This window comes from Ambystoma mexicanum, chromosome 6p (assembly GCF_040938575.1).
Source record: "Ambystoma mexicanum isolate Mex_15411 chromosome 6p, UKY_AmexF1_1, whole genome shotgun sequence".
Classification (NCBI taxonomy): Eukaryota; Metazoa; Chordata; class Amphibia; order Caudata; family Ambystomatidae; genus Ambystoma; species Ambystoma mexicanum.
In genome coordinates this window covers 133,261,763-133,333,851 of record NC_090935.1, presented here as the reverse complement: position 1 = coordinate 133,333,851, position 72,089 = coordinate 133,261,763, and positions in this window count along the sequence as shown.

Genomic DNA, 72,089 nt, shown 5'->3' with positions numbered 1-72,089 from the left:
TTTCTTTGGATGGGCTCTATTTCTTCGAGTAGTTCTTTGGCAGTATCATGTAGAAGAATGTTATTTAAATTGTCCTTTGCTAAAGCAGGACTTTTTGCATAGTACAGTTTAAGAATAATATTTCTTACAGTTAAATGGTGTGTTGCTAACATTTTAATATGATGGAAGGTGCTTTTGCAAGTAGGTACAGAAATGCAGGCTAATGAATGTCCTCGTAGTCCTTTGTATTTGCGCACTGGACAGGAGTCCATAGTTTGTAATAGTTTTATTTTTAATTTGTCTTTGCCTTTCACATATTGATTGAGGAACTGGCGTAAAGATTTGACAGATTTTTTGCATACGTTATACATTGATGTGCACGGCCATTTGTAGACTGGACGTATTGGTTCGGTGGAATGGAGAGTTGATGCTAAGTTTGCTGGGGATATTTTTGTGAGCAGTGTTTCTTGTACCATGATGATATTGTTGACCTTTTCATACCCTCGTCCTCTGCTATGTATGGCAATTGTGTTTGTTTGCTTTTGTTTATCTGCTTCTTCTTTGAAATATGGTTCTGTGTTGGTGGTATGACTCTACTCACCTGCACAGATGTTTGCAAAGCTATCTTTGTTGATTGTTGAGATGTCCTTGTTGTAGTTTAGTAATTTGTTTTTTAGTGGTTTCATTCTGTTTAAAATAATGTCCTTTTGAGAAGGACTGCACTGTCTATGAGAGCTCACAGGATTAGTTTTCTGTGGTAGGTTTTAAGGGTTGAGCATGATTTGACCCCTGTATTTATACAGTTCTGAAGGACTCTGTGGCAGAAAATCTTTAGTAAAATAATTTCTTTGGTATGCTTACTTGTGGCTACATCAAGATGTATAGGAGCAGTGTTAGCACTAGTGGTAGCTGCCATCCGCTTAATACCTTCTGTTTAGTTTTACATTTTGAAAGAGTAGTCAACATGTCTTTCCTGCAAGCTGCTTTAATTTCGCTTAGTGACTGTATTAGTTGTTTTGTTTGAACTTTTTGATTGAACATTCTGCTAGAGGCGGATGCCTATTTTGTACACTTTTAGTTTGATTTGCTCTATTTCTGAGTTGCTTTCTACAGAGTTGCTTTTTGGTAGGCATTCTTTGATGTCTGTTGGAGAAAAAAGAAAGTGTGGTTTGGGAGGTTGTGCACTGTATGTGTACATTGTGCATGAGTCTATGAGTATGAGGGTAGGCCTGCATGTAGAGGTGTGTGATTGTGGAATGGGCTGTTATTTCAGGTTGGGAAGGCTGTTCTCGTTTCTGTGTGTTACTATACTGGTGTTCAGATGACAATACAAAGCGTGCACCTGCTGAGGTGCAATCAGTAATACTGAATCTAATGCTGTAGGGTTGATACAATTGTTTGTTCTACAATACAAGAACACTACACTGTTTGAGTAACAGTCAGAACACTACAACAGTATTGCACTTACTTTGTTGGTTGCAAAGAGTAGGTTTCTTCTGGGTTCTGTCTTGTACTTGAGACGCTACTGGCTTTCAGGAGTGTGGTCTTCACTGCAATTGTGAAAGAAGAAAGTTAGTACATATGTATGTTAATGGCACAGTAATTTCACTTGAAGAATAGATTTGTTACATTTGCTGAAGGATTTCGTTCCAGAAAGAGGTACTGTATGTGTTAAATTGCATAGCCATGTATATGAATGGGGATTTTGGAGCATCAGCATCATTGCTAAGAAGGTTAGTGGAGTATGTATAAGTGTGTCCTTTGAGGTGCACCTTTGAAAGTGTATGTGTTGCTGATGCACTATTTAGTGTAGTAATGGATTAGTGGAAGTTGTAGTATGGTGAGAAAAAAACTTGGAGAATGTTTTTGTGTGTGGAATTCCACTATTTTTTCTGTGCATAGATGCATGCTACATGAGTGCAGGAAACATTTGATTTATTTGACTTATTTATCCACATTTCTATTAGCACTGTCCTGAATGTACACATGTATTTATTTGATTTTGCAAATATGGCAAGTGGTAGGCACTCTGTTGAAATGCATGCAATGTATGTACTTGGAATGCTTTGGTAAGATACAAGCTGATTTCCTGTTTTGTGTGCATTCTAGGAATTTCATAATAGTGTGTTAAGGGGGAAGTGGTTGTGAAAATGACTGAAGGAAATAAGAGAATACCAGTTTGCAAATTACAAAGAGTAATATTGGAAATGAAAACTTGGAAAGCAGACAGATTTGTAAGTGAACTTGATTATAGGAGATGGGAGAAATTACAGTATGCTTTTTTTGCAGATTTGCAGGGTCAGTGTTAGGTACCCTGTTCATATGCATGTAAAAAAGAGTTGCAAATGTACTCTACACTCAATATTCATATCTGTAGTCTGTATTGATGTATGTAGATGTAGATGAATCTGGAAGGAGAAATCTTGTAGAGTTTTACAGTACTTTTAGCTGTAGGTGCTTTGCAATCACAGGGGACTTGTACACAGAGTGATGAACAGTTCATCTAAACTGCTGAATTGTGATGACAGAGTTAGATGTAGAGTTATTGGATGTAATTGGTGGATGGTTGTGTGACTGCCTATGTGTATCCAATGAGGGAGTGGTGCAGAGAGTGATGTAGAAAGGAAAAAAGGGCTTCCCACGTTACGGGGTCCTCGGACAACACGGTAGTCCGCAGACAGGGCGTGCCACATCCAAGGCTTCTCAGCATGTCTAGCATGGAAAAGGGACTGTGTGGATTAGCCAGTCAGGTGTTGAAGTTGTTCTTTGTAGGAAGAGACTCTGTGTGTAGTGAAGATGGCAGAATTGAAGACGTTGAGGGTGTTTGTAGTTTGAGATCTGTTTGTAAATGTTTTACAGCGGTATGATAAGTATACAGATATGGCTGCCAATTTTGGTTTTTGAGGAGTGGAGGTTTTGTGGTCAACTGTGCCTGGTTCTAATATGCAGGCAGTGGTTGGAGTTTGTAAGAGTATGTCCATGTGGAACAGTCCAGATGTAGTGGTACTGCATTGGGGTGCTGTCCATTTGGGATACAGTGCTTCAACTTTGTTGAGTGCTCTTGAAAAATTGGTTCAGGCAGTGATAGTGGTTCTTCCAATTGCCAAGGTTATTTTTGCTGAAATGCTACCTAGGGTAGTATGGGACAATTGTAATGTTTTCTGGCCCCAGCAAAATGATGTGAGGTGTTTGGTTAACAAAGGCATATCTGTTTTCGTGTTTAGAGCTGGGATGTTGTCTTGTAATCATGAGCATATTGATTCTATTAATGTTCATTATTTCAAAGCAGATGGCATTTCTTTATCCATACTGGTAAATGCCATGTTATTTCAAAATATAAGGAATGCTTTACAGAGGATAATGTAAAGAAATCTGGAGGAAAATAAGCAAAAAAACAAAACAGAAGGTGTTTCATGATCTCTTCCTCATTTCAGTGCCAGCATCCCAAAAGTAATCCATGGCATTAACCCCTCATCCTCTCCCTCATCCTAATATCCAATAGCAATCTTTTCCATTACCCAAACATGCATCCTTCTCATCCCAGCACCCTAAAATTAATCCATACCATTACCCCTGCATCTGTTTTTCTCCTCTGAGCACCGCAATCATAATGCCAGTATCGCAACATGCCTCTTCCTCATCCCAGTACCCCAATAGTACTCATGTCATTATCTCCACATCACTCTTCCTCATTCCAGTACTCCAATAGTAATATATGTACCTTAACCCACACCCCTCTTTCTTTTCAAAGTACCCCAATAGCAGTGGATGCAATTCCCCCACATCCATCTTCCTTGTCTCTGTACCCAATAGTAACACTTGTCATCACCCTTCATCTTGATCCTAGTACCCCAAGACTCAAATTCTCCTTTCTTTATCCCACTACCCCATCAGTAATTCAGCTTCCATAACTTCTGACCTGTCCTAAACCAATCTCTCTGACATAAGTCAAACTCCACTATTTAATATTGTAAAATATGCAAATAAATTAACTCATAACAAAAACTATACTTCTCTTTCCTAACCTAATCATTATGATGTATGCTATGAAAAAACATCTCTTCCCAGACACTGACAAACAGTAACAAAATTAAAATAAACACACACTTTACTGAACATAATTTAAATATTATTTATTTTCTCCAACAAACACTTGATTCTGCAGAAAACAAAGAAAACATATGGTCATAAAAGAAAAGTAAGCATTTAACTCATTACATGCTTTAACAGAAAATGAACCCCAACAAACACAACAAATGATGGAAACCATATTTCAAAAGCCAATGTAGTCGCATTGAAACACTCCAAACTATCTATTTGCAAAATCTGCTATTTCGTCCTCAGCAATCGCATACAAAATCAGAAAAGTGACATTCCTCACATATGAAATACTAAAGAAAACTAGAATTAGAAGCAATCATTGATAGCACATTGAACTAAAACTAGAACTATTTAAATGTGTGTTACATATAATGAAACCATTATCACAGTCCATTAAAAAAAAAGTATACACACACCTCTTAATAATGTACAACAGCAATATAGATAACCTTTGCAACTTCTATGTTGTTGTCACACAACTAGCTTCAAACCATTTTTTTTTTATGAGGAGGCATACAGTCACCAACACAAAGAGCTTATGGTAGAGGCTAGAAATTAGTAGTAGAAACTATTATGAAAAATGAAAACATTTTCCCAGACAAATGTTCAACCAAATCTTCCACGTGTCCAGACAGGTCTACAAATGGTCATGCAGCTCAATATCAATGTGTGCCAACAGTCAATTAAAGGTTTATGACAATTTCTAAGCAATATGCCAAAGTAAAAGACAAAAGAGGAATGGAAACTCTACAAAACATGGACCCTCTGTCAAGTACGCATCCACACCAGCTATGCGGCTGAATTTCAGGAGCATCCTGGTAGAGGACCTTTCATCACATGAAATATTAACAACACACCTTTCTAAACTGCTAAATGTCCAGCTCTAGAATTACAAAAACTCAATGGCCAGCACAAGAAGACCTCATAACTATTCCCACTTTCAAATGCTCACCAACAACTCTGTCTGAATGAGAATTTTATATTGGCCATGTTCATGATTAGACTGTTTTATATTGGAAAAGTACATTACCTGTGACATCCCTGCCGAACACATAATGACCTTCAAACTCAAATATAATTTTTTCAATGACATAAGTGTGGGCAAATATTGCTGACGTCGATGAAGAAACAAAGAAAGAGAAATTGCTAAAGAAACACCCCAACGGAGTCAACCATCTCTTCCAGGCATCCAAGAACCACTCATTGAACCACTTATTGAAAATGAAGCAGAAGTAACAATGACAATGCAACTGAGTTAGCAACGCTACGCTACAGAGTAGCACATACACTAAAAACTAAAAACACTAAAAACTGGAACCTACTTAACAAGCATGTCAGCTAGTGGACAAAGTAGAAAACACCATGTTTCAATGCAATCTATCTGAAATTAATGTGTTAGTTTGCATATCACAGTTAAATAATGAACAACTCAGCTTTTACCTGGAAGTAACTGAAGATATTGAACATGGATCGAACCGTGAAAACAAAACATGCAATTGTAATAATTACAAACCGTGGATATTTGTGGCAAATCTGTTTATGGCAAAACATTTTTAACTAAAACAATGTGTACATGTGGAGAAGAAAAAATAGGCAACAGTCTTTGAGCTGTTGCAACAGCGCCCACATGTATAGCTGCTCACGACATAGGATGTGTAACTTTACACCAACTACTACTCCTCCCAGTTGAGCACCAAAAGAAATTAGAATATTACTAATTGACGACAGAAGCTGTGACAATGTAAGGTCTTCTAATAGATGACGTAAGCATGGTTTCTAATGAGATCTTTAATTCACTTAAGAATGGAAGAAGTCTTTAAGACGGGATGCAAAGAAATGTTTGGAGAAAAGCATGACATTGGGCCTCATTAGGACCCTGGCGGATTTCGCGGTGCTAAATGCACCGCGAAGCACGGCGGAAAGCCGTCGATAGCGCCATGGGGGTTGGCGGATTTACCACCCCATGCCGACCTTGGCGGAGCGGTAAATCCCCAATCCCCATTCTGCCCTTCCCCATTCCCATTCTTGCCCCATAGGGTATAATGGGAGTGGGGAAGGAGTTAATTACGCCACCGTAAAATACGGTGGCGTAATTAACAACGAGGTCCCGTAGCGCCATGGTTTTCTCCGCCTGGTAAAACCAGGCGGAAAACGGCGCCATGGCGCTACGGGAACTCGTAGTGGGGCGGACGGGTCCGCCGCGAATACCGCTGGCGGAAACCCACTCCGCCAGGGTCCTAATGAGGCCCCTTGTGTTTTTTTATCTCCTACAGCCCTTGACAGCATAGGGTATTTTAATCTATGGCATCACTTTTGCGACAAAGATTTTGCACAAAATATCCATCAGTGGGCAAATTCAACATATCTAAAATGTTACTGAGCATAAGGAAGGGTGTTTTCAGAGAACACACAAAATCATCCCAAAAAAACACAAGACCCACCTCTTCAAGGAATCGCTCCACTGCAACACCTATGCCATCACATTGCCCCTCGTGCCATCTGACTCATTAGACGTTGCCGCCCCTCTCCTCCACGCCACCCGGTACAGCTGAACCCATTCTCTGTGCCACACTTTATCACACCCCCAATGTATATCTGTTCTGTTATTAACTCTGGAAAGCACTCTATTATGCATCTGTACTGTTGTATACCTCTGTAAAGCGCTCCGTTATGTATCTTTATTGTTGTATTCCTCTGACAAGTACTCCGGTTCTTCTCGAAGCTAGGTCTGCACTCAATAAATACTATTAGAATAAAAATAATAATCATTAAAACATAGACTGTTAAATGAAATATTGTGAACAAAACACATTAGGGCCTAAGGTGATGTGGCATTTAACACAGCAAAATAAACACTGCACGTGTTGAATTCAACCCTTACAAACTACTCCCCATTTAATGACACAAATTAAAGGTAACCCATAGTCTACATCTGCTGCATAGACACATTAGAAATCAATGGCATCACTCTCTCTATGTGTGAACAAACCATGACACGCCTCAATAACCTAAACAAATCTGTTTTAAGCACAGCTGGATTGCAATTGTATTACCTCTCTTATTAAATTGCAGAGTAATGCTAATACACCAGGATCAGTGAATGCAGTAATAGGGACAGTGGTTGGCATACAAACATAAGCAAATGAAAATAATATCCAATTTGTCCTCATCAAGTTTGAAAAACTTGAATAAACTAAACAAATCCCTGCACTGTAGCATGTTTCCTTCTTTTTAAAAATATGTATGCAGACAGAGAACAATTCTGTCCCACTCCTGCATACACCATAACAATTCACAAGTCACCATGTCTAACCCTCGACCATGCACTTGAAGACAAGGCAGCACAGTATTTATTTATTCATTTATGTTTATGCTTACATAAGGCAGACGTACCATTAGGCCTCCCAGCGCCCCCACAAACACAGAACAGAGTAAAAGGACAACACAATAAAAGTGTTAAAACAACCCACTTAATCAATTTCTGTATTAAAGAGCCGTGTCTTCAAATCCTTATTGATCACAAAGTGAAGAAGGCAACTCATTCCAGGTCTTTGGTGCCCAGGTTTCAAATTCCGTACCCCGTATTTAGTCAGTTTAAAACTGGGTTGATAAAGTAAAATGCTACAATTTGTGCATAAAGTTCTGTGGATATTTGAATCTGAATGCGATCCATCAGATTTTGTGGGGCAGCACCAAAAAGCATTTTTACGTTAGTGATAGTGCCTTATGCTGAATCCAATGTTTAACGGGTAGCCAGTGTAGCGAGCAGCACAGTGTTGTTACATGTTCAGGTTTTCCCAATCCCTCTATGGCTCTCACAGCCTCATTCTGCAATGTCTGCAGCTTATTCACACTAGATTTAGATGTACCAGACAGCAGGCTCTTGCATAAATCTAGCCTTGAATTAATCAAGGTAGTGGCGAGAAACACTCTTTTCTCCATGGTGCGATACAGGCAAATCTGATGCAATCATCTGTTTATGTACTCAAAAGAAGAGCCGAGGGAGGCTACATGTTTTGAAAATGACAAGTAAGAATCAAAGTAAACTCCCAAGGTTTTTAAATAGGGAGCAACCTTAATTGCATAACCTGTCAGGACATATTGATCATATCGAGGATCCATTTTCCTCAGCCTAAGGCCGGTTCCAACAACGAGTAACTTTGAGGGCAAATGAGTTGCTCGCCCTCCACAACTGCACCATGGCAAAAATCCCATCTCTTGTCTTAGATTCGTGGTCATAATCGTTGGGCAGTTCTAATAAAATATGCACAATTGGTGCAAATTATGCCAACACTATCCAATACATGAAATAGTAGTGTACTGTAAACATTAAACAAAGTTGTGGGTAAGCACAAGGGACGTCACAGTCAAGATTCACGGGGAAAGCATGAAAATTGCCCATGGCCACTCTCACTAAAAGCAGCCCCAAGAACAGACTTGATCCATGCTGCTGCATCCGCCGTACATTTTGCCACTTCGACCAATCTGTTTGTAAGAAAAGAGTGGTTAACTAGGTCAAAAGCTGCGGATAAATCTAGAAGTAACTATAAAGCTGGATGACCACAATCAATCATTTTTGTCATATTAGATTTTAGGCCCAGTAAGGCTGATTCGATTCCATGCCTGGCTCTGTAACCGGAATGCCGAACCCCCAAGATGTTATGTTCCGCAATAAACTCCTGCAGTTGCAAGTATGCAATTCTGTCAATAATCTTCATCAGAAAGGGGACATTTGTGATAGGACTATAAATATTTGCAGCTGCAGGGTCAAGATGTTCCTTGTTGAGGAGGGAGGTAATCCAGGCTTCTTTGAGGCAACCTGTAATACTAGAATCAGAAAAAGAGGTATTGGCCATCTATGCAATTGCAGGAAGAAGGACGTCCAAACAGCCCTTTATGAACAAACATCACTCAGGCAAGCTGTAGGTTTCAGATTCTTTATAATAGCACATACCTCTGAGACTAGCTGAAAGGAAAGCTGGGATGATCGGTATGTACAATAGATACACCAGACAGCTCAGATGTATTGTGTGTCAAGTTATCAAGAAGCAATTTGAAAGAATTAATCACTTGCTGATCACTTGCTGATGCTTACGATCTTACTCATGAATTCATTTTGAATAACTCTGCACCAAGCTGCAAAAATATCAAAGGAAGACGTCTCGTTAGTCTTTCCCTCTATTTCCTTAAGGATTACAAACAATTCCCTGGACTTGAATTAGCGTTAGATATTACTTGGTTACAAGCAGTCTTTTTTGATGAAGGTTTGAGTTACATAGCACTGTCTCATATGTGTACACTCACAAGTCTTCCTTTCCTAAAATTCGATGCAAATTCAACAAAGACATTGCTTGCATCCTTGAATACTACAGAATGCGCAAATTGTAAACCTATCACTTATTTATTCTGTACCTGAAAAAGAGAAAACCCTCAAAAAGAGAACTAGTAGAAAATGAATCTCCATCAGACCTCCCCATTTAAAAAAAAGAAATCAACTACAGAAACTTCAGATCCACTACATGCCACATGTTCTGGTCCTTTTACATTTCTGAACAGAGCTGGAGAAAATTGCTCTGCAAATATATCAATCGACCAACTATTCAAATTACCACCCATTGTGAACAATATTTACTTGCATGGCTCAGAACAGCCATGTTTACAACTCCTTTTCCTGCTCAGACATGCCACAAAACTGGCTGTGCACCACTGTGTAGGAATTGTTAAATTCACCACAAACACATTAGAGGATCCACAATTTTCTTCATGAACATACTAGAAGTGCTAGAGCACTAAAACATCCCAGTAAACCAAATCCTACCTACTAAATGCACTTTGACACATTCATATAGTCGCTGCAACGCTGTTTCACAAGATGATGTCCCCAATGGACTATGTACTTGCGTATCTATACCAAATTGTGATGTGATATCATGTCAACAACTTCTGCAAAGTGCACATCATGGCAATTTGTGCTCATTTTGCAATTCAGACACTATTTCAACAATTCAAATAGATATACATGGCCATCATGTTATATTGATCATTTCAATATAGAACAGATGGAACACGCATTACCTATAAACTTACTAACTTCACACATTCACACGTTTCTCTTGGGAAAGAACATTTACCACAGTAGGCCTAATATACCACACTGGTACCACAACAATTTCAGGACACTATACTGCATATGTCAAACAAAGATGTGGTTGGTTTGAATGTAATGCCACTTATGTTACACAAAATATAAAGGTTACAATCAAAGCTGCAAAATGCCTACTTAATATTCCTTAAACGTAATGTAATGACTTATACTTTAAAAGTACATTTTTCAATAATGATGGTGTTAGAATATACCAATGAATATCTCACTACATTCAAACCTAAAGCAAGAGACAAAACAAAGAAACTAACACAATGATATAATAAACGAAAAATGTTAACTTATTTAAGAAATCTGTTTCTTAAATAACTTTTAGAATACTCCATCAGGCATGTAACTACTTTAAACAGACCATAACATGGTTATACAGATTGTTATTACAAGAAACATACTCTCCTTCACACTAAGATATATTTTTTAAATCCATCTTGTCTATTTGACCAACAATCCAATTATTAGAAATGTGTTAACAGCAGTTTACTACACACACATTTGCAACACATATTAGTGCAAAAACGTTGCCATTTCCAATGTACACAACTTCTATGATGTCATATAAGTCCTGAACCAAGCACTGTGATTTATCCCATTGCCTCTAACGTTACCAACTCCATGTCCTCCAAGTCATTGTTCTATGGATGGTAGTAGCGAATGAAGGAGAGTAACACACATCACTGATGCCATGATTGTAGATGCTCCTTAAACGTCTGTGTTGTCTTCAGGTTTGAAAATTCATATAAGAAATTAATATTACCATTCCATACACTATCCACAGTCTCTTCCCTTTCCACAAACATTTCAGACTTGCAGACTAGAAAGAAGTGAAAGTAAAATGTGTTTTTTGTTTCAATCCAACACAGATCTATTCCTATGACCCAAAGATTAGAAAGATGATAATAAAACAACAGTGTCCCACACACAAATGTTGTAGAGAATATAGTACATACAATTTACTACTTGTATGGATCAAAAGAAAAGGTCAATGCATGTATCAAATCTCACATATCATCCATCATGACCATAGCAAGTGGCCAGATTGTCCACGGCCCAGCAACAACCCAAGCCAACTGTCTATGCCAATCCCACATATTATCGCTCATTCCCATGACCAGTGGAAGCCAGCCCCACTGCCAGCATCAATACCACACAGCATTCCTCATGGCCATGGACAGTGGCCACATTATTTGGGCCATGACAAACAAACCAAAAGACCCACAGCCTCAAAACTCACCCGACCAACTCCACCTTTCCATACACAGAACAATATGACTACTGGCCATAACCAAACTACAACTTAATCAGACCACTAGCCATACCCACAAACCAGCACCCCCAACAAAACAGGCCCACTGCCAACTTCAATCTCACAAATCATATCTCATGGCCACAGCCAGTGAACAGAAATTACCAGTACCAACTAACTTTAACCCCTTATACACACTATATTACAAACCCACTAATTATCTCAAACTGCACATGCCCTTGCAACAGGCCAGGCCCACTATCCAATGTCAAGTCCACATATCATCCCTCATGACTAAAGCAAGTGGCCAGATTGTTGAGGACCTTGTTGCAGGTCAAGCCCAATGCCAACATCAATCCTACCTATGATCCCTAATCTCCATGACCACTGGAGGCCTGCCCCACTGCCAACATCAATCCCACATATCATCCCTCATGGCCGATGGTCAGTACCCAACAGACCCAAAGCTTCACAACCCAGCAGACCAATTCAATATCACATTCCCCTCCCCCGAACAATCTGCCTACTGACCATAAACACAACCCACCTTTATCTGCGCATTAGCCGTACCCACACACCAGCAACCCATGGCAGAACTATAATCCTAACTCACTTTTCCCTATCTCCAACATAATGAACCCAGCCCAACATACATATGATCAATATACAATGAAAACATCACCATAAGTATGTAATCAGACTTCCACCATATTTAATGTGGTAGTGTCTGAAAACAATAAACTTGTTCTTGGAAGGAGTCCGTGAACACTGGGGGAAACATAATACTATTTTTTTGCTGTTGCTAAAAACACATATCCCGAGACTTCCCTCCTACCTCTTACCACCCAAGGGACACTTCCATGACCAATACATACTAAATGTGTGTTTTGAGATATGTTGCTGCTGTGGAGTCTGCAGTGAATTGGCATGAACCCCAAACCCAACATGGCGGTTGTTTGAAAATATGTTCGCCCATATCACGTTCATTGATTGAGCAATCAGCGATCTCACATGAACACCAACGTAGAAAAAGGATGCTTTTGGGAGCAAGATGCTGCTCCTCACACATGCTAGGTGTAAATGCATACATCGGATCAGACTGTAGTAGCAAGCAACAATATTTTTTACATTCAAGTCTATACACACATTTTGGGGTCCTCCCTCTACAACTTTACACCTCTTGATGAAACCACACCAACCTTTGCAAGATCATTTACATTCTGATCTATATGTTTTTTTAAACAAGTCTTTAAAAGTGGTATCACATGTAGCCTGGCCAGCTCTGCGTCGTATCCTGTCCCTTTAACTGCTGTCTCTTGGAGGTGGTGGAGACAATGTGGAGCTGGGAGTAGACCGGATAGTTGCTGGCTCTTTCTTCTTTGTAGGTGTGGGAAGCAGAATGTCCCTGAAGCCCCGGCCAGCTGCGACATTGGTTATGGCAAGCAGCGAGGAACTGGAGTTTTTTTGATTCCATGGCGGCTTGAGTGGAGTGTCCCAGGTGAAGACAAAGACGTGGAATGTTTGAGTAGGGTGTCCCGGCTGGTGGCTGATATGGCATCATCCCACTCTGCAGGAGGAAGTCCCAAGATGCCTCGTCAGAGTGTCCGGGGTGATGCTGATGTTCTGGACTGCATGATGGAGGTGTTGAGGTGCATAGATGTAGCCTGTGGCTCCATTGTCAGTGTCGAGCCACAAATATGTTGTGTGTGGCACTCTAGGAAGTGTGGCACTCTAGGAAGCTTGGTTCTGAAGAAGTGAATTATGATATGCTCCCAATGGCTCAGTGATCACTGTGTTAAAGTACAAAGAACAACTAAGAAGCAAAGTGCTCATTTTCGAAAAAAAGTAAGTAAAATGTTACCATAATATTTGAATTATTACTCAAACATACTATGACGTTAATGCAAGCTATTTCGGTGCCTAAAAATAGAGATTCTGCACCATTCTGACCAAAAATCCCCCCCGTCTTAAACAGTGATTTACTGGCAGAATGGCCCACAACCTCCTATTTTTCGACACACAAATGACCCAACTCAGCCGCTAGAATTTAGATGGTGTAGAACAAACAACTGTTTTAATTGTATGGCTTTAGATATACTATGTATACTTCTCCAAACCACTGGCTTACGTTTTTCTGTCATCTGAACCCCAGTTTAGTAACACATTAATTCAAGAATACCCATCCCTAGTAGTTGTACTTCCCAAAGCACAATCACACACCATTACATACCTCTTTATCATCTTACTCAAACACGCATACACACAAGACACATGCATTCCAGAACACCTCAACCCATACCTTCTGTATTTTTTCAACAGACCCTAAAGAATGCCTACCAAAAAGCAACTCCGTAGAAAGGAACACAGAAGTAGAGCAAATGAAAAGAAAAGTCTCCAACATAAACATCCATCTATAGCAGAATTTGTAAAAAAAAAGTTGAAACACAACAGCTAATACAGTCATGTAGTGAAACAGAAGAAGTCTCTAGTACAAAAACTTTGCCTCCTCTATCAAAAAGTAAAACAAACCAAAAAACAATTAACAGAAAATCAACTATAACTACAAATAAAATGTCTTCTATAAATCTTGATGTAGTCCAAAGTAAACATACCAAGAAAAGTATTTTAGCCAAAATGTTCCGTCACAAAGTCCTTCAAAATCTTATGAAAACAGGAGAGAAACCAGGTTCAACACTTCAAACCTATCGTAGAAAAGTAATCTTAGAAGCGTTGATAGACAGTGCAATTCTTCTCAAAAGAAAGTTATTTATTTTAGTGTTAAACAGAATAAAACCACTAACAAAACTAATAACTAAATTACAAAAAAGACTTCTCAATAAACGAAATGTCAACAGAAATTACTTCTTAAATATCTGTGGAGCTGAATGGAGTCACACTACAAGCACAGAACCATACTTCAATGAAGAAGCGTACAAACAAAAGCAAACAAATACAATTGCCATACATAGCAGTGGTCGAGGTTATGAAAAAGTTAATAATACCATAATGGAACAAGAAGTACTCCTTACAAAAACATGCCCTGAAAACGTAGATTTACCCCTCCATTTAACTGAATCAGAACATCTAGTGTACACATGGCCATGCACGTCAATGTGTCACATTCCCAAAAAAATGTTCAAGTCTTTACGCCAATTCCTCAATCAATATGTGTAAAGCAAAGACAAAATCAAAATTAAACTACTGCAAAATATGGATGCTTGTCCAGTACGCAAGTACACAGGACTACAAGGACATTCATCGGCCTGCATTACATCACCTACTTGCAAAACAACCTTCCATGATATCAAAAGGATATCAACACATCAAGCAAGTATAAGAAATCTAGTTTATATACTGTACTATGCTAAAAGTCCTGCTTTAGCACTAGCCAATTTAAATAACATTCTTCTACATGGTACAGCTAAAGACCTACTAAAAGAAATCGACTATATTCAGACAAAATATTTTGGAAGTGAAACCCACTTACAAGATGAATTAGATGTAAACCAACTTCGTAACAATTCTGCACATGGCAACCTTTCACTACACACAAACAAAAAAGAAATACTAAAATGTGAAAGTACTTCAGCTGAAGTACCAAACCACGTGTGTGTATGTTGCCGCAGAACGTTTTATAAATGTAACACAAAAACGGTAGACCTATCATGCAAAATAGAAGACAATGAAGAATCTAAATGGTTTGAATTAGCTCTCTACCTTATAGCAGAAAACAAATACGAAATAACTGACCCCATAATATTTTGCAGTTACTGCACTACAAAACTTGACAACAACCAAACTCCTTCACGTGCTATCACAAATTACTTGGAATTATATCCACTACCAAAACCCCTTCAACAACTTAATTTATATGAGAGCATCATAATTCAAACAGTGCACCCATTTCAAGCAATAATACGCCTCCAACCAATAACTGGAAAATTACCTCCCTCTGAATTAGTGAAAGGTATTCGTGCAAAAGTAGTGTATTTACCATTAGATCTAAAAGAATATGTGCACACTCTAGGAGTGCAACGTCCAATGCAACAACCTTTAATTATGTTGGTAAATGGAGTACCTACAAAAGACAAAAAAATTTGGCAACAACTGGTAGATTTACATAAAGTTAGAGAAGCCCTGCAATATCTTAAAGAGAATAATGAATATTACAAAGAAATTAAAATTGAAGAAAACATGAAAGATACAACTGAAATAATTCAAGAGACACAAGAAGCTGGTCAATTTCAGCTCCTAGATCCTGCTACAATATCAAAAACTTTAGACCATTATACAATTCATCCATTGCACTCTAATGACACCATAGAAGATGCACTGGAAACGTACCAAATGCGTCAAACAAAAGGATCATCAATCAGCATTTGGGAAAAAAGTATAGAAGCATGTGCTTTTCCTCTACTCTTTCTGACTGGCAAAGGAGGAAGATACAATGATAGACCTATTCAAATATCAGCATCAGAATATCGCTCATTACGAATGTATTCTAAAGATCCCAGATTTCGACAAAATGTGGAATACATATTGCACCTACTCTTTGAAAGTGAACTAGCAACTTTATGTTATGGAGTTGCACACATATTAAAATCAGGATCACACTTTCAAAATATGACAGCTACACAATTATTACAAAAAGTTCAACAAAAAGATGAGGTTTTACAAGCAAATCTTACAAATCTATTAGCAAATATGCGTGGCACTAAAGAGTACTGGTTTCGACGTCATGGAGATGTACGTTGTATGATCAGAAACCTTGGCCCACCCACTTGGTTTGTTACATTAAATTGTGCAGAATATGCATCAGAAGATTTCCTTGCTTTCTTACGCATATCAAACGAAAACAAAACAAACATAGATATGCTAACACCTGGAGAACATTGTTCTCAGGATCCTGTTAATGTTTCAAGATATTTTCACCATCGCTTCATTGCTATGCTACATTTTATTTGTAATAAAACTGTTCCTCCCATTGGAGAAGTGCAACACTTCTTTTGGAGAAAGAATACCAAGCCAGAGGAGCACCACATGTCCACATGCTTTTATGGATTAAAGATGTTCCTAAATTTGGTCAAGACAGTGATGCCACTGTTTTACAGTTTATTGAAAAATATGTCACTTGTGAAATTCCATCAGAATCCACAAATAATGATCTTCATGCAAAAAGTTTACAATTTCAAAGACACAAATGTGGCAAATATTGTCGTCGCAAATACAAAAACAAAGGGAAATACTACACCAAAAGCCGATTTGGTTTCCCTAGACCAGTTACAAATACAGGTCAAGTGAACAACCTCATGTCTTCAGTTAGACATAGTGTTAAAGGTAAGTCACCTAAAAATACATATTGCATAAAAAGAAAAGAAGAAGAAAAATATATCAATGATTACAATGCAATCATTTCCCACTTATGGAATGCAAACATAGATGTGCAGTACATTGCAGACAATTCTACTGCAGTTGCACGATATGTCACAGCATACTTAACTAAATCAGAAAAGCCAGAGCTCCAAGACCTCTGGAATGACCTGTCATCACATAAAACAGTGTCTCAGAAATTTGCTTGGGCATAAAAATTCTGTCCAATAGAGAATGTGGATCCTATGAAGCAGCTGATCGATTAACTTGTACTGCATTGTATGGTAAATCTGCAAATATAGTATGGCTAAGTCTTGGTCCAGCTAAATCTAGAAAAAGAGTTCTAAAATCATACGAAGATATAGAAACAATAGCCAAACATGATCCCAACAGCCAAGACATTTTAAAAAACAATGTATTGACACATACTACCCAAACAGGAGTACCACTTTGGAAACCATGTGTCTATACCACATAGCCCAAAACTACACATGCAAAAATAATATAAAACCTGATGAACAAAACTGTAAATACAAAGTGACAAACATTGCACAGTACAAAACAATGTTGCACAATGAACAGCAACACGAAGAAGAACTCCAGGCCCAACTAGATAAGGACACTCCTGACAGTAGTCAACCTTCTGTCACAGGAAGCCAAGAACCACTGGGAGACCCACTAATAACAAATGAGGCAGAATTAGCTATGATAGAAGTAGAAAACACAATGTGTCAGTATGAAGATAAAGAAGACTTAACTATACTACAATCAAAGCTAAACAATGAGCAACGTAGCATTTTTCAAGAAGCAACAAAAGAAATTGCACATGGTGTACAACATGAAAACAAAGAATGCACTTGTCAAAATTACAAACCTATACTATTGTATGTCAGTGGTGAAGCTGGTCCTGGGAAAACATTCCTAATCAAAATCAACAGTAAGTTCCTTCAACAATTGACAAACAACAAACTGTCAGCTGTTGTCACTGCCCCCACAGGTTTAGCTGCCTACAACATAGGTGGTGTCACTTTACACCGATTAATACTCCTGCCAGTAGAACACCAAACCAAATTAGATTATGATAAACTTTCTGCAGAAGATGCAATGGAACTACGCAGAGCATTGAAACAAATGAAAAGGCTACTAATAGATGAAGTGAGCATGGTGTCCAACCTAATGTTGGCTTTGATTCACCTCAGATTACAAGAAGTACTCAAAACAAACTATGAAGAGCTCTTTGCAGGAAAACACATTATTGTTTTCGGAGATCTTCTTCAATTGACACCAGTAAAAGGTGAGCCTATTTTTAAAACATTAGGACACAAACTCTGCCGTAAAACTGTTGGCAGCATAGGAAATGTCAACCTTTGACAACATTTCCAATACAGGGAATTAACAGAAAACATGCGCCAATCTGCAGATCTCACTTATGCCAAAATCTTTAAAAATATCAGAGTTGGTATACTTTCTAAAGAAGCAGAAGCAATATTGAAAACCTGGCACATTCATGCACTTTATGGTGATAATGCATGTGCTACAGATGTCATGGAACAATTAGCCCACAAAAATGTCAATTGTATGGCCTTAATGCCGACTCTTGCAAGCTGTTTCAAATTCAATGAAATAATGTTAAGTAAAGAAATGCAACCAATAATGGAAGTTAGCGCCACAGACAAACTAGATGTACATGGAATGACACTACCCATGTGTGACCAAGCCACAACAAGACTAAATAGTTTAGAAAAATCAATCTCAAACACAGCAGGCTTGGAAAAGATATTAAAATTATCCTTAAATTGCAGAGAAATGCTGAAACGTAACCTTGACGTGGACCAAGGACTAGTTAATGGAGCACTGGGTACAGTTGTTGGCTTTCAAACATACCCACGTGACAACAAAATTCAGTTTGTCAATATTCTCTTTGACAAACTTTCAGAAGTAAAAAGAATAGGACGCTCAACAGCTCGACAGCTCGATTCCTTCTCTTCAAAGACATGTATGTACGCAGAGAACAATTTTCTCTAACTCTTGCATACGCAGTCACCATTCATAAATCACAAGGGGTTTATGGTCATAATACCGAATTTACAAATCTCGAAAAAATAAATCTCGGAAAAAAGGCCGAAATCTTTTATTTTTATTTTTTACAATTTTTTTTTAAATCCCAGACCGCAAAATAAATATATAATTAAAAAAAGAAAATTCGACCTTATTGTTATTCGAGATTATTTTTTCGAGATTTTGACTGACCACCATCACAAGGTCTTACCCTAGACAAAGCAATGATAGACATTGGTAACACAGTCTTTAAAGAAGGCATGAGCTACGTAGCACTATCACGCTTACGTACACTTGACGTTCTATTTCTAATCAACTTTGATGCAAGTAAAATAAACGCTGATATTCCTTGCATTTTAGAATACAATAGACTTCGTTCATTATACACTCCCCATCTAAACACATATTCTGTTCCACAAAAAGTAAAACATTATAAAAGAAAAATAAATCAAACAGAAAAGCAACAGGATGTCACTGCAAATCCTCCAAAGAGAGTTAAAGAAAGTAATACTTCATCAAGTGCCACAAGCAAAAAAGAAACAATTAGGGAAAGTAAACCAGGTGCTTCTTCAAAGAAGGAAGACACACTCCAAAAAAAGCAGTCAGACACAGAACTACCTGGTCCATTTAAACTCTCAGATATAGTTGGTGTAAGTTGCTACGCAAATGTAGCAATGAATATTCTATTTCAATTACCACCAATTGTTGACAACATTTACTTACACAGTACAGACCCATTGTGTTTGCAAATGTTAGTACTTCACAGAAATTCAGCAAACAATCCTGACAACCCGTATAATTTTCATGGAATAAGACAACAATTGGACTACTGTGCAGGAATGGTGAGATTCACTATGAACTCACAGGAAGATCCACAAGAATTTCTAATGTACTTACTATTAGTACTGGAAAACAAAAACATACCTATAAATGAAATCTTCCAGATTTCATACATGTGGAAAAATACATGCACTCTCTGCAACAATGTGACACAAGAACAAATCCCCAATGAATGCTTTGTGTATATATCAATACCTAATTGTGAAGCCGTTCCATTTCAGCAACTTGTACAAAATGTAAACCATGGTAGATTATGTTCGACCTGCAATTCAAATAATCGCTCCACGTTAGTAATACAAACACATAGTAAATACGTAATACTAATGCTTCTATGTTAAAATGCAGATGCTACCAAAAACAACTGCAAGCTGACTGGATTCACACATGGTCAAATATCACTTGGTAGGAAAACCTTCACAACAATAGGTATAATCTACCACGCAGGAGCCACAACCAATTTAGGGCACTACACTGCATATATAAAAAAGAAATGTGGATGGTTTGAATGTAATGATAGTACCATTACTCTAAAGCAGAGATTACCAGCAAATCTCACAAATGCTTATTTAATGTTCTTAAAACCAAAATTTGATAACTAAACTGTACTTAAACCTTAAGTACACTTGTAGTAAAAAAAATATAAACTGTCACAATATTCCAAAAGCTATCTAACTGCCCAAAGATGCTACAACAACTAATCAGATAAATTAATACCACTCAAATAGAGAAAGAAACAGACAGTTCGAATACGCCAATTGGTATCTAACTGTCCCAAAATTTAGAAATATCCAAACAGATAAATCAAAAAATATCCAAAGGAAATTATATAAAAAAATAAACAGTTAGAATATGCCTACTGGTATCTAACTGCTCCAAAATTTTACAATATCCAAACAAATACCTTAAATCTTAATGCTCCCAAAAACTGGAACAATCCAATGTATAACACATTAGCCAGAAACAACAAACAAACACTGAAAACAAACAAACAAATAAACTATTGCATAACACAAAGTTTTTTTTTTTTAAATCCAACGTGGATTTTCTTTCTCCCACAGACCCAATGATTTTAGAAACAAACACAGAAACTGAGCAAATTGCACAGTACTCTGGTTTGTCATCTACTAAATATGAGGGTAAAGAAAAAGAAGGAAATGTTGATTGTACAATGTAATAAGTCTTTATAAAATACTAATACTAACATGCTATTTTCTTTTATCACAGAAATGAACAAGAAAAACATGGACTCCCGTTACTAAACCAAATAGTAAGTATAATATGATAAATACAACCATTGCAGCACATCACACCCATACTGTCTTGTAACAATGTTCCTTATAAATTTGTTTTTGACCCAAAGTTATAAGCCACTATGAGTGTGATATGCTGCAGTACTTGTGGCTAGAGCATAGACTCTTGGGTGCATGGCATATGAGTGTGATATGCTGCGGTGGTTGTGGCCAGGGCATCGAGTCGTGGGTGCATGGCATATGAGTGTGATATGCTGCGGTGGTTGTGGCCAGGACATAGAGTCGTTGGGTGATGTTATCAATGACATTTGTGACGTCATCTTTGATTTCCTGGGTGTTAGTCTTAGCAGTGCACGATGGTGGCGCGAGTTATGGTTGCTTAGCTTAGCATAACTGGCGAATTTCAAGGGTTTTTCGGTTTTACTTGGAACCATAACGTCCCTTTAACAAAGTTTTTTCACTGAATTTCATAGGTTTTTAGTAGCGCAACTTAACCATAACATCCCTTTAACAAAGTTTTTTTCACTGAATTTCATAGGATTTTAGTAGCGCAACTTAACCATAACGTCCCTTTAACAAAGTTTTTTCACTGAATTTCATAGGTTTTTAGTAGCGCAACTTAACCATAACGTCCCTTTAACAAAGTTTTTTAATTGAATTTCGTAGGTTTTTAGTAGTGCAACTTAATAATGACTTTCACTTTATATACATATCATATGGAACTGACTGAATCTCTTCTACTGTACTTGATGTCTGCGAACTCATTTAATGTTCGCTGACATGTTCGAAAAACAGTACCACTACCTAAAAAACTCTGGGGGGGTATGTTTGATTGTTATATCATAACATAGGGACATTTAACAAATTTAAAAAAAAGCACACACACACATTATATGTACTAATACATAAGAAATGTAACCCATATATACAACACACTAACCATTCATTTGAATGCACTATGTTCTAAAATGGAATATACCACAAGAAAATAAATTGGCTTCCAACATAATTACCTCACAAACACAACAGAACTGAGAACAAGAGCAGACCCACTGAGTACATAGGTACAAATAGTAAGTGTACTTAATTTTATTCATATTTATAAACTTTCTGTATTAGATAAAAAAAATATAGTTTTTTTTTCTCTCACAGAAATGTCTAGTACTCTGGAATGGCTAGAGGAACATTTCCCACATGAAGAAATGTCACAAGATAGTGAAACTAATGGTAAACACTTTATAATATAAACCATTTAGTTATTATTATTTTGTATACATTTAACATATATATATTTTATTTTTGTACAGAGCATACCAAAATAGAAAATACTTCAGAAAAACCTGTTATGGATAACACTTTTCACAGTATAGAAGAAAAAATTGATTTATTGTTGACTAATTTTAATAATTTGAAAACTTTTGTGGAAGATCATTTTAAACCAAAAACCTTGTACCATTGCCCCACATGTACTTGTCCCTCCTCACCATATCCCTGTCAATTATCCCCAAACCCTCTCCATAACCCAAAACGTTTTGATGAGACTTCCATCCCTTCTTCACCTAATAACAATCATGATGAACCCCCTAATTCTCCAGGTTTTGTTTCTGTTTCTGCCTCACCTTCTCTGTCATAAATTATTATGTTAAATAAAGTTACATTTTTATATTGTGTTGTAAATAGTTTCGTTTTTTTTTTTAAAAACAATGTAGGTGTCCGCGGACAGTGCGGGTGTTCTGAAATGTTCGTAAATAAACGAAAATGGAGGTGTCCTGAAGAACACTATACCTGTTCGTACTGTTCGCTAGCAAGATGAAACTATTCTAAGAACACACGCGGTGTCCTGAAATGTTCGTAAAAAAAAATAATTAAAGTGTCCTAAAGAACACTATATCTGTTCGTAGTGTTCGCTAGCAAATTCAAACTGTTCTAAGAACACACACGGTGTCCTGAATTGTTCGTAATTAAACGAAAATGGAGGTTTCTTAAAGAACACTATACCTGTCTGTACTGTTCGCTAGCAAGTTGAAAATGTTCTAAGTACACAATTGGTGTCCTGAAATGTTTGTACATAAACGAAATTGAACGTGTCCTGAAGAACACTATTTCTGTCCTTACTGTTCGCTAGCAAATTTAAACTGTTCAAAGAACACACGCAGTGTCCTGAAATGTTCGTTTCACGTGTGACGCAATTTTAATTAGTTCAGGACCCGAACAGTGTCCGTAGAACATCAACGCGCATGCGCTAGCCAATCTCTGTGCCTTTGGTGTCCTGCGGACATGCGCTTCCTTCGCGGACTTGTTCGCGAATGGATCATATGACCGCGCCCACGCTGATCGCGTGTTCTGAATGCGGACACTGTTCGGGTCCCCGAGCAAATTAAAAGTACATTTTCAGTTAATCCATAATATTTTTCAATAAAATCTCACCATGGCACAAGTCCCACATAGTAATCCTGAGTTTCTACATACCTTTTGAAACTTTTCAAACTTTTTTTTGTGTTTGATCTGTCCGCGGACAGCGCGCATGTCCGCGAACCGCGCACAGGCACCCCTATAAAAGACCACGCCCTAGAGCTTATTCTCTTTGTGTTACTGGCTATTCTTCACAGCTATTTCTCCAGCAGCTTGCTGATTACACCATCAAGATGGCATCCCTGGCTGCAGAACTGCCACCTGGTGCTACACCAGCTTCAGCACCACCCCTACCCCCTCCACCACCACCACCTCCCCAAGGGCCTGAAGAGGGGAACAGGAGTGAGGATGCGGAGGAGGAAGAAGAGGATGATGAGAATGAGGTAGAGGAAAACCCTACTACCCGCACTAGGCGTGAGTCTTGGGTGTGGCGGTTATTTACCATTCATGGTAATGTTCCTAAGGCTCGTGCGAACCGTGTTACCTGCAATGAGTGCAAAATGATACTCAGTCGCGGGAAGCACGGTAAGTACTTTGGGACCACTACTATGAAGCAACACTTGAGGTCATTTCACTGTGGGGCTATTCGCAGGGTTGTACCTTGCGAAGAACGTAGCAGGTTGATTTCCTCTACTTCATCCTCTGTTTCTGATCCTGTCACCACAAGGACCACCTCTGTGGGACAGCGTCTTCCTCAAGCTGCCTCACAGGCCATACAGAATGCTGATGACCCTTACCTTTCGAGGGTCACAGTTGTATGTATGTACTGTGACACAGTACTCTGCAGGGGGGAGCGACTTCGTAGTGGTTTTGAGACTATCCTCTCAGAGCACGAGAAGATCTGCTCACTACCTAAATAAAACCCACTTTACATCTTCCTCTCTGAGCTCACCCTTTCTTATCCCTGTGGTTGGTGTCCCCCCCTTTACTTTCCTTTCCCCTCCTCTCCTAGAGTGTCGTGTATAAAAAACCAACAAAAATACAAAATATCAAAAATCAACAAAAAAATAAGGCTCTTTTCAGAGCCGCCTTTCACAGTTAAAAAATAGAAGTGAAAATAAATGAAGCAGGGCCCTTTGTATTTTTTAGAAGTCCGCGGACAGTTCGCGAACATTTAAAAAATTGGGTTGCTTCCCCATCACAAACATTGCAATTTTCTCTGGGAAGAAGTGGTGGCTCTGAAAAGAGCCTTTGGGTGGTGTTTGTAAGTCAAAAATTATGAATGCTTAACACCTACTCCAAAATGGTTGTTGTAATTCCAAAAAAGGTCGCAATGCATTTTGTACATTACTCAGAAAAATCTGATTGCCAGCATAAGTAAGATGGACTCCATCTCTGCGAAAAATATTTGTACTGCGAAACATAATATTTTCATTGTGAAAAGAGGACATGCCAAAATTTATTAGAAAGGCACAAATAGCCTTATTAACATTGCGCCTTGCTTTTTCCATTTGTGGACCAAATGAAGAAGAACGAAGCCACATTTGTCTCTGCGCAATCCATGAAAATATCACTTGAGAATTAGGAAGCATGTCCATAACCTTCCCAAGTCCTTCTTTCATAGCAAATTGCAAAAAAAATTCCAGTCACATGTCCTAAACTGTTCCCTCCACAATGAATTACAATTATGTCTGGATGTTGCTCTGTCTCCAAAGTAGGACAGAGAGGTAGCAAGTCCAACCACTTCATTCCATGTACTCCACACCAGTGTACTTCCACATGTGGGAATCCAAGATCTACAGCTACTCCACAGCTTTCTGCATGCACCTTCAACCAATGTATCCACGAATCTCCCAAAATCCAAACAATCTGTTTTCTAAAATACACAGCCATGGCTATCTTTTGTTCTCTCAGCAAAAAGAGTATCTGAGAAACTCTCTCCTGGCACAACACACCCACTAAACTTTCCTGACCAATCCCTTTCAGTGCTTATTCTCATTTGCATGACTTCTGAACCCAAAAATCCCCAGATGTAACTACTGATGTCCACGAACTACCGCCATGTCCGCGGATATATCGTAACATGAACAGCCCTTCTACCATTTCCACTTCACTCTCTCTGCCATTCCCTCATTGGATGTAGCTAAAAAATCACATGACCATGCACCAATCACATTCAAGACCTCTAGATCTAACTGCATCATCATAGATCAGCACTGCAAATGTACTGTGAATCTCTCTGACTACAAGTGTCATATCATTGGCAAGCACCATCTACCAGAAATACTGTACAAGTCTCCAAGATTTCTACTTGCAGCTCCATGCATATCCATATGCATGAACACAAACTTCAGGTATGCATATTTTCTGTACAGTAGATGAACACATTTTCAAACAGACTTTTAGCTTGTGTAATCTGTAAAATGAATTTACTGTATTTTTTTCAATTTCCTAAAATCAACTATCACTTATAAACCTGTATACTATTTACTTTCTTTATACACACACACTCAAATCATGTTAAAGTAACATTTTTTAAATGAAATATATAGACTACATATATTCAAACAAAATTGCATGCAAGCACAATCTATGTTTAAATCTTTAAAAAAATACTTATACAATTTCATATTTTTTTGTTTTTATTTATTTATTTACTTAATTACTTTAATTTAGACATGACATTGAGGCGCTATTACCTAGAACAGCTTACTTAAAGAAATAGTGGTATTCACTGGTATATTATAAATTTCACAAGACATAGTAAAGATATTTACTGTTAGTCATTCAATACAATTTGTTCATTAAGAACATATCATATGTACTGAACTGATGCAATGTATCTTATGTAAATAAATTAGTTTAATGGTTTTAAAGAAGGCACTGAGGATTTCAATTAAAAAAATCAATATCTAAATTAAAAACAGCGCTATATACATACAAAGTTACTAATTTGAAGATTTTACAATTGCAGCGAAGACCAATCTCCTGAAAAGAAGCAGCCGAATTCGAAGAACAAAGAAGAACTAAGAAGTTACCTGTTAATTTAAGAAAAAAAGTAAGTAGAATATCACCATAATATTTGTATTATTAATCAAACATACTATAACGTTAATACAAGCTATTTCAGTGCCTAAAAATAGAGATTGTGTACCATTTTGTCCAAAAATCTCCATGTCTTAAACAGCGATTTACAGCCAGAATGGCCCACAAAATCCTATTTTTGGACACACAAATTACCCACTGAACCGCTACAATTTTCATATTATAGAACAAACAACTGTTTTAATTGTATACATTAGATTTACTATTTGTACTTTTCCACACCACAAGCTTACTTTTTTTTGTCATCTGAACCCGAGTTTAGTAACACATTAATTCAAGAATACCTATCCCTACTAGTTGTAGTTCCCAATGCACAATCACACACCATTACATACATCTTTATCATCTTACTCAAACACTCATGCACACAGCACACATGCATTCCAGAAGACCCCAACCCATATCTTCTTTATTTTTTTCAACAGACCCTAAAGAATGCCTACCAAAAGTCAAGTCTGTAGAAAGCAACACAAAAGTAGAGCAAATGAAAATAAAGGTGTCCAACATAGGCATCCATCTCTAGCAGAATTTGTAAAAAAAAGTTGAAACAAAACAGCTAATACAGTCATTTAGTGAAACACAAGAAGTTTCAAGTACAAAAACTTTGCCTCCTCTATCAAAAAGTAAAACAAACCAAAAAACAATTAACAGAAAATCAGCTATCACTACAGATAAAACTACTTCTTCAAATTTTAATATAGTGCAAAGTAAGCATACCAAGAAAAGTATTTTAGCCAAAATGTACCGTCACAAAGTCCTTCAAAATCTGATAAAAACAGGAGAGAAATCAGATTCAATGCCTAAAACCTATCGTAGGAAATTAATATTAGAAGCGTTGATGGACAGTGCAATTCTTCTGAAAAGAAAGTTATTTATTTTACTGTTAAACAAAATGAAACCACTAACAAAACTAATAACTAAATTACAAAAAAGACTTCTCAATAAGCGAAAATGTCAACAGAAAGAACTTCTTAAGTATCTGCGGAGGTGAATGGAATCACACTACGAGCACAGAACCATATTTTAATGAAGAAGCATACAAACAAAAGCAAACAAATACAATTGCCATACATAGCAGTGGTCGAGGTAATGAAAAAGTGAATAATACCATAATGGAACAAGAAGTACTCCTTACAAAAATATGCCCTGAAAACTTAGAATTACCCCTCCATTCAACTGAATCAGAACGTCTAGTGTACAAATGGCCATGCACATCAATGTGTAACACTCCCAAACAATGTTTCAAATCTTTACGCCAATTCCTCATTAAATATGTAAAAAGCAAAGAGAAAATCAAAATTAAATTACTGCAAAATATGGATACCTGTCCAGTGCGCAAGTACACAGGACTACAAGGACATTCATTGGCCTGCATTACAGGACCTACTTGTAAAACCACTTTCCATGATATCAAAAGGATATCAACACATCATTCAACTATAAGAAATCTAGTCTATAAACTGTACTATGCTAAAAGTCCTGCTTTAGCACTAGCAAAGTTAAATAACATCCTTCTACATGGTACAGCAAAAGACCTTCTTGAATAAATTCACTATATCCAGAAAAAATATTTTGGAAGTGAAAGCCATTTACAGAATGAAATAGTTTTAAACGAATTAAGCAACAATTCTACAAATGGCAACCTTTTGCTAAACACATACAAAAAAGAAATACTAAAATTTAAAAGTACATCAGCTGAAGTACCAAACCATGTATGTGTATGTTGCCGTAGAACTTTTTATAAAAGTAACACAAAAACTGTAGACCTATCATACAAAATAGAAGACAATGAAGATTCTAAATGGTTTGAATGAGCTCTCTACCTTGTAGCAGAAAACAAATACGAAATAACTGAGCCCTTAATACTTTGCAGTTACTGCACTACAAAACCTGACAGCAACCAAACTCCTTCACGTGCTATCACAAATAATTTGGAATTATACCCAGTACCAAAACCCCTACAACCACTTAATTTATATGAGAGCATCATAATTCAAACAGTACACCCATTTCAAGCAATAATATGCCTTCAACCAAAAACAGCAAAATTACCTCCCTCTGAATTGGTAAAAGGCATTCATGGAAAAGTAGTTTATTTACCATTAGATCTTGAAGAAAATGTGCATACTCTAGGAGTGCAACGTCCAATGCAGCAAACTTTAATTATCTTAGTAAATGGAGTACCTACAAAAGACAAAAAAAATATGGCAACAGCTGGTAGATTTATATAAAGTTAGACAAGCCTTCCAATATCTTAAAGAGAATAATGAATATTACAAAGAAATTAATATTGAAGAAAACTTGAAAGATACAACTGAAATAATTCAAGAAACACAAGAAGCTGGTCAATTTGAGCTACTAGATCCTGCTACAATATCAAATACTTTAGACCATTATACAATTCATCCTTTAGACTGTAATGACACCGTAGAAGATGAACTGGAAACTTACCAAATGCGTCAAACAAAAGGATCGCCAATCAGCATATGGGAAAAAAGTATAGAAACACATGCTTTTCCTCTACTCTTTCCTACTGGCAAAGGAGGAAGGTATGATGCTAGACCTATTCAAATATCAGCTTCAGAATACCGCTCATTACGGATGTATTCTGAAGATCCCAGATTTAGACAAAATGTGGAATACATATTCCACCTACTCTTTGAAAGTGAACTAGCAACTTTATGTTACGGAGTTGCACACATATTAAAATCAGGATCACACTTTCAAAATATGACAGCTACACAATTATTAGAAAAAGTGCAACAAAAGGATGAGGTTTTACAATCAAATATTACAAATCTATTAGCAAATATGCGTGGTACTAAAGAGTACTGGTTTCAACGTCATGGAGATGTACATTGTATGATCAGAAGCCTTGGCCCACCCACTTGGTTTGTTACATTAAGTTGTGCAGAATATGCATGGGAAGATTTACATGATTTCCTACGCATATCAAATAAAAACAAAAAAAACATAGATATACTAACACCTGGAGAACTTTGTTCTTTGGATCCTGTTAATGTTTCAAGATATTTTCACCATCGCTTCATTGCTATGCTACATTTTATTTGCAATAAAACTGTTCCTCCACTTAGAGAAGTGCAACACTTCTTTTGGAGAAGAGAATACCAAGCCAGAGGAGCACCACATATCCACATGCTTTTATGGATTAAAGATGCTCCTAAATTTGGTCAAGACAGTGATGCCACTGTTTTACAGTTTATTGAAAAATATGTCACTTGTGAAATTCCATCAGAAGCCACAAATAGTGATCTTCATGCACAAATTTTACAATTTCAAAGACACAAATTTGGAAAATATTGTCGTCGCAAAAACAAAAACAAAGGGAAATACTGCACCAAATGCCGATTTGGTTTCCCTAGACCATTTACAAATACAGGTCAAGTGAACAACCTCATGTCTTCAGTTAGACATAGTGTTAAAGCTAAGTCACCTAAAAATACATATTACATAAAAAGAAAAGAAGAAGAAAAATATATCAATGATTATAATGCAATCATTGCCCACTTATGGAATGCAAACATAGATGTGCAGTACATTGCAGACAATTCTACTGCAGTTGCACGATATGTCACAGCATACTTAACTAAAGCAGAAAAGGCAGAGCTCCAAGACCTCTGGAATGACCTGTCATCAGATAAAACAGTATCTCAGAAATTATACAGCTTGGGCATAAAAATGCTCACCCATAGAGAATGTGGATCATATGAAGCAGCTGATCGTTTAACTGGTACTGCATTGTATGGTAAATCTGAAAATATAGTATGGCTAAGTCTTGGTCCAGCTAAATCTAGAAAAAGAGTTCTAAAATCATATGAAGATATAGAAACAATAGCCAAACATGATCCCAACAGCCAAGACATTTTAAAAAACAATGTATGGGACACATACTACCCAAACAGAAGTAATACTTTGGAAAAATTGTGTCTATACCACATAGCCCAAAACTACACATACAAAAATAATATGAAACCTGATGAAAAAAAGGTAAATATAGAGTGGCAAACTGTGAAGGCAGCTTAGTTAAACTCACTAAACCAAATTTAATTAATCATATCAAATTGTCATTAAAGACTCCTCAACATAAAGAAGTATATTACATGTCCCTGCTACAACTCTTCAAACCATGGAGAAAAGAAGAACAATTACTAGATAACTATGACTCATATGAGGATGCTTTCAAAGCAAATGAAAGCACTATAACTGATGTAAACTTTACACAGTACAAAAAAATGTTGCACAATGAACAGCAACACGAAGAAGAACTCCAAGCCCAACTAGATAAGGACACTCGTGACAGTAGTCAACCTTCTATAACAGGAAGCCAAGAAACACTGGGAGAACCACTAATAATAAATGAGGCAGAATTAGCTATGATATAAGTAGAAAACACCATGTGTCAGTATGAAGATAAGGAAGACTTAACTATACTGCAATCAAAACTAAACAATGAGCAAAGTAGCATTTTTCAAGAAGTAACAAAACAAATTGCACATCGTGTAAAACATGAAAATAAAGAATGTTCCTGCCATAATTATAAACCTATACTACTGTACGTCAGTGGTGAAGCTGGTTCTGGCAAAACATTCCTAATCAAAATCATTAGTAAGTTCCTTCAACAATTGACAAACAACAAACTGTCAGCTGCCTACAACATAGGTGGTGTTACATTACACCGATTACTACTGTCGGGGGGGAATTCTGCCGGGGTCGGCCGGGCCGTCCGCAGACCTCCGGGCAGGGAGGCCCCAACTCCTCCCGTGTATATCTCGGATCGAGACAGAGTATGAGGCACACACAAGGAGCAAGGCAACTTCTGTCGTTTATTATGCAAACGGCAGGGATGGGTCAAGGAGCGCACGCGTTCGTCCTGACACACACACAATAGTGGGGCTCGCAGGCCCTTTTTACTACATTATGACGCGCTACTTGCGTCATTCCAAAAAGTTACCAAAAGAACCTATCGCCACTCTTGATTGGTTGCTCGAGTGGTGGGGTTAGTATAGTACGCCTATAGAGAATGATATTAGTGGTTAAGGTGTAGTCAGGTGGTATATCTGGGTTGTCCCTACAATTAGATACATAAGAATTGTTACATGAAGACCCCTGAGGATTGGCTAACGTTACTGACGTCTGAGATAAGAACCTCATGTTCTGATTGGTGCATCCGTGAGCTCCCCAGCCTGGGACCACCGTTGTTCCCAGCACACGGTGCACCTGTGGTTGCAACAGTGTTTCAGTATGGGTACGTGCAGGCAATGTGAGGATTTATTCATAGGTGGGAGACTGACCGTTCCCACTGTAGCAGGTGTCCATTGAGCCTTTCAAGTGTGTCGGCCTGCGTCTCGTAGCGAGGTACCCAGACGCCTTTTCTCTCCTGGGTTTTGGCATCTCGTCAGGTTCGGCTTGGTCACGTGGGGAGGGACCGTGTTTGAGGCATAATTCTGCACAATTAATATTGTTTTTCCACTGTATGTCTGGTTTAATTTGCAGATATGATTTTAACATTGGTACGTGGAGTGCGAGGTTGCAACATCGTGCCTTTGAAGATTTGTTTCTTGACTGTGGGTTTGCAACAGTACGACCTTGGCTGGTTGCTCCACTGGGTTCTTTCTGCAGGCTCAGCAACCTGACTTTTGCTTTGTTAATGTCCACGGGAACTCTTGCTTGGGGCCTACTTGGGCCTGGTGCACGAGTAATCCATTTAGTGCATGGATGCTTTAGGTTATAGTGGCATACAGTTTCATGGCCAGTATCGTGTTTCCATTACATCTCTCATGATGGTAACGGGTTTCAAGAGAAGCGTGAGCAAGCGTTATAAATGAGCTCATGGTGCGTCTTGCGTTTCTGCATTCTGAAAGCCTATGTAAAAATAATAAAGATGCACGTCCGTGAATAAGCCTGTCGCCTACGTCAGAGCACTGAGTATGTTCTTCGTGTAGATTGGTGTGGAAATGTTCAGCGTGTATAATAGTTCAGCGGTGCTTCCCGTTATCTAGGTCGTCATGGCATCTCTAACGATGTGTAGATTTCAGTCTAGTTGGTCCGTGCCGCAGGTGTCGGCATGGCCAGTGCGGGCTGTTGGGCAGGCAGATGGACACATCCGTATGTTTCTGTACCAGGGTATTTGGTCATCTGGTAAATGGGCAAACTCTTCTCGTGGCGGGTGTCTGGGCCGCGACCCTCTAGGCCAAGCGCGAGAGGTGAAGGACGGGAGTCTGGTTTTCCATTCTCCCACTTCAGTCCCCCCTCTGGTCGACTTGTCGACCACAAACATATCCTTCTCGTTATCTCCTCTTACTCTCCATATCTTGGTTATCCCTCCGAGATGTCCATAATGGTTTACGTGATCTTCAAATGACCAATACATGTATTCGCATGTTCCTCCAGGAGTACAGTACACCCATCTTCCTATGTAGCTCCTAGGGTTCCTTGGGTTCTCGATCTTCACTGATGGTGGGTCTAGATGATTGGCGATGATTTGGGTGCGCAACTTCTCCCTTTCGTGTATTATCACACCTGTGTGCTGGCCGTCATCTGCTGGCATCAAGGGGTGCATTCCCACCATTTCCAGCAACTCATCAGTTGAGCGCGCCTTCCGGGCTTTCCAAAATCTAATTATTATCAGTGCAGCTCCAGCCAAAATAGCACATCCCACTATTATTTTCAGTCCATCTGACAGCCAAGATGGCATCCATGACCATAATAGTGAAAACCAGCTTTTATCCTTGTTTACGCCGTTACTCTCGTCCATCATTTTGGAGTGCATCTGGGCCAATTGTGAAACTGCTTCTGTTAGTGTACCATTGTCGGCATCGTTGGCAGGTATGAACGTGCAGCATGATTGTCCTATCTTTGCACAAACTCCTCCTTCCATTGCTGTGAGAAGGTCCAATACATATCTGTTCTGTAGTGCTACCATCCTTACAGCTCGCAGCTCCTCTTTAATTGCGTTAAACCCATTTACTGTCGAATTTATGGTCATCATTAGTTCCCATCTGGTTATTTGCAGCCATTTTGCGTTTGCGTATGCCTGCAGTCCCGGATGTATTATTGAGGAGAAGAACATTGCTGCTCTGCTGAATAGTCTGTGTTCTGGCGGTATTGAGGTTAGTTCCGTTTCCGACCTTCCCCACAGATAATTTCCTGTTAATGGCTCTCCTTGTCTTTTTCTCCTGTTTAGGACAGTATCATTGCTGTTGGTCCTGTTTTCGTGCTCCTTCTGGAGTGGTGCAGATCTCTTTCTTCTCCTGTCTCCTTCATCCATTTTCGGAAATTTCGCCACATCGACATGCTTCTTAGGTACCACTAGTGATGGTACATTGACGTGTACCATTGTGCACACACCACTCCACAGGGGAGGCAGTGTATGATATGCCTTTTCTCCGCAGGCCCAATAATGGTCCATTATTACTGCTGTTCCCGCTCCCCCCTCAGGTAACTCCATCACACTTGCACAATTGGTGTTATATCCCACGTCCACCTCTCCTTTATGCTGGTAACATACTTTGGGCGCAGTCAATGGTAATATAGTTATCGGGTCTTCATCTTCTTCTACCCACGTGAGCATTGGTACGTACTTGATCCATGTCGTCCAACATCGATGATTGTGTGTCTCGATGGTTGAGATAGTTTCTTTTGTTACCATGTTGCTGCCAACCACTCCTATCTCCCAGCTGGTACCCAGGAACACCTTTCCTGTTATCGTCAGTAATGGCCTCTCCCAGCATCCTTGTTTACCCGGAACTTCCGTGGCGTACCAATCACATGGTAGATACTGCAGTGTTACCTTCTTTGTTTCTCCTTTTTCAGGGCCACTTGTTATGTATCTGAATGCTTCAGCATGTAAACTGGTCTTGTGATAACTCAGATAGGTCTTGAGGAAGTTGTTTTCATATGGGTATGAGTCTCGTGTTTTCCATGTCATGTGCACTACTGTTCCTTGGAATCTTCCTTTCGTTTGGAACAGGGCCAAATATATTATGCACTGTGCTGTTTTTTCATCTATTTCTGTGGCAACAAATGTTCGTGAAGCGCTCATGGCGTATGGTATTAATGAGCAAACGTAACAGCTATCCTCAGTTGTCTGCTTACCAATGCGGGTCATGTGCTGGTACCATATGTTGTTTGTGACGTGTGCTGAATCTTGTACATAATTATCAATACCTTTATTGTCTGAGTATGTGCTGCGTTTAACTTTATTTCGCTTTTGTTCATTGTTACTGTTACCACCTGACGTAACACCTGTTGCAGCAGGGAGGTGGGGTACATTAGGTTTGGGTGCAGCAAAAAAACTCATAGCATAGCTGTACTGCCATACAGAGGCAGCCAAAACTCCGGTGATCATAAAAATCCCTATTATTTTTATTACATATGCTAACCTCACCGACATTTTTGCTCTTACCTTGCTGCAGTCCTGGCAGCGTATTCTTGCGACGTTAAAGTTGCCCGCCTAAAAATTCTCAAAAAGTGCTTGTTATTAAATGTTAGTTTTGTTTCATTAAGCTCTCCCTATCAAATAGTCATTCAGTGCCCAGGTGAAGAGTTGCTCCCACGCTACTCTAAGTGATCGGTCTCTCAAGACCGGCAAGTATGGGCGGAGGTGGGGCATGTCATTTTCTATGGCCAGGAGGAAGGCCGTGTAGTATACACGTACCCTTTTCTTTTTTAAGTATGTTGGCCTTTTTATTTCGTATACAAATTGGTGTGACAATTCTTCTGGGTAACTATCGTCTGGCAGCACCATCTACGCCTGCACACTGAATTTGTTAGATAACTTTTCTTAACAATACAATATTACGCAGCTCCTGTATGTGCGAGAGAAAAAGAGAACATTCACGTGTTTACATGTGTATTGGTGCAAGCGAAGTCCTTAGTTTTTATTACAATTGTATTTAGTAGTCAATGGGGGGGGGGTTTGCTCAGATGGCGGGAGCAGTTTTACTCTTTGAACGTGTGACCATGGGGTGGGCAGTGTGGGGATCGCCCCCTTCTTCGTCCGTTATTCTCTCCGAGGGAACAATTGGGTCGTTGTCTGTGGTTGTGTTTTCTTCCGCTGCCGGGGATGTTGTTGGCGTTTTTCCAATGGACCTGTCGTTGGCGCTGGGGCGGGTCTGCAGTTTGTAGATTTTTACATCATGCAGGTGGTTCCACGCACGCTTATCCTTTAGTTTTACTGCTCTTGTTGATACGTCCTCTACTAAATGGGGGCCAGTGAACCTCTGCTGGTTCCACCTTCTATTAAAATTTCGAAGTAGTACGTGGTCGCCTTTGGCAAGTTTGCACAAGTTCTCCTTTTCCAATTCTGTATTTTCGTCTATTTCTTGGTTGCTGGTGGACCCGCCCCGTGTGCGCTCGAGCTGTTGAGACACAAACACAACGCTAGTAATCAAAGAAGACACATATTGATACATTTCATCACCTAACACATTCGCAGAACTTTCTTGGTCGGTGAATGCCCTTGACGTTGGTGTTAGGGGAAGGCGCATTTGGCGTCCAGTAACCACCTCGTGTGGGGTGAGGTGGTGGTCGGACCCTGGCCTGTTTCTAAGTTCGAACAGTGCTAACGGAAGGCAATACAACCAACTTTTCTTTGTTGTTTGCTGTATTTTAGCAATTGCCTCCTTCAATAGGCCATTCAGGCGTTCACATACACCATTGGCCTGTGGGTGGTACGCACATGCAAATTTGTGTTTAATGTTCAGTAGGGATGTGATATGCTGGAACATTTCATTTGCGAAATGGGGTCCGTTGTCTGATCTTAACACCTCGCACACTCCCCACCTGGGGAATACCTCCCTTACTATAAATTTGGCTGCTCTAAACGCATCAGGGTGTGAACAGGGCCCTGCTTCGATCCACCTAGAAAATGGGCATACTACTACTATCATGTATCTATTGCCTTGACAAATGTTGATCATATCAACATAGTCAATGTGGAGGTGCCGAAAAGGTCCTTCTGGTCGGGGTATGGTACCTCTTATCACCTTTAAAGTATGACCGGCCGTGAACTGTTGACATGTAAGGCAATTGCTGATAAAATTTGACACATGGGATGTTAACTCGGGACAGAACCAATCTTCTCTAATTCGTGCTGCTATTATTTCTTTGCCTGTATGGGCAGGGTGATGTAATTGGTTCAAGGCGGTATTTAACAATGCCAATGGTATTACAACTTTCCCAGTGCCACCCTGGCGCCATAGTGCGTCGGTTGGTGACATTGTGCATCCTCTTTTCACCCATACTTCTTTTTCGGCCATTGGTGCAGCCGCTTGTAACTCCATAATCTGGGTGGCTGGGAGATGGGTGTACCCTTCTTTTATTAACATCTCCCTCGCTATTCCCCTCCCTCTCCCTCTCTGTGAGTCTGTGGGGTTCCATATCTCACCAAAATATGCAGCATATTTTGCATGTGCGTCTGCTGCTGCATTTCCTTTTGATATATAGTCTTCTCCATTGGTGTGTGCTGTGCATTTTACTAGGGCTAGTTCTTGGGGATCGTTTATTACTTCAATTAGTTCAGCCAACAAGAGGGCATGTTGTACTGGAGTGCCGTCAGCTCTCCTAAACCCTCTTCTTCTCCACTTTGATAGCCCTGAGTGGACAGTGGATGTAACATATGCACTGTCGGAATATATAGTAACTTTTTTATTAAAACTTTCCTTTAGTGCCAATATGAGTGCAACCAGTTCCGCCGCTTGAGCAGAGTAATGCTGTGGTAATTGTACACACTTAATAGCCACACACACTGGCGCTTCCATCATTTGTACTACTGCTGCCCCAGTCCTCCTTATCCCGTCTCCTTGATCAATAGTTGATGACCCATCAATAAACAAAAGCTCACCTCCCTCTAGTGCGTTTTCTTCAACTTTCCTAGTACATGAGTACATCTCAGTTACTTGGGTGCAGTCGTGGGCGTAATCTCCCTCTTCAATTACTTCTGCTAGGAACCTTGCAGGGTTAACCGTGCTACATCTAACAATTGCCAGTTCAGCTTTGGACAAAATAATCTCATAACCTGTTGCCCTCTGTGTCGTCAGTGTGGACTTAGGTTTATTCAATATCGCAAATAGTGCATGTTCTACAAATAGTGTAGTTGGACACCCCATAGTTATTGATGATGCTTTTTCTACTGCAAATGCAGCTGCAGCAAGACCTTGTTCGCAAGAGAATTGTCCTAACATTATTGGATCTAAGTGACCGCTGTAAAATGCTACTGGTTTATAGCCCATGCTAGTCTTTTGGGCCAATACTGCTTTCATTACTGCTGAGTCGCAATGTGAAAATATAAAAAATCGTCGCTCATAGTCTGGGGATGCTAGTACTGGAGCAGTTGATATTGCTTCTTTTAATTCATCAAATGCCTCCTTCATTTCCATAGTCCATCCCAACTTTTTCTCCCCTTTATTTGCTTCCTTCAAACCCTCAAGCAGGGGTCCTATGTAAGAGCTGTAATCAAATACCCATGCTCTACAGTAGTTGCACAGTCCCAGAAATTGCTGCAGTTCTCTTACAGTCTGTGGCACGGGAGTGCCTGATATTGCCTGTGCTCTTTGTGGTGCAATCCTTCTTCCATATTGTGATATCAGTTGGCCAATGTAAAGTACCTGTTCCTGACAGTATTGTATCTTTTCCATGTCTACCTTGTACCCCTTTTCAGCCAATATCGTCAACATTTTTAATGAGTCCTCTCTACATTTATCTTCATTTGTACTGCAAATTATTATGTCATCCACATACTGTAACACTGTGCTTTCCAACTCAACGTTACCCAAATCCATCTGTATTACCCTATTGAAAATTGAAGGTGATTCACAATATCCCTGTGGTAATCTGGTATGTTTCCACTTCCTATTTCGGTAAGTGAAGCTTGTCAAGTCTTGTGAGTCTGGGTGTAATGGTATTGAGAAAAAAGCATTTTTAAGGTCAATCACTGTAAACCGTGATGCTTCTGCTGGAATGCCACACAAAATTGTGGCCGGGTTTGCTGTTACTGGATACTCTGCTTCTACTATGTTGTTCAACGGTCTGAGGTCCTGTATGAACCGCCAAGACCCTCCTTTAGCCTTGCGCACCGGGTACACAGCTGTGTTGCATGGGGATTCTGAGGGGACCAATATGCCATTGTTTATAAGGGCTGTTATGGTTTCGTATATGCCCTCATCTGCCTCTCTTGACAATGGGTATTGTTTCACTCTTGGTAGTATGGCACCCTTTTTTAATTTTATCTTTACACCCCCTATGCTTTTAATGCATCCTACATCATAAGGGCTAATAGTCCATAATGATTTTGGCACCTTTGACATATCTTCTTTAAAAAATGGGACTGGTGTGCCAGCGGGTGCCTCAAGTGCCATTGCAATTTTCTGTGCCACTTGTTTGTGAGCCACTGTTAGCCACATTTCTACACTCATCATGAACACCATTTCATTTTCCTCCTTTTCTTCTGAAAACAACTCTTCATCTGACACCTGGGTCAGCCTACATCCTTCTGCTAGTGCTATCACCGCCCTCCATGCTCTCCCTTCTTTATCTTGGGCGTGCACAGCAACATAATCAGCTGTTGCAATAATGCTCTCAATGTCCACTGCAATGACCTTCCCTTCCAGTTCATTAGCTGGTGTTTCTGGTCGGAATAGATAGGCTGCTGGTCTCCTCCATATTTTCCCTCCTATCCCTGGCATCCATGCAAATGCCATGTCTGTTCCGTACTGGAATAGCTCGCCGTCTACCGGCTCCGCCCTGATCGCTATCTGTCCACAGTATGCTTGCAAAATCTGTCGTGCTGCAAGCATGTTAATCCCTGGAGTAGAGCAAATTATGCCATTCTCTGTAAAGGAGATCGTCATATTTAATCTGTTCATTATGTCCCTCCCCAGTATGTTTACTGGTGAGGCACTATAATACAAAAGTGGTACTGACAGATCGTAATCTCCAATAGATAGCGGAACGTTATCAGTAAATGGAACCAACCCTTTAGCCCCAGAAAACCCTTGTGTGTTCATGGCTTCGCCTGACATCTTAAACTTACCTTCCCTTATGCAAGACCGGGTCGCCCCGGTGTCAACAAGGAATGATAATTTTTTGTCACCTATCGTTACCTCTATGCGTGGCTCCTCCGCACTATTAGGTGTTACTGACAGGATGGGACACACCAAGGCCGTCTGTGGGCTGTCCTATTGGGGGTACAATGACTGGCCATTCCCTGTGTAAGGGTTGTGCCCCAACACCGTCACCCCACCCAATTGCGTTCGTTCAGGTTGTGGTGGTGGTTGTATTAACGCTGCACCAGTTACTTGTGGCAGGTATTGTTTTATTTGTTGTTGTGGTAGGGAATAGTGTTGGTCACTCCCTTGTGGTGACATCTGCTGTGGTTGTATGCCCTGCTGTTCTTGTGATGTCCTATGTTGTGCTTGTTCGTTCCATGCTGGTGTTCCTGGCCTGACCCTGCATGTACGTGACATGTGTCCTAATAGTCCGCAGCTCCAACACACGGGTGGTTCCCTGTTTTGCCATGGGAAGTTCCCTGTGTTGTCCTGGTATACTGGTTGCCCTGTCTGGTAATTATTTCTGAGTCCCCCAGCCTGTTGTTGGGTATTATATCCGTATCCTCTTCCCCTCATAAACCCTCCTCTCCCTCTATTATAATTATAATACCCAGCTCCTTGCATTGGGTACCCTCCTCCCATGTTCTGTGCGTGTGATTGCAGAGGCAGCACTTGCTCTATTACCTCTTGTGGAGGCGCTATTTGAGCTGGATTTTGTGCAGCCACTACTTGCGTTGGGCTTTGGGCCATTGGTGTTGGCGCAGTTATTAGTGCCCCTTCCATGGTATATTTAGTAAGTTTTTTCTGTACTAATTTGGCCTCTTCTGTTTTCCTGTCCTCTTCCTTTTGTTTCATTTTTCCTTGCCATGTTCTACAGTGATGTACTATAGTCAGTTGTATTTCCGGCCATGGTTTTGCTTCCATCCCCACTACTTTCTTTAATTGTCTCTGAACTCCTTCTGGGAGCCCTTGTACTAGTATATGATAAAATATGGCTGGTGTTTTGTCCCATTGTTCTCTAGTTTCCATGCGCCACTTCTCTTGAATATCCTGGATATAATCAACAGGATCCTCGTTCTCACCCATCTTACGGGAAGTAATGGCTCCTATGTCTGATGTGTCTGGGTACTGCACTCTTAGTGCCTGCCATAGCGCATGTCTGCAGTTTGCAAATGGTGCCCCATCATGCGATGTGTTTGTTATTGTTACCCCATGGAATCCCGCTCTTTTCCAAATGTCATCCGCTCTATCCCCTAATATTGATATTAACAGGCCCTTAACATCTCCCACTGCTAGTTTCTGTCCTGCGGTGTGTTTTTCCATTTCATATATCCATTTACCCGCACCTCCACTTAATGATGGGAGCCTACATTTTATGTTTTCCTTATCCGTATGTTTCCAAGGTACATATTGTGGTCTAACCCCTCCTCTCTCCAGCAGTGGCATTACATTCTGTCTTGTGTCATCCTTTATGCTCCATGATGTTAACTCTTCACACCCCTCCTCTTCCCCCATTCCTTTTACTACTTCAAATCCTTCCTTACTACCTCTTCTCCTACCTCCCTCTTCTTCCTTTCCCCTTTTTTCATCCTTTCCTGTGTTCAATATTGGCACGTCTGTTTGCCTGTCTTGCCTGCGACTAGGGAGGTCCCTAAGCCGACATGCATAAGGTGTAACTTCGTCCATGAAGGGTGCGAGCTTTATTCTGTGCAGAGAGCGTGCAGTTGTTGAACATGTGGGGTGTGGCGTTAGAGAGCGTGATGGTGATGTGGGTGGCGTGTGTTGGTTGGTGAGCGTCGGTGGCGTGTGTTCGTTAGTTTGTGTTTCTCCCATTCTTTTCACTTCCTCCTTACTTCTCTCCAGCTCCTCCCATCTTCTACTCACCCATGGCGAATCTATGTTTGTTCTAGTGAGGTATAGCTTATCTAAGCTTTCCCTTTCACTCTTCCTTCCATCCTCACTACAAAAATCATTCATAAATTGCGCCCCCCACTCTGCCTTTTTTCCTTTTATTGTTACAGTTTTTAAGTCTATTAGGTCTCCCTCTTCCTTTCCGTTGTTACCACCTGTTCCCCTTAGTGCTGACGTTGTTGCTACCTCTCTATTTTTATATACTTCTCCCCATCTTTCACTCTCCCTCTTACTCTCTTCTCTCTCCCCTTCACTCCTCTCCTCCATCTCCCTACTATTTTCCTCTCTTTTCCTTTTTAATTCCTCCATTACTTCGTTGCTCATCTGTTCCAATATCCTTTCATCCTCTCTCCTCCTTTCCCATTTCACCCTTTCTCTTTCTACTATACTCTCTATTACCTTCCCCTCTTCATATTTTTTAGCTGTCTCTGATATTATCCTCCTCCTCCATATTTCCATTTCCTTTTCATTTTCTTCTTCTTCCTTCTTCTTCTCCCTCATCACTACTCTTGATACCCTTTCTGCTGCTGCTTTTACCCTTACAGCTTCCCTCTTTCTCTCCTCACTTTGCTCCCTTAATTTTTCCAATTCGTCCTTATCTTCTTTCATTTTCCTCACTCTCTCTCTTTCCTCCCCCTCAAGTTGTTTTATCAGTTCATTCTGCTCATCCCTTAGTTTAGCTAATCTTTCCTCCAAAATCTCTTCCTTCTGCCGTAGCAGCTCCTCTCCCCTCATTTCACTCTCTCTTTCACTATCCTCGTTTGTTCTCTTTACCGCCTCCCTTTCCTCTCCAGTTAGTGATCCTCGTAATTTCAACAATATCTGTGCAGCTACCCACTCATCGTTTCCTATCTCTACAGTCTGCTCTTCTCTCCTCCCGTCCCCCATTGGTATCTTTCCATGAGCCACATATGGTGGAGGGCTGTATGCCGGGTTTGAGTATCCTTCAGCCGCCCTTAACTGTCCTTTTATTTCTCCTAATTCTCTTAAAGGGTACAACCCTCCCCCCTCTGTTTTCACTCCCGGTGTTAAGGGTATCTCATTGCTCGGTTCCTGTTTTATGTCAGCTAATTTATCAACCTTTCCTCCACCCAATTTTTCATTCCCCATATTCTTTGTTCCTTCACTCTCCTTTTCCCCATCCGTTCCTTCTTTCTTAATCTCCTTTTCTTCCGGTGTTTCCCCCATAGTGAACATTCCATTTGGTCCTGGTCTAGACCCCTGGAACATCCTCCATAAGTTAAACACCTCCACATGGTTTGCCAACTTCTTCCCCTTGTATGTATTGTGCAGATGGTTTAATAGTGAATGTTGGGCATATGGGTCAAAGCTACCATTAGGCGGCCATGGTGTCAACATTTTGTTGTCCGTCCCCTGGGTCCACTCTATGCTGTACTTAATTAACTTCTCCCTATGTGGTGGCAGTGTGGTGCATATATGTTGTAGTGGGGTAGTGAGGGTATTCCCCCACCCTCCCAACCCTCTCCCGTATGACATACTAGCGCACCCTTTCTTACCCTTCCCCTTGCTACCAGTTTGCAACATACAACCTTTTATTGCTTACCTTGCCCCGCAAGTGTGGGGACTTACGACAATCCTTTGACAAATTATGCAATCATAATAATCACAAAAAAAAAAAAAAAAATTATAAAACAAATATATTTATGATGTTATATTATATTCCTTCCCCTACGGCCCCCTGCGGCCGAAGCGCACGCAGCCCCCTGCAGCTGCGTACCCCTTACGACGATCTTACACAGTCGTCCTTTTTCCCCGTTCTCCTCCCACCTTTACACTTGCCGTGGCCGGCGTTCTCCGTGCGCAGCCACGCCCCCTTCCCCTTCTCCTCTTTGATCCACTCGTTTATCGTTTATCTCCGTGTCCGCTCCTTTATCATGTTTCTCTTCCCCACCAATGTCAAACCCAAAGCTTCTTGTGTTCACGATATCTTACTAAATCCCTACTGGTGACGTCACCTATTTCTTCGAACTACTGGTATATTCGTGTTATGTTCTTTAAATTCAAAATACACTTGCAATCTACCCCGCTAACCCTACAGCTGTCTTCCTGTCTCTCCTGGAACAAGGTAATCTCATCAATACTATAACCGGACTGCGCACGCTGCGTCGCCTCGCGTGTGATACGCCCCTCAACAGGAGGGCTTAACCAGCCAATTATCTTCCGTTTTGGGCAACTACGTAACTAGCCACCGCCCACAGGGAAACGTCATCTACCTATCGAGTTTCTTGCTCGAACAATAGGGAACCTCATCTACCTATCGAGTTTCTTGCTCGAACAATAGGGAACCTCATCTACTCATTGAATGATAAATGTCAAATCGTAGGAAACCACACACACCCACCCTCACACGTAGTCGCGATTTAGGCCAATCAGTGTCTTTCGAGCGGCTGCACGTGATGTTTTCGTGCCCCGCCCCCCTCTTTCGCGTAACGTTAGCTTTTTGTTGCGAGCGTCTGCACGTGTTGTTCTCGTGCCCTGCCCCCCTCTTTCGCGTAACGTTAGCCGCCTTCTCTCGCACTCAATTCACTACCATTCATTCCATTATCATCACTCAATTAAACCTTCACCCCACCTTTTTACAATACCTCCCTCCTCCCTTATTTACTTCCGCCCCCTCCCTCACAATTTCGCATTGCTTGTTGTGCGTGTCATGCTCACCAAGTTCCCTCGATGCAGGGCCGCTCGACTGCGTGCACCCCTCCAAGCGGCTCGCCACCTCCCCTCGTCTGGACCACGTCTGGACACTCGCCGACCGCGGGCGGGATACTTCTCAACCGGCTCCCGAGGGCCAATATCCGGATTGCGCTGTCCGGTCCTCTCGCAGCTCCGCGATGGTCCTGTAGTCCTCAGAAGGGGGCAACGGCAGAGGGGGCCGCGCCGCCGGGCCTCCCCGCAACGGGAGTGCCTGGAAAAATAAAAATAAAAGTCGATCTTAAACAGATCTCAGCAGTGCCTCCAACTTGTCGGGGGGGAATTCTGCCGGGGTCGGCCGGGCCGTCCGCAGACCTCCGGGCAGGGAGGCCCCAACTCCTCCCGTGTATATCTCGGATCGAGACAGAGTATGAGGCACACACAAGGAGCAAGGCAACTTCTGTCGTTTATTATGCAAACGGCAGGGATGGGTCAAGGAGCGCACGCGTTCGTCCTGACACACACACAATAGTGGGGCTCGCAGGCCCTTTTTACTACATTATGACGCGCTACTTGCGTCATTCCAAAAAGTTACCAAAAGAACCTATCGCCACTCTTGATTGGTTGCTCGAGTGGTGGGGTTAGTATAGTACGCCTATAGAGAATGATATTAGTGGTTAAGGTGTAGTCAGGTGGTATATCTGGGTTGTCCCTACAATTAGATACATAAGAATTGTTACATGAAGACCCCTGAGGATTGGCTAACGTTACTGACGTCTGAGATAAGAACCTCATGTTCTTATTGGTGCATCCGTGAGCTCCCCAGCCTGGGACCACCGTTGTTCCCAGCACACGGTGCACCTGTGGTTGCAACAGTGTTTCAGTATGGGTACGTGCAGGCAATGTGAGGATTTATTCATAGGTGGGAGACTGACCGTTCCCACTGTAGCAGGTGTCCATTGAGCCTTTCAAGTGTGTCGGCCTGCGTCTCGTAGCGAGGTACCCAGACGCCTTTTCTCTCCTGGGTTTTGGCATCTCGTCAGGTTCGGCTTGGTCACGTGGGGAGGGACCGTGTTTGAGGCATAATTCTGCACAATTAATATTGTTTTTCCACTGTATGTCTGGTTTAATTTGCAGATATGATTTTAACATTGGTACGTGGAGTGCGAGGTTGCAACATCGTGCCTTTGAAGATTTGTTTCTTGACTGTGGGTTTGCAACAGTACGACCTTGGCTGGTTGCTCCACTGGGTTCTTTCTGCAGGCTCAGCAACCTGACTTTTGCTTTGTTAATGTCCACGGGAACTCTTGCTTGGGGCCTACTTGGGCCTGGTGCACGAGTAATCCATTTAGTGCATGGATGCTTTAGGTTATAGTGGCATACAGTTTCATGGCCAGTATCGTGTTTCCATTACATCTCTCATGATGGTAACGGGTTTCAAGAGAAGCGTGAGCAAGCGTTATAAATGAGCTCATGGTGCGTCTTGCGTTTCTGCATTCTGAAAGCCTATGTAAAAATAATAAAGATGCACGTCCGTGAATAAGCCTGTCGCCTACGTCAGAGCACTGAGTATGTTCTTCGTGTAGATTGGTGTGGAAATGTTCAGCGTGTATAATAGTTCAGCGGTGCTTCCCGTTATCTAGGTCGTCATGGCATCTCTAACGATGTGTAGATTTCAGTCTAGTTGGTCCGTGCCGCAGGTGTCGGCATGGCCAGTGCGGGCTGTTGGGCAGGCAGATGGACACATCCGTATGTTTCTGTACCAGGGTATTTGGTCATCTGGTAAATGGGCAAACTCTTCTCGTGGCGGGTGTCTGGGCCGCGACCCTCTAGGCCAAGCGCGAGAGGTGAAGGACGGGAGTCTGGTTTTCCATTCTCCCACTTCACTACTATTACCAGTAGAACACCAGAACAAATTAGACTATTACAAACTTTCTGCAGAAGCTGCAATGGAATTATGCAGAGTATTGAAACAAATGAAAATGCTACTAATAGATGAAGTGAGCATGGTCTCCAACCTGATGTTAGCTTTGATTCACCTCAGATTACAAGAAGTACTCAAAACAGACTATGAAGAGCTCTTTGCAGGAAAACACATTATGGTTTTTGGAGATCTGCTTCAATTAACACCAGTAAAAGTGAGCCTATTTTTAAAACATTAGGACACAAACTCTGCCGTAAAACTGTTGGCAGCATTGGAAATGTCAACCTTTGGCAACATTTCCAATACAGAGAATTAACAGAAGACATGCCGCAATCTGCAGATCTCACTTATGCCAACATTTTAAAAAGTATCAGAGTTGGTATACTTTCTAAAGAAGCAGAAGCAATATTGAAAACCCGGCACATTAATACACTTTATGGCAATAATGCATGTGCTACAGATGTTATGGAACAATTAGCCCACAGATATGTCAATTGTATGGCCTTAATGCCAACTCTTGCAAGCTGTTTCAAATTCAATTAAATCATGCTAAGTAAAGAAATGCAACCAATCATGGAAATTAGCGCCACAGACAAACTAGATGTACATGGTATGACACTACCCATGTGTGACCAAGCCACAACAAGACTAAATAGTTTAGAAAAATCAATCTCAAACACAGCAGGCTTAGAAAAGATATTAAAATTATCCTTAAATTGCAGAGAAATGCTTAAACGTAACCTGACGTGGACAAGGACTAGTTAATGAAGCACTGGGTACAGTTGTTTGCTTTCAAACATACCCACGCAACAACAAAATTCAGTTTGTCAATATACTCTTTGACAAACTTTCAGAAGTAAAAAGAATAGGACGCACAACAGCTAGATTCCTTCTCTTCACAGATATGTATGTACGCAGAGAACAATTTTGTCTAACTCTTGCATACGCAGTCACAATTCATAAATCACAAGGTCTTACCCTAGACAAAGCAATGATAGATATTGGTAACACAGTCTTTAAAGAAGGCATGAGCAATGTAGCACTATCACGCTTACGTACACTTGATGGTCTATTTCTAATCAACTTTGATGCAAGTAAAATAAACGCTGATATTCCTTGCATTTTAGAATACAATAGACTTCGCTCACTATACACCCGCCACCTAAACACATATTCTGTCCCACAAAAAGTAAAACGTTATAAAAGAAAAATAAATCAAACAAAAATGCAACAGGATGTCACTGCAAATCCTCCAAAGAGAGTAAGAGAAACTAATACTTCATCAAGTACCACAAGCAAAAAAGAATCAATTAGGGAAAGTAAACCAGGTACTTCTTTAAAGAAGGAAGACAAACTCCAAAAAAAGCAGTTAGATACAGAACTACCTGGACTATTTAAATTCTCAAATATAGTTGGTGTAAGTTGCTACGCAAATGTAGCAATGAATATTCTATTTCAATTACCACCAATTGTTGACAACATTTACTTACACAGTACAGACCCATTGTGTTAGTACTTCACAGAAATGCAGCAAACAATCCTGACAACACGTATAGTGTTTATGGAATAAGACAACAATTGGACTACTGTGCTGGAATGGTGAAATTCACTATAAATTCACAGGAAGATCCACAAGAATTTCTAATGTACTTACTACAAGTACTGGAAAACAAAAACATACCTATAAATGAAATCTTTCAGATTTCATACATGTGGAAACATACATGCACTCTCTGCAACAATGTGACACAAGAAGAAATCCCCAATGAACGCTTCATATATATATCAATACCAAATTGTGAATCCATTCCATTTCAGCGACTTGTACAAAATGCAAACCATAGTAGATTATGCTCTACCTGCAATTCAGATAATCGCTCCACGTTAGTAATACAAACACATGGGGCCTCATTACGACCCAGGCGGTAAGTTACCGCCTGGGCCGTGACTTTACCACCATGGCGTAAACTATGTTTACACCATGGTGGTTGGCGGACTTACCGCCCCATTCCGACCTTGGCGGGGCGGTAAGTCCCCAATCCCCATTTACCCTTCCCCATTCCCATTTTTGCCCCATAGGGCATAATGGGAGTGGGGATGGCGTTAATTACGCCACCGTAAATTACGGTGGCGTAATTAGCACCATGGTCCCTTAGCGTCATGGATTTTAACACCTGCTAAAAGCAGGTGTTAAAAGCACCATGGCGCTAGGGGACCTCGTAATCAGGCGGTAAGGGTCGGCGCTGTTAACGCTGCCGTAAACCCCTTACCGCCTGGGTCGTAATGAGGCCCATAGTAAATACATAATACTAATGCTTCTAATTTACAATGCAGATGGTACCAAAAACAACTGCAAGCTGACTGGATTCACACATGGTCAAATATCACTTGGTAAGAAAACCTTCACAACAATAGGTATAATCTACCACGCAGGAGCCACAACCAATTCAGGGCACTACACTGCATATATACAAAAGAAATGTGGATGGTTTGAATGTAATGATAGTACCATTACTCTAAAGCAGAGATTACCAGGAAATCTTACAAACGCTTATTTGATGTTCTTAAAACCAAAATTTGATACCTAAACTGTATTTAAACCCTAAGTAAACTTGTGTTAAAAAAATATAAACTGTTAGAATACTGCAAAAGCTATCTAACTGCTCAAAGATTCTACAACAACTAATCAGATAAAGGAATACCACTAAATTAGACCAAAAAATAAACAGTTAGAATACGCCAATTGGTATCTAACTACTCCAAAATTTTATAATATCAAAACAAATAAATAATATGTAACTGCTCCAAAAAAATACAACAAGCCAAAGTATAAAGCATTAGCCAGAAACAACAAGTGAACACTGAAAACAAACAAACAAATAAACTGTAGATAACAGAAAAAGGGTTTTTTTTAATCCAACATGGATTTTTTTTTCTCCCACAGACACAATGATTTTAGCAACAATTCCAGAAACTGAGCAAATTGCACAGTACTCTGATTTGTAATCTACTAAATATGGGGGTCCAAAAAAAAAGTATATTGATTATACAATGTAATAAGTCATTACAAAATACTAATACTAACATGCTATTTTCTTTTATCACAGAAATGAACAAAAAAACATGGACTCCCGTTACTAGACCAAACAGTAAGTATACAATAATAAGGAGAACCATAGCACCCTATCACTTCCATAGTATCTAATACCTTTGTTCCTTATACATTTGTTTTTCACCCAAAGTTATAAGCAAATATGAATGTGATATGCTGCGGTGGTTGTTGCCAGGGCATAGAGTCTTGGGTGCATGGCCAAATGGCCATGCACCCAAGACTCTATGCCCTGACAACAACCACCACAGCATATCACATCCATAGAGTCAAACATTTCAACTATGGTCTATGGAAACTTTTAATGTCCGCGGACATTATGAGTGTTCTTAGAACACTTTCAAATTGCCAGCGAACAATACGGACAGCGTTTTCAGGACACCCCTTACGAACATTTCAGAACAACGCGATAGTTCTTAGAACACTTTCAACTTGACAACGAACAATACGGACAGTGTCCTCAGGACACCCCCATTTTGTTTATTTGCGAACATTTCAGGACACTGCGAGTGTTCTTAGAACATATTCAACTTGCCAACGAACAATACAGACTACGCCTTCAGGACACCCCCTACGAACATTCCAGGACACCGCGAGTGTTCTTAGAAACGTCTTCAGAACACCCCCATTTTGTTTATTTACGAACATTTCAGGACACCGCGAGTGTTCTTAGAACTCATTCAACTTGACAGAGAACAATACGGACAGCGTCCTCAGGACACCCCCTACGAACATTCCCCGCACACCGCGAGTGTTCTTAGAAACGTCTTCAGAACACCACCATCTTGTTTATTTGCAAACATTTCAGGACACCGCGAGTGTGTTCTTAGAACACATTCAACTTGACAACGAACAATACGGACAGTGTCCTCAGAACACCCCCATTTCGTTTATTTGCGAACATTTCAGGACACCATGAGTGTTCTAAGAACACATTCAACTTGACAGAGAACAATACAGACAGCGTCCTCAGGACACCCCATTTTGTTTATTTGCGAACATTTCAGGACACTGCGAGTGTTCTTAGAACACATTTAACTTGCCAGCGAACAAACATTCCAGGACACCGGGAGTGTTCTTAGAAACGTCTTCAGAACACCCCCATTTTGTTTATTTGCGAACATTTCAGGACACCGCGAGTGTTCTTAGAACACATTCAACTTGACAGAGAACAATACGGACAGCGTCCTCAGGACTCCCCCTACGAACATTTCCCGGACACCGCAAGTGTTCTTAGAAGCGTCTTCAGAACACCACCATCTTGTTTATTTGCGAACATTTCAGGACACCGCGAGTGTTCTTAGAACACATTCAACTTGACAACGAACAATACGGACAGTGTCCTCAGAACACCCCCATTTTGTTTATTTGCGAACATTTCAGGACACCATGAGTGTTCTAAGAACACATTCAACTTGACAGAGAACAATACGGACAGCGTCCTCAGGACACCCCCATTTTGTTTATTTGCGAACATTTCAGGACACTGCGAGTGTTCTTAGAACACATTCAACTTGCCAGCGAACAATACGGACTACGCCTTCAGGACACCCCCTACGAACATTCCAGGACACCGGGAGTGTTCTTAGAAACGTCTTCAGAACACCCCCATTTTGTTTATTTGCTAACATTGCAGGACACCGCGAGTGTTCTTAGAACACATTCAACTTGACAGAGAACAATACAGACAGCGTCCTGAGGACACCCCCATTTTGTTTATTTGCGAACATTTCAGGACACTGCGAGTGTTCTTAGAACACATTCAACTTGTCAGCCAAAACCCCCATTCATATGTGCGAACATTTCAGGACACAGCAAGTGTTCGACAACGTCTTCAGAACACCCCCATTTTGTGTATTTGCGAACAATTCAGGCCACCGCGAGTGTTCTTAGAACTTATTCAACTTGACAACGAACAATACGGACAGCATCCTCAGGATACCCCCATTTTGTTTATTTGCGAACATTTCAGGACACTGCGAGTGTTCTTAGAACAGTTTCAGTTTGCTTGCGAACAAAATACACATATTGAGTCCTCAGAACACCCCCCATTCAGTTTATTTAGAACATTTCAGAACACCTGTGATGTCCGCAGACAAATCGAACACAAAAAGAACGTCTAACACATAAAAAACACAACTTTCATCCTATCTCATACACTCCCACCGTCCCCAAACACTCCTACACACAACACACTCTACTAAATACAAATTTTGAACAAAGTTTCACCACGCTGTCTGCGGACGACCGCGAATCCAAGATGGCGGGCGCTACCAAAAATCTGACGCGCTTAACGCTCCACGCCGTCCAATCAGCGAACATGTTGCATGTCCACAAACATCACGCAAGCCGATTGGCCAATCAGGACACTGTCCACGGAGCGAACAGGGAAGTGTGTCCACGGACCGGACACAGATATCACTTATTTTTTTTTACCTACTTTTTGCTCATTCTAAAAAAAACTACTGGACGGATTTTCACCAAATTTGCAAAAGCACGCTTTCGGGACCAAGCCGCTGCTCCTGTTCCAAATTTGGTGAAAATCCTTCCAGCGGTTTGGGCTGTAGACGCGAGCAAAATGTATTCCCCTTTCAGTCTATGGGAAAAAAAAACTTTTGGGACTCCCCCTATAACTTTGCCCCCCCTGAACGAATCTTCACCAAACTTTGCAAAAAAATTCAGAGTGACCCAAATACTTTTTTTTGCAAAGTTTGGTGAGGATCCATCCAGGGAGAGCGAAGTTATAAGCCGCCCAATAAGTGCTCTTCCTATGGAAACAGCAACTTAACCATAACTACATGGCCACTACTGTGGCCATGTAATATGTATATATATATTCAGTGAAAAAACTTTGTTAAAGGGACGTTATGGTTCCAAGTAAAAACGAAAAACCCTTGAAATTCGCCAGTTATGGTAAGCTAAGCAACCATAACTCGCGCCACCACCGTGCACTGCTAAGACTAACACCCAGGAAATCAAAGATGACATCACAAATGTCATTGATAAAAAACTTCAGAAAACCCTGTTATGGATAACAGTCTTCACAATATAGAAGAAAAAATTGATGTATTGTTGGCTAATTTTAATAATTTAAAAACTTTTGGAGAAAATCATTTCAAACCAAAAACCTCGTACCATTGCCCCACATAAACTTGTCCCTCCTCACCATATCCCAGTCAATTATCCCCAAACCCTCTCCATAATCCAAAACGTTTTGATGAGACTTCCATCCCTTCTTCACCTAATACCAATCATGTTGAAACCCCAAATTCTCCTGTTTTTGTTTCTGTTTCTGCCTCACCTTCTCTGTCACAAATTATTAATATATGTTAAATAAAGTTTAATTTTTATATTGTATTGTGAATAGTTTCCGTTTTGTTTTTTTAAAAACAATAAAAGTGTCCACGGACAGTGCGAGTGTTCTGAAATGTTCGTACATAAACGAAAATGGAGGTGTCCTGAAGAACACCACACCTGTTCGTACTGTTCGCTAGCAAGTTGAAACTGTTCTAAGAACACACGTGGTGTCCTGAAATGTTCGTAAAGAAACAACAATTAAAGTGTTCTAAAGAACACTATATCTGTCCGTAATGTTCGCTATCAACTTAAAACTGTCCTAAGAACACAATTGGTGTACTGAAATGTTCGTAAATAAACGAAAATGATGTGTCCTGAACAACAGTACAACTGTTCGTAGTGTTCGCTAGCAACATGAAACTGTACTAAGAACACACGCGGTGTCCTGAATTGTTCGTAAACAAACAAAAATTTAAGTGTCCTAAAGAACACTATACCTGTCCGGTACTGTTCGCTAGCAAGTTCAAACTGTTCGTATGTAAACGAAAATGGAGGTGTCCTGTAGAACACTATACCTGTTCGTAGTGTTCGCTACCCAATTGAAACTGTTCTAAGAACACAATTGGTGTCCTGAAATGTTCATACATAAACAAAATTACACGTGTCCTGAAGAACACTATATCTGTCCTTACTGTTCGCTACCAAGTTTAAACTGTTCTAAGAACACACGCGGTGTCCTGAAATGTTCGTTTCACGTGTGACGCACTTTTAAATCAGAACCCAAACAGTGTCCCTAGGACATCAATGCGCATGCGCTAACCAATCTCTGTGCACTTGGTGTCCTGCGGACAGGCGCTTCCTTCGCGGACTAGTTCGCAAACGGGTCATATGACCGCGCCCACGCTCATCGTGTGTCCTGAAATGCGGACACTGTTCGTGTCCCCGAACAATTTAAAAGTACATTTTCAGTTAATCCATAATATTTTTCAATAAAATCTCACCATGGTACAAGTCCCACATAGCAATCTTGAGTTTCTATATACCTTTTGAAACTTTCCGATCCTTTTTTTGTGTTTGAACTGTCCGCGGACAGTGCGCATGTCCGCGAACCGCGCACAAGCACCCCTATAAAAGACCATGCCCACGAGCTTATTCCCATTGTGTTTCTGGCTATTCTTCAGAACACAGTGATTTGTGCTTCCACCTGCAGACTACACCATCATCGAGATGGCATCCTTGGCTGCTGAACTTCCACTTGGTGCTGCACCTGCTTCAGCACCACCCCCACCCCCTCCACCACCACCACCTCCCCAAGGGCCTGAAGAGGGGAACAGGAGTGAGGATGCGGAGGAGGAAGAAGAGGATGATGAGAATGAGGTAGAGGAAAACCCTACTACCCGCACTAGGCGTGAGTCTTGGGTGTGGCGGTTATTTACCATTCATGGTAATGTTCCTAAGGCTCGTGCGAACCGTGTTACCTGCAATGAGTGCAAAATGATACTCAGTCGCGGGAAGCACGGTAAGTACAGCTTTGGGACCACTACTATGAAGCGACATCTGAGGTCATTTCACTCTGGGGCTATTCGCAGGGTTGTACCTTGCGAAGAACGTAGCAGGTTGATTTTCTCTACTTCATCCTCTGTTTCTGATCCTGTCACCACAAGGACCACCTCTGTGGGACAGCGTCTTCCTCAAGCTGCCTCACAGGCCATACAGAATGCTGATGACCCTTACCTTTTGAGGGTCACAGTTGTATGTATGTACTGTGACACAGTACTCTGCAGGGGGGAGCGACTTCGGAGTGCTTTTGAGACTATCGTCTCAGAGCACGAGAAGACCTGCTCACTACCCAAATAAAACCCACTCTACATCTTCCTCTCTCAGCTCGCCCTTTCTTATCCCTGTGGTTGGTGTCCCCCCTTTATCCTCCTTTACCCTCCTCTCCTAGTGTGTCATGTCTGAAAAACCAAAAAAAATACAAAATTACAAAAATCAAAAAAAAATAAGGCTCTTTTCAGAGCCACCTTTCCCAGTTAAAAAATAGAAGTGAAAATAAATGAAGCAGGGCTCTTTGTATTTTTTAGAAGTCCGCGGACAGTTCGCGAACATTAAAAACATTGGATTGCTACTCCATCACAAACATTGTCATTTTCTCTGGAAAGAAGTGGTGGCTCTGAAAAGAGCCTTTAGGTGTTGTTTGTAAGTCAAAAATTGTAAATGCTTAACATCTACTTCAAAATCGTTGTTGTAATTCCAAAAAAGGTTGCAATGCATTTTGTACATTTCTCAGAAAAATCTGATTGCCAGCATAAGTAAGATGGACTCCATCTCTTCGTAAAATGTATGTACTACAAAACATAATATTTTCATTGTGAAAAGAAGACATGCCAAAATCTCTTAGAAAGGCACAAACAGCCTTATTAACATTCGCATTGCTTTTTCCATTTGTGGACCAAATGAAGAAGAACGAAGCCACATTTGTCTCTGCGCAATCCGTGAAAATATCACTTGAGAATTAGGAAACATGTCCATAACCTTCCTAAGTCCTTCTTTCATAGCAAATTGCAAAAAAATTCCAGTCACATGTCCTAAACTGTTCCCTCCACAATGAATTACAATTATGTCTGGATGTTGCTCTGTCTCCAAAGTAGCACAGAGAGGTAGCAAGTCCAACCACTTCATTCCACGTACTCCATGCCAGTGTGCTTCCAAATGTGGGAATCCAAGATCTACAGCTACTCCACAGCTTTCTGTATGCACCTTCAACCAATGTATCCACAAATCTCCTAAAATCCAAACAATCTGTTTTCTGAAACACACAGCCATAGCTATCTTTTGTTCTCTCAGCAAAAAGAGTATCTGAGAAAATCTCTCCTGGCACAACACACCCACCAAACTTTCCTGACCAATCCCTTTCAGTGCTTATTCTCATTTGCATGACTTCTGAACCCAAAAATCCCCGGATGTAACTCCCGATGTCCGCGAAATACCGCCATCTCTTCGGACATATCGTAACATGAACAGCCCTTCTACCATTTCCACTACACTCTCTCTGCCATTCCCTCATTGGATGTACCTCAAAAATCACATGACCATGCACCAATCACATTCAAGACCTCTACATCTAACTGCATCATCATAGATCAGCACTGCAAATGTACTCTGAATCTCTCTGAGTACAAGTGTCATATCATTGGCAAGCACCATCTACCAGAAATACTGTACAAGTCTTCAAGATTTCTACTTGCAGCTCCAGGCATATCCATATGCATGAACACAAACTTCAGGTATGCATATTTTCTGTATAGTAGATGAACACATTTTCAAACAGACTTTTACCTTGTAAAATCTGTAAAATGAATTTACTGTACTTTTTTCAATTTCCTAAAATCAACTATCACTTATAAACCTTTATACTATTTACTTTCTTTATACACACACACTCAAGTCATGTTAAACTAACATTTTTTAAATGAAATATATAGACTACATATATTCAAACAAAATTGCATGCAAACACAATCTATGTTTAAACCTTTATAAAATACTTATACAATTTCATATTTTTTGTTTTTATTTATTTATTTACTTAATTACTTTAAATTAGACATGACATTGAGGCGCTATTACCTAGAACAGTTTACTTACAGAAATAGTGGTATTCACTAATATATTATAAATTTCACAAGACATAGTAAAGATATTTTTTTTTGCTACAGTTAGTCATTCAATACAATTTGTTCATTAAGAACATATCATATGTACTGAACTGATGCAATGTATCTTATGTAAATAAATCAGTTTAATGGTTTTACAGAAGGCACTGAGGATTTCAATTAAAAAATCAATATCTAAATTAAAAACAGTGCTATATACAAACAAAGTTACTAATTTGAAGCTTTTACAATTGCAGTGAAGACCAGTTTCCTGAAAAGAAGCAGCCAAATTCGAAGAAGAAAGAAAAACTAAGAAGTTACCTGTTAATTTAAAAAAAAGTAAGTAAAATATCACCATAATATTTGTATTATTGATCAAATATACTATAACGTTAATACGAGCTATTTTGGTTTCTAAAAATAGAGATTTTGTACCATTTTGTCCAAAAATGTCCATGTCTTAAACAGCGATTTACAGCCAGAATGGCCCACAAATTTCTATTTTTGGACACACAAATTACCCAACTGAACCACTACAATTTTCATATTATAGAACAAACAACTGTTTTAATTGTCTACATTAGATTTACTATTTGTACTTTTCCACACCACTAGCTTACTTTTTTTTTGTCATCTGAACCCCAGTTTAGTAACACATAAATTCAAGAATACCTATCGCTACTAGTTTTAGTTCCCAATGCACAATCACACACCATTACATACATCTTTATCATCTTACTCAAACACTCATGCACACAGCATACCTACATTCCAGAACACCCCAACCCATATCTTCTTTATTTTTTCAACAGACCCTAAAGAATGCCTACCAAAAGTCAAGTCCGTAGAAAGCAACGCAAAAGTAGAGCAAATGAAAATAAAGGTGTCCAACATAAGCATCCATCTCTAGTAGAATTTGTAAAAAAAGTTGAAACAAAACAGCTAATGCAATCATTTAGTGAAACACAAGAAGTTTCAAGTACAACAACTTCGCTTCCTCTATCAAAATGTAACACAAACCAAAAAACAATTAACAGAAAATCAGCTATCAGTACAGATAAAACTACTTCTTCAAATTTTAATATAGTGCAAAGTAAGCATACCAAGAAAAGTATTTTAGCCAAAATATACCATCACAAAGTCCTTCAAAATCTTATAAAAACAGGAGAGAAATCAGGTTCAAAGCTTAAAACCTATCGTAGGAAATTAATCTTAGAAGCATTGATGGACAGTGCAATTCTTCTCAAAAGAAATGTATTTATTTTACTGTTAAACAAAATGAAACCACTAATAAAACTAATAACTAAATTACAAAAAAGACTTCTCAATAAGCGAAATATCAACAGAAAGAACTTCTTAAGTGTCAGCAGAGGTGAATGGAATCACACTACAAGCACAGAACCATATTTTAATGAAGAAGCGTACAAACAAAAGCAAACGAATACAATTGCATACATAGCAGTGGTCGAGGTTATGAAAAAGTGAATAATACCATAATGGAACAAGAAGTACTTCTTACAAAAATATGCCCTGAAAACCCCTCCATTCAACTGAATCAGAACGTCTAGTGTACAAATGGCCATGCACGTCAATGTGTAACATTCCCAAACAATGTTTCAAATCTTTACGCCAATTCCTCAATAAATATGTAAAAAGCAAAGACAAAATCAAAATTAAATTACTGCAAAATATAGATACCTGTCCAGTGCGCAAGTACACAGGACTACAAGGCATTCATTGGCCTGCATTACAGGACCTACTTGTAAAACCACGTTCCATGATATCAAAAGGATATCAACACATCATTCAACTATAAGAATTCTAGTCTATAAACTGTACTATGCTAAAAGTCCTGCTTTAGCACTAGCAAAGTTAAATAACATCCTTCTACATGGTGCAGCAAAAGACCTACTTGAAGAAATTCACTATATCCAGAAAAAATATTTTGGAAGTGAAAGCCATTTACAGAATGAAATAGCTTTAAACCAATTAAGCAACAATTCTACACATGGCAACCTTTTGCTAAACACATACAAAAAAGAAATACTAAAATTTAAAAGTACATCAGCTGAAGTACCAAACCATGTATGTGTATGTTGCCGTAGAATTTTTTATAAAAGTAGCACAAAAACTGTGGACCTATCATACAAAATAGAAGACAATGAAGATTCTAAATGGTTTGAATTAGCTCTCTACCTTGTAGCAGAAAACAAATATGAAATATCTGAGCCCTTAATACTTTGCAGTTATTGCACTACAAAACTTGACAACAACCAAACTCCTTCACGTTCTATCACAAATAATTTGGAATTATACCCAGTACCAAAACCTCTACAACACCTTAATTTATATGAGAGCATCATAATTCAAACAGTACACCCATTTCAAGCAATAATACGCCTTCAACCAAAAACAGCAAAATTACCTCCCTCTGAATTGGTAAAAGGCATTCGTGGAAAAGTAGTTTATTTACCATTAAATCTAAAAGAAAATGTGCATACTCTAGGAGTGCAACGTCCAATGCAGCAATCTTTAATTATATTAGTAAATGGAGTACCTACAAAAGACAAAAAAATATGGCAACAGCTGGTAGATTTAAATAAAGTTAGACAAGCCTTCCAATATCTTAAAGAGAATAATGAATATTACAAAGAAATTAATATTGAAGAAAACTTGAAAGATACAACTGAAATAATTCAAGAAACACAAGAAGCTGGTCAATTTGAGCTACTAGATCCTACTACAATATCAAATACTTTAGACCATTATACAATTCATCCTTTGCACTGTAATGACACCGTTGAAGTGGGAGAATGGAACAAAAGGCTCCCACCAGTCCCCTCACACCCCTGGCCTAGAGGATCGCGGCCCAGACACCCGCCACGAGAGGAGTTTGCCTATCTACCAGACGACCAAATACCCTGGTACAGGAACATACGGATGTGCCCACCAGCCTGCCCACCAGCCTGCCCTGCCCATGCCGACACCTGCGGCATGGATGAACTCGACTGAACCATTCAACAGTAAATGAACACATCGTTAGAGATGCCATGACGACCTAGCCAACGGTCAGCACACCCGTGAAAACATGCACACTGGACACTCCCACACCAATCCACACGAAGAACATATTCAGTGCTATGATGTAGGTGACAGACACACCCACTGACGCGCATCTTTATTATTTTTCACGTAAGTTTTTCAAAATGCAGAAACGCAAGACGCACAATGAACTCATCTAAAATGCTTGCTGACGCTTCTCCTAACCCATGCATTGCAATGAGAAATATACCAAAGACATGATACTGGGGATAAAGCAATATGATACCATAACCTAAAGCGCCGTGCATCAAACATCCCCACCTATGCACCAGGCCCAAGTAGGCCACAAGCAAGAGCCTCCATGAACATTGAACGAGCAAGAGTACAATTGCTGACCCTGCAGAATGAGCCCGGCGCGAACAGACAGTCAATGGCACAATGTTGCAAACTTGCATGCCACAAGCCGAAGCCAAGGTCATACCTGCAAACTAAGCCAGACACACAGTGGAAAATGCAATATTAAATGTGCAGAATTCTGCCTCAACCACGGTCTCTCCTCACGTGAACAAGCCGAACCTGACAGGGTGCCAGGCCCAGGAGGAAGGAGGCGCCTGGATGCCACGTTTTGAGACGCAGGCAGCAACAATTAAGCGACTCAATGGACATCTGCGGCGGTGGGAGTAGTCTTCCCTCCAGCATATGAACAAATCCTCGCATTGTCTGCACATACCCATAGTTATACATTGTTGCAAATGACAGGTGCACCACGAGATGGGAACAGCGATGGTCCCAGACTGGGGGGCTCGCGAGTGGACCAATCAGAACATGGGGCTCTTATCACTGACGCCATTAACATTAGTCAATCCTCAGGGGTCTTCATGTAACAATTTTCATGTATCTAATTGAAGGGACAACCCAAGTATACCACCTGACTGACCCTCAACCACTAACAGCGTTCTCTATACGTATGCTATACTAACCCTACCACTCGAGGAACCAATCCAGAGTGGCGATAGGTTTTTTGCTAACTTTCCCAGGTGACGCAAGTAGCGCGTCATACTGAGGTAAAAAGGGCCTGCGAGCCCCACGAATTGAGAGAGAGTGTCAGGACGGACGCGTACGATCCTTGACCCATCCCTGCCGTTTTGTTTAATAAACAGCAGAATCACCTTGCTTCTTGCTTGTGCCTCATACTCATTTTTGGGATACACGGGAGGAGTTGGGGCCTCCCTGCCCGGAGGTCCGCGGACGGCCCAGCCGACCCCGGGAGAATTCCCCCTCGACACCGTACAAGATGTACTGGAAACTTACCAAATGCGTCAAACAAAAGGATCGCCAATCAGTATATGGGAAAAAAGTATAGAAGCACGTGCTTTTCCTCTACTCTTTCCTACTGGCAAAGGAGGAAGGTATGATGATAGACCTATTCAAATATCAGCTTCAGAATACCGCTCATTACGGATGTATTCTGAAGATCCCAGATTTAGACAAAATGTGGAATACATATTCCACCTACTCTTTGAAAGTGAACTAGCAACTTTATGTTACGGAGTTGCACACATATTAAAATCAGGATCACACTTTCAAAATATGACAGCTACACAATTATTAGAGAAAGTGCAACAAAAGGATGAGGTTTAACAATCAAATATTACAAATCTATTAGCAAATATGCATGGTACTAAAGAGTACTGGTTTCGACGTCATGGAGATGTACGTTGTATGATCAGAAACCTTGGCCCACCCACTTGGTTTGTTACATTAAGTTGTGCAGAATATGCATGGGAAGATTTACATGATTTCCTACGCATATCAAATAAAAACAAAACAAACATAGATATTCTAACACCTGGAGAACTTTGTTCTTTGGATCCTGTTAATGTTTCAAGATATTTTCACCATCGCTTCATTGCTATGCTACATTTTATTTGTAATAAAACTGTTCCTCCCCTTGGAGAAGTGCAACACTTCTTTTGGAGAAAAGAATACCAAGCCAGAGGAGCACCACATATCCACATGCTTTTATGGATTAAAGATGCTCCTAAATTTGGTCAAGACAGTGATGCCACTGTTTTACAGTTTATTGAAAAATATGTCACTTGTGAAATTCCATCAGAAGCCACAAATAGTGATCTTCATGCACAAATTTTACAATTTCAAAGACACAAATGTGGAAAATATTGTCGTCGCAAATACAAAAACAAAGGCAAATACTACACCAAATGCCGATTTGGTTCCCTAGACCAGTTACAAATACAGGTCAAGTAAACAACCTCATGTCTTCAGTTAGACATAGGGCCTCATTACGACCCTGGCGGTAAGTTACCGCCAGGGCCGTGACTTTACCGCCATGGTGCTAACTACGTTAACGCCATGGCGGTAAGGGGATTTACCGCCCCATTCCGACCTTGGCGGGGCGGTAAATCCCCAATCCCCATTTACCCTTCCCCATTCCCATTTTTGCCCCATAGGGCATAATGGGAGTGGGGAAGGCGTTAATTACGCCACCGTAAATTACGGTGGCGTAGTTAACACCAAGTTCCCTTACCGCCATGGTTTTTTACACCCGCTAAAAGCAGGTGTAAAAACCGCAATGGCGGAAAGGGAACTCGTAATTGGCGGAAAGGGGTTGGCGCAGCTAACGCTGCCGCAAACCCCTTTCCGCCAGGGTCGTAATGAGGCCCATAGTGTTAATGGTAAGTCACCTAAAAATACATATTACATAAAAAGAAAAGAAGAAGAAAAATATATCAATGATTATAATGCAATCATTGCCCACTTATGGAATGCAAACATAGATGTGCAGTACATTGCAGACAAATCTACTGCAGTTGCACGATATGTCACAGCATACTTAACTAAAGCAGAAAAGACAGAGCTCCAAGACCTCTGGAATGACCTGTCATCAGATAAAACAGTATCTCAGAAATTATACAGCTTGGGCATAAAAATGCTCACCCATAGAGAATGTGGACCTTATGAAGCAGCTGATCGTTTAACTGGTACTTCATTGTATGGTAAATCTGAAAATATAGTATTGCTAAGTCTTGGTCCAGCTAAATCTAGAAAAAGAGTTCTAAAATCATATGAAGATATAGAAACAATAGCCAAACATGATCCCAACAGCCAAGCCATTTTAAAAAACAATTTATTGGACACATACTACCCAAACAGAAGTAATACTTTGGAAAACATGTGTCTATACCAAATAGCCCAAAACTACACATACAAAAATAATATGAAACCTGATGAAAAAAAAGGTAAATATAGAGTGACAGACTGTGAAGGCAGCTTAGTTAAACTCACTAAACCAAATTTAATTAATCATATCAAATTGTCATTGAAGACTCCACAACATAAAGAAGTATATTACATGTCCCTGCTACAACTCCTCAAACCATGGAGAAAAGAAGAACAATTATTAGATAACTATGACTCATATGAGGATGCCTTCAAAGCAAATGAAAGCACTATAACTGGTGTAAACTTTACACAGTACAAAACAATGTTGTACAATGAACAGCAACATGAAGAAGAACTCCAAGCCCAACTAGATAAGGATACTCCTGACAGTAGTCAACCTTCTGTAACAGGAAGCCAAGAACCACTGGGAGAACCACTAATAACAAATGAGGCAGAATTAGCTATGATAGAAGTAGAAAACACCATTTGTCAGTATGAAGATAAGGAAGACTTAACTATACTACAATCAAAACTAAACAATGAGCAAAGTAGCATTTTTCAAGAAGTAACAAAACAAATTGCACATGGTGTAAAACATGAAAATAAAGAATGTTCCTGCCATAATTATAAACCTATACTACTGTACGTCAGTGGTGAAGCAGGTTCTGGCAAAACATTCCTAATCAAAATAATTAGTAAGTTCCTTCAACAATTGACAAACAACAAACTGTCAGCTGTTGTCATTGCCCCCACAGGTTTAGCTGCCTACAACATAGGGGGTGTTACATTACACCGATTACTACTATTACCAGTAGAACACCCGAACAAATTAGACTATTACAAACTTTCTGCAGAAGCTGCAATGGAATTACGCAGAGTATTGAAACAAATGAAAATGCTACTAATAGATGAAGTGAGCATGGTCTCCAACCTGATGTTAGCTTTGATTCACCTCAGATTACAAGAAGTACTCAAAACAGACTATGAAGAGCTCTTTGCAGGAAAACACATTATTGTTTTTGGAGATCTGCTTCAATTAACACCAGTAAAAGGTGAACCTATTTTTAAAACATTAGGGCACAAACTCTGCCGTAAAACTGTTGGCAGCATTGGAAATGTCAACCTTTGGCAACATTTCCAATACAGAGAATTAACAGAAAACATGCGCCAATCTGCAGATCTAACTTATGCCAACATTTTAAAAAGTTTGAGAGTTGGTATACTTTCTAAAGAAGCAGAAGCAACATTGAAAACCCGGCACATTTTTGCACTTTATGGCGATAATGCATGTGCTACAGATGTTATGGAACAATTAGCCCACATATATGTCAATTGTATGGCCTTAATGCCAACTCTTGCAAGCTGTCTCAAATTCAATGAAATAATGTTAAGTAAAGAAATGCAACCAATAATGGAAATTAGCGCCACAGGCAAACTAGATGTACATGGTATGACACTACCCATGTGTGACCAAGCCACAACAAGACTAAATAATTTAGAAAAATCAATCTCAAACACAGCAGGCTTAGAAAAGATGTTAAAATTATCCTTAAATTGCAGAGTAATGCTTAAACGTAACCTTGACGTGGACCAAGGACTAGTTAATGGAGCACTGGGTACAGTTGTTGGCTTTCAAACATACCCACGTGACAACAAAATTCAGTTTTTCAATAGACTCTTTGAAAAACTTTCAGAAGTAAAACGGATAGGACGCTCAACAGCTAGATTCCTTCTCTTCAAAGATATGTATGTACGCAGAGAACAATTTTCTCTAACTCTTGCATACGCAGTCACGATTCATAAATCACAAGGTCTTACCCTAGACAAAGCAATGATAGATATTGGTAACAGTCTTTAAAGAAGGAATGAGCTACGTAGCACTATCACGCTTACGTACACTTGACGGTCTATTTCTAATCAACTTTGATGCAAGTAAAGTAAACGCTGATATTCCTTGCATTTTATAATATAATAGACTTCGCTCACTATACACTCCCCATCTAAACACATATTCTGTTCCACAAAAACTAAAACGTTGTAAAAGAAAACTAAATCAAACAGAAATGCATCAGGAGGTCACTGCAAATCCACCAAAGAGAGTAAAAGAACCTAATACTTCATCAAGTACCACAAACAAAAAAGAATCAATCAGAGAAAGTAAACCAGGTACTTCTTTAAGAAGGAAGACAAACTGCAAAAAAAGCAGTTAGATACAGAACTACCTGGACCATTTAAATTCTCAAATATAGTTGGTGTAAGTTGCTATGCAAATGTAGCAATGAATATTCTATTTCAATTACCACCAATTGTTGACAACATTTACTTACACAGTACAGACCCTTTGTGTTTGCAAATGTTAGTACTTCACAGAAATGCAGCAAACAATCCTGACAACACATATAGGGCCTCATTAGGACCCTGGCGGAGAGGGTATTACGCCAGCGTAGTGCATGGCGTACCTCTCCGCCATACTACGAGTTCCCGTAGCGCCATGGAGGTTTTCTCCGCCTGGTTTTACCAGCCGGAGAAAACCATGGCGCTACGGGACCTCGTTGTTAATTACGCCACCGTATTTTACGGTGGCGTAATTAACTCCTTCCCCACTCCCATTATACCCTATGGGGCGAAAATGGGAATGGGGAAGGGCAGAATGGGGATTGGGGATTTACCGCTCCGCCGAGGTCGGAATGGGGCGGTAAATCCGCCAACCCCCATGGCGCTATCGGCGGCTTTCCGCCATGCTTCGCGGTGCATTTAGCACCGCGAAGTCCGCCTGGGTCGTAATGAGGCCCATAGTGTTTTTGGAATAAGACGACAATTGGACTACTGTGCTGGAATGGTGAAATTCACTATAAACTCACAGGAAGATCCACAAGAATTTCTAATGTACTTACTATTAGTACTGGAAAACAAAAACATACCTATAAATGAAATCTTCCAGATTTCATACATGTGGAAATATACATGCACTCTGTGCAACAATGTGACACAAGAAGAAATTCCCAATGAACGCTACATATATATATCAATACCAAATTGTGAATCCATTCCATTTCAGCAACTTGTACAAAATGCAAACCATGGTAGATTATGATCTACCTGCAATTCAGATAATCGCTCCACGTTAGTAATACAAACAGACAGTAAATGCGTAATACTAATGCTTCTACGTTACAATGCAGATGGTACCAAAAACAACTGCAAGCTGACTGGATTCACACATAGTCAAATATCACTTGGTAAGAAAACCTTCACAACAATAGGTATAATCTACCACGCAGGAGCCACAACCAATTCAGGGCACTACACGGCATATATAAAAAAGAAATGTGGATGGTTTGAATGTAATGATAGTACCATTACTCTAAAGCAGAGATTACCAGCAAATCTTACAAATGCTTATTTGATGTTCTTAAATCAAAATTTGATAAATAAACTGTATTTAAACCTTTAAGTAAATTTGTGTTAAAAAAATATAAACTGGAACCACCAGGGGGCGCCGAGATGCACTGACGCATCCGCACTGGTCTCCTCCAAAGGGCGCTGTAAGTGGGACCTGAGCCCCCCCTGGACCCCCAGGAGTACAGTGCCGACCCCCCCCCCGCGGATCACCGACTCAGCGGTGCCCCCGCGGCCCCAACTCCGATCTCCCGGCGTGGAGATTTCACCGAGTTCGGACCCTCGGAGAGAGGAGGGAGAAGGAGCTCCGCCTTCCCCCGCGCCGTGGCTCCGCAGGAAGTAACGGAGAGCCGCGGCTCGGATAGGCCCCGCGGGTGCTGTCCCCCTCCGCGTTGAACTTTTCTGGAGCGGATCCTGCCTTCTTGGGGCCCCGAATGGAGCCACACAGGATCTCGAGCAGTGCCAGCCTTCCCCAGCACCGCGGCCCCTTGAGCGGGGCGCCGCCAAGTCGCGGCCTACGCGAGGCCTCCAACTCAGCCGGACGGCGCGGAAGAGCGCCCCCCCCCCCGCTCCCCCCTGGACTTCGGAGCTTGGGAGCCCTCCTGAATCCGGGCGGGTTCGCGCAGTGCTCCGGGCTGCTCCCCGCTTCACTGGGGTGCTGCATGCTGGGCCAGGCGGACTGCGCCTCCCCCGAGCCCACCGCCGGACTGTGAAGCTGGCACAGAAGCGCACTCAGGAGGCGCGGCCTCCCCTCCCAGAATTTTTCAACCCCATCGACGGCCACGGAGCCAGTCTTCATCGGGGACCCCCAAAGGTAGGGGCCCCCACAAAGGTGCCCACAACGATCCCTACACCCCTCCCCAGGCAGGCCTTCCCTACACAGCTGGGGAACCGCACGACGGGAGCTCAGGGGCGAGGGTGCCCCAAATCGACAACCTGCAACCAGCGCCACGGAGAAAAGGGTACCCCCCCGGGCCCCCCGCAGCATTTCTGGAATGACCACAAAGAACGCCAATACTGTGGCGACTTGAATCAGACTCGGGACGAGGAGCGATGGGCCCGTATCGGCTGTGCCTTGGAGACCTGGCTTGAGCAACCTCCCGCCCCAACAGTGAGTACAACGCCGAGGCTGTATACAGGGAAGACCCCCCGCTGCCCTCCCCCGGGCGTAGTCTGCTAACCCGGCGGTACTGCCCATTGGGCCTAGGGCACTGGGGAGAAGATCCCGTGGTGTTTGTCGGGGGAGGCCTATGAACTGGAAGGAATCCCTGCAGAGATTTCGACGTAAACCTTCAGGCTCGCCTACCCGCCCGGAGATGGCGGCCCCGGCCCCCCTGGACATGTCTGACACTAGCACGGTCACCAGAGGCATGGCGGCCCTCCTGGAGGAAATAAGAGGCTTCAGAGCAGACATAACGCTACGGCTGGATACCCTGGATAAAAAAGTGGACAACATAGACGACAGGGTCCAAGCGCTTGAAAACAACACGGCCTCGAGTGACATTTTCGAGACGCAATTCGACATGCGCCTATCGGAACTTGAGAGGAGAGAAGAGAAATGCTCCCTAAAACTGGATGACCTGGAAAATAGGGAACAGCGCTGTAATCTTCGCTTTCTGGGGTTCCCGGAACGGGAAGGTGAAACGCAAATGGACATAATCAAAGCTGTGAACGCAGTGGTGGGGTCTCTCTTCGAGGGGGCGAACACGAATGAACCCACAATTGACAGAGCCCACAGGGCGGGAGCGATCAATAGAGGCCCCAGGTCCATTCTTGTGCGTTTCCATTACTTCACGGAGAAGAACAAAATACTGGAACTGGCGCGTAAGAGGGGCCCGGTGGACTGGGAGGGAGCCCGGATTTCGTTGTACCAGGATCTGTCCGCCTTCACCCTGGCAAGACGTCGTCTCTGTTCCCCGCTGACGAAAATGCTCCAAGCCAAGGGGGTCCGATACAGGTGGGGATACCCTTTTTCGCTCTCCTTTGAACTGGATGGGTACAAATATGCCCTGGTCACGGAGGATGACATTCGCAGGGTGTCGGGCGAACTTCTCGGAGAACCAAACGTGGAGGGGGAAGACCAAGAACGTGGAAGAGAGCCTGTCGGACCCGGGAGAATTAAGGCTTCTCAGGAGAGACGTAAAGTCCGAGGCCACAGGAAATTCAGGAGAGTGGCTCCGGCATCCCCGGGGCAACCTGACACTTGAGGAATCCCAGGATGCTTCACGGTCAAGTTTGACTTCCATGTCTTTGGGGGAATCACTGTGATCATTTGTATTCTGAACATGATAGGGGGGGGGGCTCAAGTTGTGGTTGTTGGATAGTTTAAGAGCACGAGGAGGGAGACAATGGTGGCCTGGCTCAGCGACAAGATGAAGCCGCTGGTCTACCAGGCGTTCAGGGGGGAGGGGGTAGGGGAGAGGGAAAGGTTGGGGTTAGTTCGAGAGGATTCTAATGGGGCCAAGCCAAGTTTTCTCGTCTGTTTTGTAACTGTGGTTTTGTTATTGGACTATGGCGGGAGGTGGAAGCACTGTGGGAGCGCTGGAATTATTTGTCCCGAGAAGGGAGACATGGGCTCTTACCATTGCTATGATGGATGATTCCTTGCAATATTTGACAGTGGGTTCGCTAAATGTGCGGGGACTCAACTCTCCCACCAAAAGGTCGTTGCTGGTGAGGGAATTCACAAGGCTCCGGCTCCATTTCTTATTTGTACAAGAAACACATTGGGTTCGGGATAGGGAACCAAAGCTGAGAGCTAAAGCTATTGAACAGGTCTATGCAGCGTCCTTCCGGGCCAAGAAACGGGGAGTGGCCCTATTGGTTTCCCCCGGGGCTTGTTTCATTCTCAAAGCCCAGAGGTCAGACCCGGAAGGACGATATATCATGGTTAAGGGGGAGGTGAGGGGTCGGCTGTTCACCATGGTCGGTATTTATGCTCCGAATGAGGCGCAAGATGTCTTCTGGATGGGGATGAGAGAGAAAATCGTAGCTTTTTCCGAGGGTACTTTACTGGTCGGGGGGATTTTAATATGGTTCTCTGCCCTGATAGAGATAGGAGTTCACCCAATCCATACCCCAACCAACGCCTCCAAAAAAAAATGGCCGTGGCATTTCAATCAGTTAACGACGATCTGGGCTTGAGCGACACACACCACACAGATAAAGATCGAGACCCTGACTTCACTTTTTTCTCGAAACCTCATGCCACTTTCTCCCGCATCGATCACATCTTGGTTGACGCCACGGTCCGGGGCGAAGTCACCGAATCAGGGGTAGAGGTGGTTCCCTGGACGGACCACGACATGGTTAGAATAAAAATGGGTGTGCCCCCGGCCCCGCCACCCGGGTCCTTATGGAGGTGTAACAACCTCCTTCTACATGACAAAGAGGTGCGACAATCCCTCCTCACAGCCATTACTGAATACTTCTCTATCAACGACAATGGGGAGGTCGGAGTCATGGGGGTTTGGGAGGCATTCAAGGCGACCATTAGAGGCATTCTCATCGGGACAGGTTCAAGAAAAAAGAGGGAGAGGGGACAGGAGGAGGCACAGTTGAGGAAAAAGATAGAGGCTATCCAACCTGGTGGGAAACTAAAAACACAAATGTTCCCAGGGAAGTGGGAGGAACTCCAAAGGTTGCGCTCAAGCCTGGCAGACCTCCAGGTTGGACAAACCGAAAAAAAGCTGTCCTTCCTGAAACAGAAGTACATGGAAAAGGGGGAAAAGGCTGATAAAATACTGGCTTGTAGGCTCCGGGAGCTCAGAAATAGTAGGAGGGATAATTCCATCCGGCCACCGGGAGGGGAGCCAACTGCAAGAGACAGCAAAATAGCTGAACACTTTCGGCACTATTATGAACGCTTATACAGCTCGGAATACACAGGGGATGGAACCGAGATCGACAGTTTCTTGGACTCTCTCCCGATTCCCGGCCTCTCACCTGAAAAGGCAGATATACTGGATCTCCCTGTATCTCCAGAGGAGGTAATAGATACCATATCCTTCTTGAAGAGTGGAACAGCCCCGGGTGACGATGGGTTTACAGTCAAATTCTATAAGACTTTCCGGTCCACGCTAGCCCCGTTTATGTCCAAAATGTTCAACTCGGCACTTGACCAGGGCACCCTCCCACCTTCGATGATGTCAGCACTGATAGTAGTAATCCCTAAAGAGGGGAAGGACCCTTCCCAGTGTCAATCATATCGCTCCATTTCCCTTCTCAACGTGGATGTCAAGATCCTGGCCAAACTTCTGGCGAACAGGCTGGCAAAACTCCTCCCTTCACTTATACATGGAGATCAGGTAGGGTTCATCCCGGGACGCCAGGGGTCCGATAACATACAAAAGACCCTAGACCTCATGTACGAGGCCTCGAGGCAGGGGGAAGAGGGCTACCTGCTAGCTTAAGATTCAGAGAAGGCCTTTGACCGTGTCGAGTGGCCTTATATGGGCAAAGTTCTCCATAAAATGGGCCTCGGGGAGAACTTTTGTAGATGGGTCTCCACACTATATAATACTCCCACGGCAAGAGTTTTGGTTAACGGCGGTACGTCGGAACCCTTGGCTCTATCTAGAGGGACCCGGCAAGGCTGTCCCCTTTCCCCCCTTCTATACGCTCTGGCAATGGAGCCACTGGCCATAGCGATCAGAGCGGACTGTGGAATTACGGGGATACGCTGTGGTGACTGCGATTTTAAACTTTCACTATTTGCCGACGATATCTTGGGGTACCTAACCAACCTTCAGGACTCTCTACCCAGATTATTTGATCTTATAAACCACTACGGGGCCTTCTCGGGGCTTAAGATAAACGCCTCCAAGTCTAGTATTATGCCAATGGGTCTCGGGGACAGAGACATTGGGGATCGCTCGGAATTCCTGGGAGTGAGGATAGAACGTGTGTCCACCAGGTATTTGGGCACCAGCATCCCTAGGAACCTCTCGCTACTATATCAGTATAACTTCCCGGAGATCCTGGCCAAAATCAGCAGCGACCTCAAACGCTGGGCTCCCCTTACACTCTCCTGGTTTGGCCGTATGGTAACGGTTAAAATGAATATACTGCCTCGCCTCCTGTATCTCTTTGCAGCCCTCCCTGTGGTCATTCCTGAATCCTTCTTCGAGGTTCTACAGGCCCGTGTCCTCCAGTTTATATGGGACGGGAGAAGACCAAGAGTCAGATTTTCCACCCTGACCCTGCCGAAATCTCACGGTTGATTCGCCCTCCCCGACTTCAGATTATACTATAAAGCAGCTCAGCTCCGGGTGATGATGGAGCACATGCGAGAGGATATGAGGACGTACTGGACATATATAGAAGATGTCCACGCACACCCTAAAAAAGTTAGAGTTCTGCTATGGGCCTCCCCTAGAACCATCCCCTCCTATCTCAGAGAACACCCCACCCTGGCAGTCTTATGGGCACTCTGGAAGCCGAATAAAGATAACAAAATGTTGTCGTCCTGGCCGGCCCCTTTAACGCCGCTATGGGGTCCCCCTATCAACCTAGACACCAGAGGCTTCCGCGACACGCAAGCTTGGTCAGATATGGGGTTGGAGAGAGTTTCCCAGCTCTCCCGTGAGGAGGGCTTCATTGACTACGAACAATTGACCGAAGCACTGGAGGATAAACCACCAACAATCTTTGAGTACTTGCATTTGAAGGGAATTCTGACTCATCCTCGGTGGGCTGACAATCTAACCCGCCCCTTTGCCCCCTTTGAAGAAGTATTAACTAAAAGTGTCACTCGAAAGGGCTCCCTGTCCAAGTTCTATAGTACCTTGATAACGGCTAATCTGGAGGGGAGGCAACCCTTCAAACGTATATGGGAAGAAAGGATGGGCATGGCATTAGATGACCATACATGGAGGGCAGTTTTCAAAACCATATTTACTGGTACTCTGTACACTGCAGCCATGGAGCATAGTTTCAAGATTCTCCACTCCTGGCATCGCCCCCCAGACACCCTCTCCAAAATGTTCGCGGAAGTATCCCCCTACTGTCCTAGGCTGTGTCACCAAAGAGGCACATGGTTCCATATGTGGTGTGGATGCCCGGTTATTCAGATGTTCTGGTCGGAGCTTCTCAGCTGGATTAAGGATATAGAGGGATTCTGTCCAACGCTTCTCCCCTTAGAAATCCTCCTGGGTACTCCCATGCCGGAAACGGAACAAAGTGCATTCCCGAGGATCATCGGGGCCATGCTGAGGGCGGGGAGGCTAGCACTGGCCCAAAAGTGGAAAAGCGCTTTTGCACCAACCAAGGAGGAGTGGCTCGGTAAATTAAGGGTTATATTCACTTATGAAAAACTTACTGCAGTAAAAAACGATAGAGTCTTGGAGTTCTCACAGGAATGGACAGCAGTTCTCCTCCACGATGAATG